Genomic DNA, 72,089 nt, shown 5'->3' with positions numbered 1-72,089 from the left:
AGGTGGGGTCTCACCAGAGCGGAGTAGAGGGGCAGGATCACCTCCCTCGACCTGCTGGTCACACCTCTTTTGATGCAGCCCAGGACACGTTTGGCTTTCTGGGCTGCATTTTCAAATGCTTGAGTCCAGTCAGCTTGATAACAATAAGACAATAGATGTATGCCTATAGGAGGAAATTTACCTTTCCACGACCTCTTGTGCCATACCCTTATGAGGGTCTAATGCAACAAAACTTTGGTGTGAAACTACGCACCTAAGATGCAGGCTCAGCAAACAAGAACCTGGTTTTCACTTGGTAGATAAATGTGCACTGAGGCTCATAACAAACTAAAGGTATAGCTAAAACATCTCAAGTGATACAGAATCATTGGGATTATACAAAAGAAGCTGAAAATTGAGATGGACTTCCTGAAGTGAATCACACATGTACAGGCTAAGGTAAGGAATTTTTCCTGGCATAATTATTTTCTCTTTGTCTCCAAGCTGTTTCTTCTTAGAAACAACACATGTAAATGTGCATGTCTAGTTATGTAAGCATAGACACATGCAAACACTTCATATATGGTTTGGGTTTGTTGTTCTTTTCTACAATTTTTGTTAATGATGAGAATGAAGTATTTTTCTGGGCTTTGGATTCTCAAAATCCCAAAGGACTTTCGAAGTCCTACATTCGTACCAGGGACACTGACCTTGCTCTCACTAAAACAAGAGAACTTTCCCCATTGTCCTCATGGTTTGGAAAACTGGCATTTTGCTTGATGATATTCAACTTGGCCATTCTAATTTTTTGTTTTATTTATTTATTTACAGGGAAAGTAATACCACTGGAGGCTGGAGATTTTCTATGGTTTTAGTGAAATGCCATGGAGTCTTTAACTTCCACCTGGACAGCCACCAGAGACAAACAGAAAGGACCTTGGGTTTAATGTCTCATCTAAAGGATATTATAATGTGTTGGCCTCATTATTCACAGCAGAAAAGGCCTTTGTCATGGTCAGATGGCTTTAATGTGTTTCGTATGCTACATAAATTCAAACTTGATGGCTCATTTATTTGTTGGATTGCAGCGTTATTCAACCTAAATGAAGCCTTGGTATTTACTAATAATTTGGGCTCTGGCTGTTGTTTACCTAAGCAAGCAGTGTCCACTATCTCCTCTGTTGTCTGTATTAAGTTTGGACTCTACTAATTCAAGGAAAATTATAGAGAGGGCCAAAAAATTGCAGAGAAAATAGCTTTTCATTTGTGGACAATTATTTATCTAAGGCTTGAAAGATTAGTATTCCAATATTGCAATTTCTGACATCAATTTTCTCAGGGTCAGAAACAACTTCTCAGACTTCATCTAAGCCTCAAAGTACCCCCATGAGGAAGTGAGTCATCGTTATCAACATTTTGAAGAAGGGCAAATTGGAGGGAAGAGGAGGTTAGACAGCTTATTCCATGTCAAGAGAAAGACACTGACTAAAAGGCATCCGGAATCCAAATCTGCCTTTTAACCTTAAGACTGTATTTCCTGTTGTGATGTGACAATATTCTTTGATGAAGCTACATACAGCAATTATCAAACTATGTAGTCACACCACACCAGAAGTGTTCAGAACAGAGATTCTCTTCTGTTGTCTGAAAAATGAGATTATATGGCTATAATGAGGAACTATGTAACTATGCGATTACATATAGCGTGCATCCTCTGTTCTGCCTTATAGAGAGATGTACCTGTCGATGTGATGTTTTTAAAATTCAGATCTCATAGTGAAATTCTAGCTGAACTCTCCCAAAGCTGATTTTAAAATCCTCATCCAGTTGGAGAGCAATTTTGAAATTAAAAAATTATCCATTAAATCAAAAGATAAACTAAGAATCGTTCTGTGCCATCTTAGATCTAGTCAGAAACATGAGTAAATATCCATAACCAAGGCAAAAGATACTCATCTTTCTTGCAGGAACATACAACTGGCTTTTAATAAATCAAATAAACCACAGGAACTCAAATTGATGAATAAATTCAGAGTGGAACAGGGTCTGTATGACTAATTCACAGCTAGGAAATATATAAATATAGTATAAATACCAAATGTTAATTTATGCCACTAATTACACTTTAAAATTACATACATTGACCCAAATTTTCCCTTTCCCTGTGGATATAAGTGGGAAATAACTTTAAAACTTAGAAAAAGTCATGGTTCTGGCACCGAACATGGGCATTCTTGGGCCAGTTCTCCCAGTCAAGTTTCTAGTATGAAACAGCTGCTGCTTGCTGGATCTCCAGCCAGTTAATAATTTGCCACTCTACCACATAACTTTTTCAGTGATTTATTAAGCGATTAGGAGTCTGCTCAGACAAATCAAGTGGACTTTATTATCACAGCAGCAGCGATTCAGCTGTGTAGCAGAAGGAAAGGTGTACCTGGAAGTACAAAACAAAGTCCTTATTCAATACCTCTCACTTTCTTCTTGGATTTGCAAACCATATTAACTGTGACATACAAATCTGTTTTCTCTTTTCCCTTCTAGCCCGGGGCTGTGGCAGCATCCAGCCTTGCAGGCACACTGGGTCTGGCTGGGATGGAGTTAATTTTCTCCATAGTAGCTCTTATGGTGCTGTGGTTTGGATTTGTGACCAAAACAGTGTTGATAACACAGGGATGTTTTAGTTATTGCTGAGCAGTGCTTACACAGCATCAAGGCCTTCTCTGCTTCTCACCTCACCCCACCAGCGAGTATCTTGGGACAAGGGCAAGAGGTTGGGAGGGGACACAGCTGGAACAGTTGACCCCAGCTGATCAAAGGGATATTCCATACCATATGATGTCATGCTCAGCAATAAACCTAGGGGCCGAAGCTTTTCCAGCTGCTAGAAGCTTCTGGAAATTTCTTGACTCACCTTCTGCTTAAATGAAGATCCTGTAGAACTTAACTCCTCAGTAGCTCTTGGGTGGCCTTAGTTAGACAAGTTCATCATTGTGAGAAAATGGTGGCTCTAAGGTCAGATTTATTTTTTCGTGTTGATGTTCTCTGATTTCTTGCTTTAGGCTCACTAGCTTGAGTCAGTCTCTCACTCACAAACACACCAATGTATTGACATTAAGACAGTTATATGTCATCATCATCTCATGCCTTAGGAGCAACAAGTTTGCTTAAGGGCCTAGTGTCATGTACTAGGGATACGCAAGTTATAACAAGCTACAGAAAGCGTTAGATAATTTAATTATATTTAAAACTAACATTGAAGCACATACCTCATATGCTGATTTTATTTTATTGCCTATAATGTGTGCAAGCAGTGGAAAAGGATTCTGAAGTGAACAAGACATTGGGGTATTTAGCATTTTATGGTGAGATACTTTCTGCCATGACCACTACACTTTTTCCAGTGAAATCATTATATATCATTTGCAATGATCCAGCTTTACACATTACAAACGTGACCTATCCCCGACATGGTTAGAGAACTGGACCTTGCAAAGGTGCAGCTCTGTATCTGCTTCAGGATCAGATGTTTCATAACGAGCACAGCAGAGCTTCAAGTGGAATTACTCAGGCACACTCCTGTTAACAAAATTTGGTAATCCTCTAATAAAAACATCCAATCTGTATCTGGCTTCTACCACATACTACATAACCTTATAATCCTCAGTTTTAATAACATCTGTGGGTTTGGGGAATAAAGTTTTGCAAGTAACAAAACAGATGACAACTCATGGCAGGGAAACCTGGAGGCTGAAGATGGAAGGAAGGTTTGTAACAAAATAAAAGGATAAAGAAAATGGATTTTTCTCTTTGTTTTTTCCTGCACCTATTAGAACAATTTCTGATGCATTCAAAGGATTGCTTTCCCTTCAAGAAGGCCACAGTGAAATTCTTTTTTTATTCTTTTTTTTGCAGGCATCCTAATGTAGAGAGTAGGAACAACCACCAATCCAAGGATTTCTCTATGATGTGCCCTGAAAAACAGCTGGTTATCCTATTTAACTGGAACTGAAAGACTCCACATTCATAAAACACCCCAGCAGGAGCCTTATTTTGTACAAATGTGTACTAAGTTCATGGGGGAAATCTGCATCAGCATACCTCATTATATCTAATGGAATACTATTAAGAGCTCCATGCCCTGCGAGTTGAAAACCTTTCTGTAAGCAGGTGGCATTCTCAGTCTTGCTTATTAATGCATACATCGGAGCTGGTAAAAACATAGCCCCTTCACATGTTTTGCTTCCTATCCTCTGTTTTTCTAGAGCCAAACACCCGGCTTCAGAGATGCTCGAATCCTGTGTGCTGCTGGGTTGGAACTAATGGGATTCACCTGGTCTGAAATCAGAATCTGCAGAACCACACTGCATCTCTGCAGAGATCCTAAAAGCTGGCACCATTCAGGGAAACTTTGTTCCACTGCACAGTTAAAAGAGAAAAAAAAAAAAAAAAGAAATAAGAGAAAGCAAATGCATATACAAACAATACTAAGAGCTTCTTCAGATAGAAGTGACCATTCCTACTTGCTCTCCCTCAGGACGGCCCCTGACTTTAATTATTTACTTAGTTGGAAACTAATCTTCCCAGAGGAGGCATTCAGGTGAAAATATTTACCTCAGATAGAAACTTCAGAGTGTGCAAAATATTCACGCCAAATTTCTTAAAGGTGAGTCATTTAGAAATTAAAATGTTTTTATTTAATTTTCCTAAAAATGTTTCACCCATACTGTGGCCCATTTGACAGTTCAAGAAAATAATCTTAATGACTTACACTGAAATGTCAAAATTATTTTAAACAAGGTAAAAAAACCCTGTTGTGTTCCTAATCCCTGAACATCTGATCTCCAAAAGCAGTCTCCACAGGGGAACTTAAATATGTGCACAGGCTTAGAAGAGCTGCATGAAACCAAGAGATGTTAAGGTCAGATGAGGGGCTGGAACCTCTGAAATTTCAGATTGTAAATAGAATTAAGGATTGCGTGTTTTCACCAAGACAACAGAAGTGGATATAATTAACACACTTTGTTAAACTTCATTAGTCTCCCAGGGTTTCAGTTATGCTTACAAAAATCAATCCGCTAAAATAAATATGGCTAAAAAGGTGGGGAGCCACTTTACCATGAAAACAATTTTTATTCTACAAAAAAAAAACCCAGCATATTTTTTTTTTTACCAAAAACTACTTTGAAAAGTTCTCAGAGGTTCAGGCCCTGAACTACTACACACAGTTTTCAAAGGAGATGGGTATCCAACAGTGAGCCTTTGGTGCCTGTAGGTGTCAGCCAGAATTTAAGTGCTAACAGGAGACTTCTTGTCTGTGGCATGGGAGTACCGAGATCCTCCTGAGCTTGTAAATAAAAACCTCATATTTTTTCACTTTATTTAGTAACTTGACATGCACATATGACTCTACATTAAAAGGCAAACTTAGGAATGGGCATAGTTTTCCAGGGGTTGGTGAGGTGTGCCTTATGGTATTGGCAATTGTAATGAAGGTGGTGGGGAACATGGACAAACTGGGACACTTCTACAAACAGGTGCTCCTTGCAAGAAGTAAGAGGGTTGGAAATGTGAACCTCTGTGTTTAAACTAGTTAGCATGAATTAACCTCATCTTTGCTTCCATAGCTAATGTAATATTAAAATGCAACGGGTCCCATCAACTCTTTTGGCGGAAGGGAGATATAGCAATGTAGGGATGCGCACATAAAAGGTGGCTTTCCACTAGTTTTTGGGTGCCTAAGGTTTCAGACACCACTTGGGGTCAGGCAGAACTTCAAAGGCACTTCGCCTCTCCCGGGCGAATAATGGTGATGCAGATAGGTTGAGATAGGGTCAGTAAAGTCTGAGGATTCAGGAAGGATAGGTGAAGCTCAATCCAGGAGTTGCAGCCACGGCAAAACCACTAAGAGGCAAAATTTTGCATTCACCTGAAAGCCAGAAAAGGAAATAAATAAAAGACATTAGGAACTTTTTATTTTCTTTCTATGAGAGAACAAGTCTTGCATATAAAGAAGCAGATGTTTACTTACTTTACTAAATATCTTAACTACTATCTCACATGACATTCTTACATACAAGCTGGGGGTGGGGAAAGTGGTCGTCATCAGAGTCCTCTAAAACAGGTACAGAGACAGTGGGAAATCTGCACCCGGTCAGTTCCCACTGGGGAGGACAGCCTGCCTTGGGTGCAGAAATTTGTCTGTGATTTGGTTTTACTCAGCCCTTCTGTTAATGGCTTGGATGATGGAACAAAAAGTAAACTGATTAAATTCACAGCTGACACCAAGCTGGAAGGGCTGTAAATACACTGTGGGGAAGGATTAGAATTCAAAATGTTTGTGACAAGCTGGAGAAACAATAAGGGATGGGGGAAATAAAAAAAAGAAAAAAAAAAGAGGTAACTCAATTAAGACAAAGGTAAAATCCCATTCTTGGCAGGAATAGCCAACTAAAGAAATATAAAATGGAAACAACTGCACAGACAGCAGTTCTGCAGGAAAGGATCAGGCAAAGATCACATTATGAGATAGAGAGTAATACAGTCTGCAAGACAAGGGCAGTAGTAGTCCCTGCTGGTCGGCTGATGCGCTGAGATGTTTGTGCACTTCTCTTCCAGAAAGAGGTGCACAGTCCATGACAGAGGAGCCTACAAAACTTAGGGGGGAAGCTTAAAAGAATTGAGACTGTTTAGCTGAAAGAGGGAAAGGCAATTGGCACAGAGTGAACCTCTCAAGTTTGCTCAAGGCTGTTGCAAAGAAGAGAATACTCTGTCCCCATGTCTGAGTGGATACAGCCAAAACAACGGGTCTAATCTGCAGCAAGAACCAGGCTAGGGAGCAGAAAAACCTGTAAGAGAAAGGATATTCAAGCCACAGGTGATGGTAGATTCTTCATCAATGATGAGTTTTAAGAACAGGATAGACAAGCTTAAGTCATGATTTACATTGTTATGGTTGGGGACAGTGTCTCTAAATCCCTTTCAGTCCCTAGGACAGATACAGAACAAGGGGTCATGAGTGGACACACCGCCACTTCCCTTAGCTGCCTTTAAACCAACTTGTATTTCGTTGCACAGTTTGTTTTCCTCCTGTTCTTTAACTGCTCTGGGTATCCATGAGAGTCCATAGCCTTTCAAATTAATTTCAGAGGTTATTTGAAGAGAAAACTGGGTTATATTTCATTGAAATAAGGCAAAATGTATCTGTATTGCAATATGTAAATCAAAAGAGTTTAAACTCTCTTATTTGAAATACTCTCTGCTGCATAAGTGAAACTGGACCAATCCTTTACATATAAACATAACAGAAGTTAAACTGAAATGTGTGAAGAAGGATCAGGCCAGTTTTGGGACTCTTAAATTTTTTGCCTGTAGAAGTATCTGTAATTCCTCCTTTCCCGCCTGCTTCCATCTCTCCTTCTTGCAGTGGCTCTTACCTGCCCTCTCACACCTTGCTGACATGCTCCCGAGGACAGGGACGAGCCTGGGCCAGGACTAGGCTTGTAGGAAGGGACCGAGATTCCCCTTTCTGGTCCTGGAAAGTCTTGCTGCCTCCTGCTCGAGTAGGAGGCCTCAAGTCTCTGCTCCCAAGAAGCACCTGGCAGCTGTCGGCACCCACAAACCCATCTCCCGTCCCAGTGGTGACAACAGCAGCATCGCAGCATACACCTGCAGAAGGCAGGGATTAACCTGTCATCAACAGGTGCGTCTCTTTAGTACAGTAGAAAGATAGAAATATCTGAAAATCACGCTCAGTTCATCCATGCTGATCATTAGACTTCAGAGACACCCGCTATTAAGTGTCAGAAAAAGATGGATTGTTTTGTATTTAGTTATTTGTACGTAACCGCTGCTCCTATATCTGACCTACTGGCCCAACCTCCCCGTGGCTCCTGAGCTTTGACTTGAAGCTATACACAGTGTTGAAGTTGTGCAAATATACACAATGTGTGCGACGTGCACTTTGAAATAAAAACCCCAAGATATTTCCATTTATAGCCATTGACACTGAACTGGAGGACAGTCTTGTGTTTATTTCTTGTCTCCTCTCAAACAGCAAACCCCTCTTCAGATTAATGCTACGCAGCGGCAAGGATAAACACTTAATAAGGGATCAGGGAATTAATGCAAACATAAATAATAACCTAAATTATCTAATAGCTGGGTTCCGTCCCTACTTTTTACATTACGTATTTATATTTGATATCCATATGTGAAGATGAAATTCTGTTAAATTAGGCTGATGGACCTGGAACGAGTTTCTGAATGCAGCTTTTTCAGAAAGCTTACTTACAGTTCATCTCTCCCTCACTCTCATAAAATGATTTCTTCTCAAGCTATTAAAGAGGAAGAATCTCAAGTATTTTTCACATTGGCTGATGTAGAGTAGCTTGACAGTTGCATGATCTTCTATTTTCAAGAGAAATTATTCCCTGGAGAGAACAGTGTTTTTTCCCTTTTGTATATTTATTTAATTTGATTTTTTTGTGGGTAATGCCCTGAAAAGTTGGAAATGCATATAGCTCTTTTGCAAGAATGTTATAAATGGATGCTTATCTCAGGCACTAAATAACTTTATTTCTTTAAATAGAAACACCAAGTCAAGGAACAGGAATAAACAAGAAGAGTAAGCCCAGACCAGTGACAGATTTTCCATTTGCTACAGCAAGATTTTTCATTTTCTTTCCCCCCCCCCCCCCCTCCTTACAGCAATTGCAAACGAGTTCATCCACTGTGATTTCTGTGGGATGAGGTGCTGCTTGCATTCCAGCGCCAGCCCAGTGTTTACCACGCAGGCTAACACCGCTCAGCCAGGATGAGGCCCCTCTCTCGTGAGCACCGGAGCTCCACCAGACATTGACAGGCTGCGTCGGATAACACGACAGGCAGTAAATAGCCAAAGTCATCGCACCTTTGTGGACACCCTGGCAGCATTTCTGCTTTCGAAATCCTGCCTGACTCGGCAGCACTGCCCATAGCCCTGCAGATGAAAATCAACGCTGCAGGCTTTAATCGCAGACCCGCAGGCAGGTACTGGGACACACCAGACTAGTGCGGGCTCGCAGGCAATTGCTGCATGGAGCATGTACGATACCATGCCAAACTCAATGCATGGAAGTTTTGGTGCCCTGCAGTCTCTAACCCCTGCACACCAATAAATGCCGGGTGCCGCTGCTGCTGCCTGATGACCCGCCGGCGCAACTGGCTCCCAGGCTGGGACCGTGACTCAGAAATGGCAGAAAGTGCTCTGAAGGAGCAGATTACCTTCCCAAAGATCTTGACTCTGCTTTCCTCAGGCTACAGACATCCCCCTTCTTTTAGCTGCTCCAGCCTCAGCCATACGTGGAGAAAAGCAGTCAGCTCCATCACCCACTGCAGAAGACGTAAAACCTGCCTTCTCTTGGGTGTCATTTTTATGGAGAATCATTCTACCGTAAAATCACTGAGAGCAGATCCAAGTGCTGGAGACGCAAAACAAGGCTACTGCTTGCTACAAAAGGATGCTCTCCTATGCAGTGTTTCTTCATCATGTTTAACTCTACGCCGGACAAATCAAATGATGTTAAGTCGAACAGCAGGGTGATGCAATAGGACGATGTCACCGCAAAACAGACCCACCAACCAACCCTGAAGGTCATAGCATGGACTGAGAGTTTGTGAGCAGAGCATAAAGTCCATTGCAAAGCCCATGAGTAAAGCTCATGGTATATATGGTATATATAAACTTGGTATAAAGTCCATTGCAAAGCCCATGAGTAAGTCTGGTTTTTCTATGTGGTCTAGAGTGCCTTGCAGAGGTTGTTTTGACGACTCTGTCTTGCATAGCCTGGGAGCCTTTAGGACACTGCATGAAAGTCGGGATCCAATCGATCTTGTACAACTGGGGCAAAAGCAGAGGTCAATTTTTTAAACAGGGATTGTAACACAAGTAAACTGCACAGTCAGGTCACTGTGGGCTTTCCCCCCATGAACTGCTGTCTGCTTTAAAGGCTGTTAGCCCATTATTTGGCACCTCTCTTTAACCAGAAAACTGAAACACAGGCAGTGGGTAACAATGACTTTAATGATACACCTGGTTAGTACTTAGTGATTTCCATCTTTCAGACCCAGACTGAATGCCAAATCACCCTGGCAATTGCATTTCTTGTAGTTATCAGCCCTGCTCCTTTTTAAAATACATCTTTCTGACAGGAGCCCACAGCTAGTATTTCCTTTTCATTCTCTGAAGTGCAGAGCACTACAAATACATCATTTAGCTGTGCTGCAGTCCTTTCTGTCCCTTTGATCATCTCCTTTACACCCTTCTGCATTTCTGCTTCGTTCCCGCATGTGCAGTACATCAAAAAAGAGCTTTGCAGCAAGTACCTTGGGCTTTTCAGAGTGGGTTTTTTTCAGGGACAGAATCCCAGCTGGTGCAAAACAGCACAAACACCACTGAAGTCAGCAGCATTATTGTATTTAAACCAACTAAAATTCTGACCCTGGTTCTTATTTCAAAATGCCTCATAATTCACCTAAAGCTTTACAATTCTCTTCTTGGGGCACTGACTGCTGGCTTGGGAATTTCCTTGTCGACGTGTTAAACTCATTTGGAGTCCACTATCTTGTGACTCAAGGAGTAAACCGTGAATGATGCTCCTTACTTCCTTCCATTCATCATGTCCCATTAAAAATGGTTTATGAGGCTAGAAAATAGTTTTTCTATTAGTACCTGGACTGGATGCTTGCTTCTTGCATTTTACAAACTGAAACCATCCCCCTTTGCGTTTGGCTAGTTGTTAGCTGAACTTTTTTTATAAAACCGGTTTATAAAACATTTTACTTCTTTCAGATGCTTTTAAACCACACAATTTCATAGTATTACTATGTTGCAAGTATGGACTTCCCCAGCTCAGAGACTGCCAGTGAATGAACTTGGGAAAAGGCTACAAAGGAAGTAGCGTTAGGCTTGGGGTGATGGGCAGTCACGGAATCACAGAATCCTGGCTCTCGGTGTTAAACTTTGGCTTCCACTGAACACAGCATGGCTCCCACAAGCACAGTAATCTGAACAACTCATAAATGCCCTGAAGAAAAGTACTAGTTGTCCTATTTCATAGATTAGGAACTGAATCTGGGGGCTAAAGTTGCACCTTCAATATCCCAATATCCCAATATCCCAAGCAGAAGTTAACTCTGTATTTCCAGTCCCTGGTTCATGATCCAATATCAGATACCCCTTTAGCCCTACTCTCCCTCATACAGAAAGAAAAAAAAAAAATCAGCTCAGAGATAAGTATCTCAGATCTGATGTAGAATATGATAGCAGTAAGATTAACACACACAATTTTACCATTCCAGAAGCTGACAGTCCCATTCCTTACCCAGCTGGCAGTAGATGTGAACTGGGAAAAAGGATTTTCTTTGCAATTTTCTTGCGTTGAGAATCGTTCCTGAGTAGTAAGAGCTACTCTTTCCTCTCTACAGAAATCTCAGCCTGTTAAATTGCTCTTGTGACGGCTGAATCCACATTTCAGCTACAGCAGCGGGAAGCGCTGCAGGCAGGGCGATGCCCCCAAGAGAGCATTTCTCAGTTCAGGGGATGATGAAACACGTGTGAACTCTCTGTGCTCCAGCCAGCTTCTGGGAAACAATTTCTCTGTGCCCCAGTTTGATGTTGCACTGCCTCGGTACTGCTTACTTCTCTCCTTGGAAAGAAATCACTGCCGTCTCAAAACAAATTACTTCAGTGGAGCAGATAAGTTGGCAAGTAAGGTAGCAGAGAGGAGCCCTAAAACTTTACAGAAAAGCATCGCTGAAATGTACCTCAACATCCGACAGTTTGAATTGTGCCCTTCAGGTTTTAAAACCACAGACACTTTAGTATACGTCCATGTGGAACAGTTTATGTTGCTCGAGCACCACTTTCAATTTTGGCTAATAAAGAAATAAAAATGCAAACCAGCTCCGTGACAACCAGCACGTAAGTGAGCAAACTGCCCAACTGTGCCTTAATAAAGCTCCTTCCTCTCCCCTCACTGCATGCTGAAGGTCACTTGTTTCAAATAAGCACATGAAGTCATCAAAAGGAAGATTGCTTTAAAAGCTTGGTAACTTTTTTCCCATTTGTAGAACGTCAGTGAGGACTGAGAGCCAGAGTAACAAACTAGCCGAGAAAGGACAAAGTCTTCACCCTGCCCCAAATGAAAATGCCTAAAACTTTTTCCTCCTCCCTCCCTCCCTCCCTCCCTCCCTCCCACAGTTCTCCCGGTGACGCCTCCCCTGAGCCAGCGTTACCTAACTTTTACACAAACACGCAGTTCCCATTAAGCATCAACTTCAAACAGCGGCTGCCTTTCTGTCTGATTGCATCTCGGTTTAGGGGAGCAGAGGCAAAGAGCTACTACTGAGGGGTTCTACAGCAACTCTCAAGGTAATCAACTGGTTGGATTTTTCATTTTCATTTGTAATGCCTAACTAGTGGTTAAGTAGATGGACCAAAAAAAGCCTCCTGGCAAACTGTCTTGCTGGAATTTGTAGTAGGAGAAAAGTCTCAATACAAACTCAAAAATAGCTTAAACACCACTTTGGCTTACTTGCTTCTTGTGGAGAAAAAAAGGCAGTTTTTAAGATCGAGATCTAGTGTACAATGTAAAATCACTAGTCTTTTAGTCATGTGTGTCAGTTGTATGTGTTTAAACATACGTATGCATTCTGGTTTAGTTTCAGTTCATTAGACAGACTTAGAAAGCAGCAGTCCACTGGGACCATGCTCCAGTTGTTTTGCTCTGCCTGCCACAGGCTGCGTGCCTTTCTCCAGCCACGCTGCTGCGAAAAGCCCTTAATTCTTTGCAGCTTCTTGTACCTTTTGCAGGCTCAGAATTGCCAAGATGCTTTTGGTTCTTTCCCTGGTCACTGGGCTTGCCCTGTCTGCCTCTGATGTCACGACAGACAAAGAAACTGATCCAAGCAAAGAGTCATTTCACGACATAGAGAAAAAAGTGAATGACCTCTGGCAGAATTTGCTCTACCCGGTATTGCCTGGTAATGAGACTGATGGGATGATTTACGCCACTTGTGAAATGAAGCCCAGCTCCAAAATAGATGCTGACAAGCCACAAGTGACTGGACGAGTCTTGTTCAGACAGTGTTACTCACATGGAAGATTAGAAGCCATTTTTTACTTGGATGGGTTTCCATTGGATGATAATCAATCTGGAAGAGCTATACACATCCACGAGCTTGGGGACCTCAGCAACGGCTGTGATTCTACAGGAGGACACTATAACCCTTTCAGCGTGAATCACCCCCGTCACCCAGGGGATTTTGGCAACTTTTTTCCTAAAGAAGGCAAAATCAGGAAATACAAAACAAATCTCTCTGCCTCTATGTTTGGTCCATATTCCGTCATGGGCAGATCCGTTGTGATCCACGAGCAGGAAGACGACATGGGCAAGGGCAACAATAAGGCCAGTTTGGAAAATGGAAATGCTGGGAAACGTCTTGCTTGCTGTGTGATCGGGATATGCAAAAAGAACTTGTGGGAAGAGAAACTGTCTGAGGTTACAGACAAGAAGAAGAGAGGGCTCAACAGACGAACATAGAACCAGGCTTAAGTGAAGACCAACAAGCTGGCTCCAGCATGAAGTACCTTAGGCTGTGCCCTTGGCCACTAAGATATATGGCTAAAGGATTCCCATTTCCATGCGCTTGCTCCTCTAAGAAATGCCTGTCACTTTGTAGAGCCTCCTTTCTGTAAGCCCATCAATAAAAGCAGCATCAACTCAGCATTGTGATGTATTTTCTTGAAGAGAAAAAGATTCCCTTTTATGCAGTTTGGGAGTTGAATGCATGTAAGAGTGCTAAGGATAGTCTGTAAAGAGTCTGTGTGCTGTAAGGGGCTCTTAAGGGATCCTAAGTTAGATACCAAAGGAAAAAAAAAAATAATTGCCTCACATTAGATGCTATCCTGTATTTAGCTGGAAATCTGAAAGGCAAAAAGATCTCTGTGCTTTCAACAGTGTCGGGTGTTGTGTTGCAAGACCCGGATAATGGACTTCCCCTAAAAGTAAGGGAAAGTACAGACATTTCTGCTTTAAACTTTAGATCCATTACATTATTCTCCTTGTATTTCCAGGTTTTATTCTCAAACATGTGTAAAAGCTTCTTAACTATGTTAAATTGTCCACATGGCTACAGCCAAGTCACACTGGTTAATCTGAAAGCAGACTTAAGAAACACTCCAGTTTACCGTCACTCCTCACCAAAAATTCCCTAAAGCCTCTAGTTTGTGCCTGTCAGTAACTAAGTTGTAGACAAAAGTTTTAATGCTGCTTAGACAATGATGATAAAGCTAGCAAATCAGAGATAAATATTATTTTCAAAGCCAAAAAATACTGAGTGTGTTTCTTCATACAAAAATGTAGGAAGTAAATCAGTTAATTTGGACTGGGAGAAGTGACAGTGAAAAGATTTAAGTCAGATAATTTTCAGACTTAAAACTCTCACTCAGTCAAGCTTTACTTTTTAAATTTAACACAACTCACTGAAAATATTAAAAGGCTACCTCATGACTATCATTCATCTGATACTGAGAAAAGGAAACAAGCAGGTAGAATAAGCGTATTAGGAAATGTTTTTATTAAAGATGACAAAATTTATTAATATAGTTGAACCATGTTGTGCAGTTAATCCAGGCAGCAACAAAAGAGAGGTCTGCAAATAAATTAAACTGCATAATTTAGAAAGTAAAACTACAAAACAGAAGCTGGTAAACAAAATCCTATCTTTTAGAAACATAGCAGACTTTCAACTTAATCTCAGTTAAGATTTTGAAATACATTCCTGAGCTCATATGGATTAAAGAATTTCTACTGTCTTTATTATACAAATTCCCATATGCTTAAAAATAGTCTCACTTAGAAAGAAGCAGCATTCTAAAGGATGCTTCTTAATCTGTCATTTTCACACGCTTATTTTACAAATTCAGTGAACATTATTCTTCAAATAACCATAACATCGTACTTTCAGATGAAATCCTTCTCACAGATAATGCATGAATTCACTTTTAGGTGAGACAACCTCCTTAAAATCAGTTCGTGAAATGCATCTTCTCCAGACCCCTGCCACAACATTCCCTTCCCAGTTTGCTTCCCCAGAGCGCAACACCAAAAAGACTTGTATGTATGTCTGGATGCAGTATATGCATTTCTAAAGTCCTAGAAAAAGGGAACACAAGTCTAAAAAAAAAAGACCCAAACCCAACTCCCCCTCCTTGCCAAAAAAACCTGAAGTAGTATTGATTCCACAACAAAACACTGATTAATTTACTGGGAAAAAAAACCCCATTGTTCTAATAGCACAACAATATCAATTAAAGCAATATCCAAGGAAGATACTGACAAGAATATTCAATTAGTTATCATGTAGTGCAGCAAAGACGTCTTACAAGTCTCCTGGCTTTGAAGTCTTATGTTCCTGGGAGAAGGCTAAAGACGTAGCTAGAATACACATTGACTAGGGCAGAAAGGGGAGGGACAGTATTGCAACAGTGATACAGCACTAAAAATTAGGTTTCCAGAGATCTGGATATCTCACTGGAATTTAATGATTGCAAAGATATAAAATTGGCATATAAGGGAGAATGGTCTGAGAATAATTACCAAGATGGCCTAATTGTTGGGTTGTACATCGCTATGTTCTCACAGAAAAAACATACTAAAAGAATCAAGGAATGAGGCACTGCAAAGCTGTTGGTCCGGCACTGCTTCTACCTGCTTGAATTTTTGCACCAAGCTTTTCATTAATTACTAGCATTAACTGGCTGTTAATGGACCAGGAGCAAAATGCTAACTCACACAACTGTGGGTCAGGAAAGACACAGGACAGGGAAACAATATAGCACTCTCAATATTTCTGAGCTCAGCTACATGAAATCTTGACCTTCTTATTCACTTGCCTCAGTTCTGACTGCATTGATATTTAGCTCTGTGCGGGATTAGTGTGTGAAAGATGGAAAAGAATACATCTTGAATAAAATGCTACTTCATGTGACATTCAAGCATTAAAGGAAAAAAATCCTGCCACATTCTCCCAGAGATTTCAGTTTCTGCAGCTATTTCTCTTCCGACTTGTCAGTACTGTCATATAAATGAGTCAATAATGCAGTCAGTTACAATTAATGGGAACAGCATAAGAATCTTTCAAATACTTAAACTCTTCTTGGTTTTTCAGGTGATGAGGAACTTAAATGGTGATCAGGATAACAAAAGAAAAACTTTTTACTGCTTCATGTCTCAAATACACTTAAATATACAGATGGTTTTTGTTCCTAAGGGCTGCTGCTTAGTATCAGTGAAATGTTGCAATGTCAAATTACCTTTAAAGAGAAAGGAAACATATTTGAGGAGCACTCTGAGTATGGCTTTCTTGCCTGCAGACAGACACTGAAAGGGTTACGTGAACACACCTGCTAAGGAAAACACATGAGAACAGAGACAAGCCACATTTTTCACCTTCCCACTATCATTCCTTATATTTATATGTAATCATTTACATACAGCCTTTCTTCTGCTGAATACAAACTGTTCATGGACTCTGACACCTTGATTATGGCAGCACCTGCTAGCTCATCTTCCATATACAGAAGAGTTTGTCAGTATTGCTAATATAAACTCTGTTTATTCAGTAGCTGACAAGTGGGCTGTAAAAATTTGCAGCTGGCAGTTATTTGTCAAAGAAGGACCCAATCTGGGAGGGATTTTCCTTTTTATTAGTAGTATTTTATTAAATTTGGTTTAATTCTCTCTGATTGGTTTCAAGTTCTAGGAGTGAGAAATGAACATTTACAGACAATTAGGTCCCAAGCCAGCAGAAAAATTGCCTTGACGGCTGCTGGCCCATAGAAGCTCCACAGCTGCAGAGACTATTCCTTATGCTACAAACAAGAGAGGAAGGACGTGCCTCCCCTTCTCCAACAGCTGCTAACTTCAACGTTAAGTATTCCCTTGTTGCTGCCTTCCTAGGAGCAGAGTGGCACAGCTCCAGCATCAGGAGCGAGCTAGGGAATGACACAGCAGCCTCCCTTTTCCCCAGTTATTATAGGAACATTTTCCTATGACTAAAAATCAACATGGGAAGAAGTTTAAGAAAGCGGCAACAATGCAAATAAACCACCTACCACACCATAGACTGGTGAAATGAGGAGGAAAGGAGGAAGAGTTATCCTTCATTCCGAAACATAAGAAAATAGAAAAGACACAGATTCCTTTAAAAAGGAGGGCACAGACGGAGGAGGCTGAAATCTACCACCCGTTACTCAGCCCGAGGGCTGTTCCAGCTCCCGTAAGTTGAGGAACGCAATTCCAGTAACTGAGCGAGCCCAGTAGGTGGACAGGGCATCACTGGTTCTCCTCTTGCTGTTCTCCTTGCTTTGGAACAGCATTGCCGTTTCTCACAGAAAGGCTTCTGGCTTCTCTGACGATGTTTCCTTCAGAGCTTCATTAAAATGGGTTCTCGGTATCTGGTGAAAAAACTCCTTGCATTTTCATGGGATGAGCTGGGGGAGGAAAGGAAAAATTTTGTACAGCTGAGAAGATATAAAGGTTTGTAATGAGCGAACCATATACATGCAGGGATGGTTTTCAGAAACTTCCTATAAGGGAATAGTGATTTTATTCTAAGGATGTACTTCCAGTCACTGTATGTAACAAGAAATGGAATGCAGTCTGAGAAACAAGCAAAAGCTTGCAGCCTTAAGACGCTTCTCAATTTATCACTCCCAATTTTTCATCCTTGGAAGACACTTCTAACCGTTAAAATACAGTCCAGACTAGGACCATACATGTTACAGAAGCCTAGTGATAATATGATAAATTTTCATTGGTCTCTTTGCTACATTAATATAAATTATATCAACCTACGTGGAGACTTCAAATCATCACAAAAAAACAACATGATTAAACCTCATCACTAATTCTTTCCCTTAGGTAATTTAGATTTTTGATGCACTATAGCCAAAACTAACAGAAAAACACCTTTATTAGACAAATATAAACAATTCAATGTGAAAATCAACCCTATGGCACACTGTTTCACCCTTCATATTCACAGCAGCACAGACACTGCAAAAGGATTACAGTGAGATGCTTGAGGGCCTGGATTTCATACCTCAAGCCAAACTGTTATCCAAATATTCACAGTTTTCAGCAGAATCAGATGGTTTCTTGTTTTCAGATTCGGGGAGCTCCTCAAAGCTGTTATTTGTACGTGCAGTTGTAACACTGAGCCCTCCACACTTTCCAGGGTCCTCAGTATGCACCACATCCACGGTGCTGCTATTTCCATCCCCTCTTTCGTGTGGAATTTCACAGTCACTCTCTGAGGTTTCGTCATTGTCTTTCAGGGCCTCAGTTTCAGCTGTTTGTTCATTCTCGGAGTTTGAGGGATCTGTGGGGTCAGACGGGTCAGGGCTGGAAAGTGGGAACTCTCCCTCAGATGAACCATTAAGCTTTGCTCCAGCCACCACATTCTGCTCCCCTGCAGAAGTGCCTGCTCTTTTCCCTTCCAGTTCTGCAACTGCCTGCTCTGTCAGTTTAATTATCTGACTTCCGAGCTTGTTTATTTCTTCTTCCTCAGAACGTAGCTGGGGTAATGAAGGATAAAAATGTTTATTTTGGTTTCTGTTATTTAAGTTTGTTCCCTCTGGAGCCAGGGACTCACTTGCAACAGCACAAGTTTCATCATGTTCTCCCTTCTGTTCTGCTGAAAGAGAAATGCAACAGTGAGATGCTCTAGTCGGTTGCAGGTATTTATTATATATCTGACCTGATGACCATCACCACCAGTGCCAGATCACAGAGATGTTTATCTCAGTAAGGAATTTCTAAGAGTGATACCCTATCCCATGCCAGGCCTGTTTCTCAGATAATAAGCAATCAACGTGAAGTTTCCTGCTGGATCTGGCCCTGTTTTGAAGCCTCTTTCCCCAACACCAACAATTCTAGAAGAGTCATAGACGATTCCATACTCTAGAAGAGCAGGGTCAGGAAAACTTTTTCAAAGGAGAATCAACTCTAAGCAAGGCACTCAGCTACAGAAATTTTTGGCACAGCTTAACATTAATCCCCACATCGCTACCACTTTCAGGGGTTGACACAAGTTCCATTTATTTGGAGCTTTTCACAGGCTTTCAGCCAATAATGAAGTTTCGTTACTGGTCCTGCAACATTTCTCCTAACATAAAAGATTATTCTAATTTAGGCAACAGCATCAAACAAAGCAGCAGTGGAAGAATTTTAAATATACCATTATACCAAAAGGCAAACACCGAACAAAGTGTCAGAATAGAGAAAATAGCAATGTGTAAACAAACAGCTTTGTGAAAGAGCGAGAATTTGTCCTCATCGCAGCTAAGGACAAAAAGCCTCACTGAAAATAAGCTTGTGAAGTCAAGTAAGAAAAATCAGGAAATGCCAGAAGTATGGCTGCATTGGCAGCTTAAAATGACTCTTGTCATGCAGATGCATTACCTTTTAGTATACGAGCATTTGCTCTACTTCTCCCGCAGGAATCCTGCCTCACGCAATGCATGGGACAGCGAGGCTGCAGGGAGGGACCAGATCTGCACAATACGGGAGCCTACTGCCTCTGTCAGAGCCGCCTCATTTATAATCTGGGAGCTGCCGAGTGAGTGAGACAAAGGTTGGCGTGATGGGAACAGACCCTCTTGCTACCATTAAGGAAGCTAGGAATGCTACTCTGAAGAGCTGGAATTTAAGTCTGTGGAAAAGGCAGGGATAAATTAACGTTCAAAAGGTGATCACCCACATGATCTAATCCTCATTATCTGAGCGCTCGGCTGGAAACGTAGGAGCCGGATTTGCAGTATTGCTCATCAACACACATACTTAAAGTGCTCCAAAAAGAGCCAAAACTGATGCACCTCAAATTGGCACTCTAAATTAGCAGGGACTCTACCTTATTCTTTGTGTGCCTCAGTTTCCTCCCTCTACGGTGGCATAACACCACCCCATCACCTTGCTGCAATTTTCTGAAGAGAAATTGTTTCAAAGCACTGTATCACCAGAGAAAAGTTCATAGAAAAAGAGTACTGTTGTCTTCAGGGAATGCTTGAAATAGCACACAGGCAATACAGCAGGAACAATGCACTCAACAATGAAGAGGAAAAAAACCTAAATAGCTGTTCATTAGCAGCTGTGATGCTCAAGTACAATCTATCCCATGACACTATCCATCCTGTGAATTGGATAAAGTGAGATTTGGTGGCACAAGACGGTCTTTAATTTATATGATGGTACTATGTCATTATGCATTTTCACACAGGAACTGCACAGTATATCCTACAGACTTCTACCATCCAGCTTAACTGAAAGAACAATAACAAGTACAGACTAAAAGAGGCCTTGATGAGACCAGGGTAAGCAGATAGATCAGATAAAAAAGGCCTGAAAAAGCCCTCTGATTATCTGTAGCTCTAGCTAGAGCAGCTTTTGATGTATTATAGAAAGTTCTGATAAAGAATGTAAGTTAGTGCAAAAGCTAAAAACATTTCCTGTGCCAAACAGGCGCCAAATATCAATGATACTATTTAAAGGACCATAGCTGCTGACCGATGTGACATCATGCCTAGTATTTAAAGATATGCAAGAATTTCATTGCTATTCTGCTTATCAACTGTTTTCACTCAACTGATCATTCAACTAACAGAAAAATAAAAGTGGGTTTGTTTTTATTTCTGGAATACTTTTAAACCAAGTGCATATTTGCTCGGTAAACAAAGGCAGATGAACACACTCCTATGTTCTTCCCAGCTGCCAAGCTCCCCTAAGACCTTGGAGGTACACTGTATTGATGAAAAATTGCAATATGCACCAAAACTCAACAGCAGACAGTCATCCTCTATGCAGAGTGGCACAAAAGGTGACTCGGTGTCACTCCCACATAGCTGCTGAGTGCAGAGGAGCTGTGTGAGTCCAATCAGAGGGATGTGCCCCTACAGCTGAAAACACACTGCTTCCTTTCCAGGCTTCAAAGGGAAGATGGCAGCTCCAAACAGCCTCCAGAAAAAAGATCTGGAGCAATAGGAGTTATTGTTGCTCCACCTGCTGCTGGAAGCTATGGCATCCCCTGCACAGCTGGTAGTATATGTGTGCTCATCTGTGTCACTGAAAAGTTGGCCCAGTTTATTTAAACTATCACAGAGGTGAGTTTTGTCTGAGTTTTCACTGCAGGTTATCAGGTATACAGGACCACGTGTAAAGGGAAAACCAAGCTGCTTGTGCAGGAAGAACAGTAATTTCTTAACCTACTCCAGTTTAACGACAGGATTTCTGTGATTGACATTGGCTCTGTTACGGTTCTGGGATGGAGAGGAGGAAAGAGGGCGACAACCTACTGGGAGCCGATTCTTCCCATGACTACCACAGCCCTAATCCTTGTCTGCCTTCTGCTCTCCAAGGCTGTTCTCTTCTACTCTTCTCTCCCCCTGCTAGCTCTTTGCTCCTGCCCTATATCCCTTTGATTTTGCAGTCCCTATACTCACTCTGCCCATTTCTCACCCATCTTTCAATCTTTTTTTATCCCACCTTGCTTTCACTGTCAGCACTCTGATTCCCCCGGCTCCCGTGCTTCAACTTCTGCTCAGCTAGGTGCAGGTCCCCTCTCACTCAGACTCTGTCAATCCCCATCTACTCTAGTCTTCCCATCCCTTGAGAGTCCTGATCTCAGCCTTCCTTTCCTCTCTGCTCCAGGTTTTGTTCCCCCTAGGTTTACATTATCTTGAAAGAATCGTGCATGCAGAGTTTTACCAGTGTTGGTGCCACGAAGCAAGCTCAACAGAATCATTGGTTTGTTTTTTGTTGTTTTTAGCAGGTGAGATTTGTAAGTGAAGGGTTTAGAATGGGGTGAAGACTCCAGCCTGTTTTCTCAGGGTGGAAACTTCTTCCCTAGATTTCAATATCCTTTCAATTACAGATACACTAAATGCTTGCATGTTTAAAAAAAATCAAACCCAACAACAAAACCCACAAAACACGTGGTCATCAGAATTTAACACAAAAAAGTGATCTGGCTGACATTAAAAAAATCGGCTGAAGTAGAAAACACAGCATGGAAAGCTTCAGCCCAGAGCTAAAGTTTGGCAGTGTTACAAAGCAACAGAAACAGGGTCTGATGAGATTTGACAGGCAGCTTTAATCAAAACTGTAATACCAACCTTACCTAGGACAAATGCATAAAGGAAAGAGCATAATGCCACCAAGTAAATACTTGCAGTAACTGCAGATGTAATTAAAAATCAATGATTAAGCAGGAAAAAAATGAATATTTATGATTTATTATTACTCACCGGCAAACTATTCACTATAGTTTCACTTCTTATTTTTAGCAAAAATATCAGTTGATCAAGATTATAAAAAACACGATCAGTCTAGCTGTCAAGTTTTATTAGAAGGTGACATGGATAATAAAGTCAAAATTAAGCCACAATCTATTTAGTTTCAGGACTAACAAGTAAATTGTTTATGATGCTTCATGGTTAGCTGAGTAAGATCTGGGCATACCAAAATGTTATGCCCATGAAAGAGCTTATCCAAATGCCGATAGGCAAGCATAATAATCCATCCCCGATCTATTCTGAAAAACTAAGGGAAAAAAATAAATCAAGGTTATCAGCAAAACACTATCTTCTGGTACTGTCAAATAAAGGTAAGTTTGCCTCTGGAAAGATGTTAAAGCTTGCTATTGGTGAAGGATTTTTAACAAAACACATGCAAGACTATAAAAAAAGCAGTCAATTTCTCTGGGAAAATGAGTCGGGTATTTCAATTTACCGGGCGCAATCAGGAAGCCTTTCATCGAGATATCAGCTATAATGCAGGAAAGTGCTAAGCCAGTTCCACAGACTGCTTTCCTACTGTGCATTTTAACTGAGGGAAAAAGAGCAGGAGGCAGTTAACTGTAACATAGATGGCATGAATAACTTCTTACAGTATCAAGTTATCTGGCAGGAAAGTTCTTTGAGGTGTACGACCTGATCCCTAGCCCTGTGCAGTCTATTCAACGGTCATTTTTCAGTCGTTTCTTTGCTATTTGTACTGGGACCATCTATCCATTTTACTTGTGGATGATTTATTCAATCTCTGTGACCACTGAAACTTTGCCTTCTGCTATCCCAGCATGAAAATTTATTACTTTTTATTTGGAAAGAAATGAGTGCTCAGGTCTCATCATGTTCCTTACATTCCAGGGGCTCACCTTGTACTTCGGTTTTCTGTGGCTTATCAGTAAACGCTAATAACGGTGACCTGGATCGCTGTATAACAGGCAAGGTTGGGTCACTGAATGTTATGGTATCCTTTCCACCTGAAACAATCAAAATTTTAGAACTATTAATTCACCAATTGCATCCATTGTGCACTAATGATATTCAAACATACCCTACAATTTTTTTGACATGTTATTGAAAAGTACAGAACAGGAAAAGCATCTCAAATGATCCTTCTACAGCACAGAAAAAGATACTCTGTACTGGAGCTGGAATATGCAAGTCAAATATAGAAAAGGTGTATATTTTTACCTGCAGTACTGAGTAAAGGACAGATTTTGAAAGAAGACCAGATGCTACATGCAGCAAATTGCATTAGCAATTAGCATTCGATTCAATATATTAATAATCAGATCATACCAAAAGTTTTATGAAGAGTAATGGATCATTTGCATGCTATTACCAGCAAGTGTTCAGCACTGACTCTTTACTCTCTATTACTCTGCCTCAATGATGAACCTGCTCATATCACACGTGTAGTTTCACACTTCAGACTCACAGACATATTATCCTACAAAAAATATTAAAAGGTTAGGATAACCAAGAACTAAGGGAGCAAACAAGTACACACTGCTGGGGAACAGGAGGGATTTCGATCTGAAAATTCCAAAAATATTTCTGAGCATTTTCGTTTTAAACCAAATGGAAAAGGGCAATTTTCCAGCTCTTTTGCAGACAAAATAGTGCAAGAAACTCTTCAGCTGAGGACTCTGCCATAGATACCTAGTCTTTACATATCTTAGCAATATGGAAAGCAACACCTGCAGATCCTTTAGGAAGTCCTCCACTATTCAGGATGCTCATGTTTTCAGTGACTGACACTACCTTAAACCTAGAGGGGAAATGGCAGGAAATGTGCAAGATCAGCTAAGCGTGATGTTTGTGTGGCCTCCAGAACAACTGCCAGCCGATAAGTAATGGCTGGGGAGGCGGTGAGCTACTGCTCTATTTATCTCCATAAGAACCGACACTTAGGTAACAACCACTTCTCCCCTCTAAATCTGTTTGTACGTTTCACCTTAAGGCAACATCCTAAATCTAATCACCCATCCAAGACAAAGACTTTCAAAAAGAGCACCAGGTCAGGAGAATAAATATACCCAGAATAAATCCAGCTTTGAGAAAGTTCTGGTTCCTACAAAGAAATAATGAAAGTTGAGCCACTCCCATAGAGTTGAACTGGACTACCCCAATCCCTAACTACTTTTGAAAGCACTGGCTGTTAATACCTTGATCCTGAAGGTATTAATGAAATTTTTAGATCCTTAACACATTGGGGTATAATATACTGCAGCAATATGAATGCAATTAATGCTTCTGAAACATGGATCTTGTCAAGCTTTGATCCCCCTATCAAGTATGAATCAGAATTCTGCCTTTGCCACAGCAAGTAATAAAAAATAATATTAACTAACAGTGGAGAACCCCCCACTCCAGTGTAAGGCAAAATTAATTAAAATAAAAAGAAAAAAACCCAAAACAAATCCAATGGCTATTTCAAAATGCAGAAGCCCCCGTACAAATACACTTTCCCATAATAGTGAAGGAATTTTGAGTTGGAAGAACTAAAATATACAGGGAACTAGTAGTATGAAAACATACAACAGATATTCATACACAGTCAAAAGTAGCCACATATCCCAAAAGATACAAAAGAATCCAACAGAGGAAGTAAAATTCAAAAAGATTATGAATAAAAAAAAATCGAGGGGGGGAGGCTATAACAGGAAGTAGAAAGCAGAGTCTTTTTCTTTTTTCGATTAAAAAAAGTAAAGCCTGAGCTAAAGTCCCTGAAGATTGCAAGACAAGCTTCAAAAAAGAAACTTCTTGACTTCCAGCCAGCATTTACACAGTAAATATATTTACTTTCACATTTTTCTCTGAAAACCAACTTGGTTACAGAAAATAAAGCTAAGCTCAGTATTCACACATCTAAGCAACAGATGTGGCCCAAAGAGTCCGATGCATATTTATTTATTAACAGTGACTCACACCCATTCATGAAGGAGGGACATGGGGGTACTGCTGCACTATATTCTGTGAATCATGATCTGAAGTTGGATTACACACAGGGAATTTCAATTAGCTGCCATGTAAACTCAATTTCATAACTTATATAGCTTTGTGTTCCTCTATTTAATGAATTTTTCAAGGACTTTCTAGATCTCAAAATAAGTAGATAAATAAGTTTTCAGTAGTAGTAAATTCTTCATTTTCTTCCCCAGGGTTGGGTATCCTCTTATAACCTCTGCTGCACCCTATGCCGCTGTCACTGGCTATATCCAGAGCAGCTGCTGAGCCCATTAATTCTACCTTGCCTCTGCTCCACGCTGATTACTGCAGAGCAAAAGGCAGCGCCGAAACTTTCTTATCATCCCAGACAGAAAAAGGCTGAGTCACGGTTGGCTCTTTTCTTAGGCTTGTTTTCAGTGGAAATCTGGAATTTTCAGGAAATTGTTAGATTTTTAAAAATATAGAATTACTTATCTGAATGTCTAGTGAGATCAAAGTGTGAGAGGAATAAGGTGGCATTTGCTATGTACTATTACTGAATACACGTAACATATTATGCATGCATATTTGAACCACAATATACCTAAGACAAAGCAAAGAAATAAATGCTTCTGTGAACATCACTGTCGGGTTTAACCCAGCTGGCAGCTAAATCAAGCATGCAGCTGTTCACTCACTGCCCCCTGCCCAGTGGGATGGGGGAAACTATTGAAAAGAAAAAGGTAAAACTCATGGGTTGAGATAAAGACAGTTTAACAGGAAAGAAAAGGAAAACAATAATAATAAAAAATAATAAAAACAAGTGATGAACAGCACAATTGCTCACCACCCAAAGCTGATGCTCAGCTAGTTCCTGAGCTGCCCCGCCTCCCAGCCAACCCCCAGCTATATATGGAACATGACATCACATGGTATGGAATATCCCTTTGGCCAGTTTGGGTCAGCTGTCCTGGCTGTGTCCCCTCCCAGCTTCTAGGGCACCCCCCACCTTCTCGTTGGCAGTGCAGTATGAGAAGCTGAGAAGTCCCTGACTGCTTGGCAACAACTAAAAACATCAGTGTGTTATCGACGTTAGTCTCATCCTAAATCCAAAACACAGCACTGTACCTGCTACTAGGAAGAAAATTAACTCTATCCCAGCTGAAACCAGGATAATCATGTTCTCTGCTTCCTTCTCAAAGCAAACAGGCTCAGAAAAAGAAAATCAGAACCAAATCTATGCCCAAGCTTGCTTTCTTTTCAGCAATGAACCTCACAAGAGATTCATTTAATTAAAGCCCATTTTCCAAACAGAGGAAGCTAAAGTTTGTGGTAGGCAGAACCTCTACAGAAGATGAACTACACTACCAATTTCACCATTTCAAAAATTAAACACGCACTTCCTCTTGATTAGCTTCCCCATAGCTCATTTATGCATTGCTCAAAAAGCAGACGACAAATACGTCACCTAACAAAAAATTAGAAGTGGTCAAGCTCTTTCTTCAATAGGATAAAGTTTATTAACATCATTTGGAAGATATTAATATCCTAGTGACAGTGGATGTTATAAATGTTATATGGACAATGACGTCTAAGTAGGAACATTAACTTCAGATTAAAAACCTGCAATTTATAATGTATGTTTCTTTGAGTGCTAGACTGAACATCAGCTTTCATCTGCGTATTTTTTCTAATGACAAAAAGTTCAGGCAAATAATTTTCTCTCTGGATCTCGGACTGACTAGATGAGATACTCGCCATGTTCTGCCCCTCACCTGAGCCAATATTCAGCTGCAGAGTCCACTGGGGTAGTTCCCACACTATTTGTTACACACTGCTGCTTTATGGAGCGGCAGCTTTCCACGCTCTGAAAAGACAATTGGTGACCCACCAGGTGTTGCAAGGCTCTTTCTGACCACCTTGGGACTAAGAGTGCACTTGGAAACAAAAGTGGACTCTTGATTTAAAAGGCAAGCAGCAAATCAACAAACCTTGGGGCTCAAGAGAACTTGCAATCCAGTGTAAAATTCCTTTACAACTATTTAAGATCATACTTTCTGACTATTTTCCTCAATTGGAAGGAACTGTCTTGCAGAGCAGCCTCTATTCTCTTGTGGTCATGTAACTTAGTTGACTGAACAATTAATCTGCCGATATAAAAATGTTCAGATAACATTTTCGTTTATTTACATGCAGTGACAATATTTAACATACTGCTAAAATCAGTTACTAAAAATATATGTTAAGCAGAACCTACTCCCAAATCCCACTGAGACATTGTAGCTCAGGCCTTCAGGCAGCAAAAGAAAGGAAGGAAAGAGACAGTTGTTATTGTATAAACATTAATTTGATGTCTTACCTACACAGACCAACAATGGTGCAAGAAGTTCCCACTGTTCCAGTTTTTTAAATATATTTTGTAAAGATTAGAAATGCTGCATTTATTAGTGTATGAATTCCATGGAACATAATTTTTGGAAAAAAACCCCAAAAAACCAAAAAACCCCACAACCCCAAACAAACCCCCCCAAAACCCTACAGTTTATGATACACATTTGTACTAAGGTACAAAACTGCATTAGCAGGGTCTTAGACAAATATTTTACCTTCATCTTTTGGAGAATGTGGGGAGGGACAAATGCACTAAGTATACTATGTATGTTAGGTGACTAACTGAAGAATAATCCATAGAAACAAATTTGGGACCTTCAGTTCTGGAAAGCGTCAAGAAGAGAGCCAGTTCCAGAGAGGTGATTGAGAATGCCTACAACAGGCAAGCTAAAGTGGAAATGCACCGCAGCAGGCCAAAGGGTTGATTGAACAGCACAGGTTTGTCACAAGGTCTCTTCAGCTCTGTCAAATGTTTTCTTCTAGACGGAAAGGTCAGGTGGAAAAAACACAGAGCCAAAAAACTAGAAGCCTAAACCACACTATCTCCCACCCCCAGTAGCACCGATAGGAAGCCGTAAACAACAAAGCCTAATGATGCAAACACCAACAGTGGAGAAGCATAATTTACAGTGGTTAAAGAAGACACAATTAGGTGTAATGGGAAGAAAAGAAGCAAAAAGTAAATGTAAATTAAATATTGCACATTTTCCTAACAGCGAGGTCTATTAGGAAGCAGATTAATCTCCCATTACTTGAGTAATTCAAAACCAAATACAATACTTAAGATGCTACAGGGAATAAGCCTGTTCTGGAGAGATGGACTAGAAAATTTAAGATCATTTACATTTCCAATTTCTCAGAGTTTATGATTCTACAGAAAAACATTAAAAATACAGCAATAAAATCCATGGTAGTTCCAAAAAGTACAAAATTAATAAATACATTTGTTAAAAAACCATAATGGCCGATATCCTGTGTATCATTTTATACAACTGTTTAAATAAAATAGTTCCCTTTCTTTGCCTGCAGACTATGGAGACAATTTGATTATTGCCAGTATTTAAAACTTTTTTTTTTCCCCAGTATACATATTTGACTTAGAGTTTTAAAGAGTCTAGTGGTTTTTGGTATCAACTTAACATTTATTACATGTTTCCAATTTTGCAAATGTGCTGAACAGCACATAAGCAAAATAAGTGTCATTAAAAAAATTATAGCCAAGTTTTTCTTAAATGCAAATATACACTTGAAAACTAAATAATGGAAGCTGTTCTCTTGAATTTTTACTAACCTGGAAGACTCCACAAGCCAGCAATTTCCAAAGTTCTTAATTTCTTTTCTAGTTCTGCCACTCGATTACCTAGAATTCTTTGGAAAAAGAAAACAAAAACAAAAGCCAGGGATAGTCAGCTGAGAAGAGAGTCCTTGTTATACTAAGGTAACCAAAGCCCAATTGCTTACATGACTACAGCTGGATTTTTAACTAGTACGGTAACCCTGTATACAGTCGTCTCTTTTCATTAATGGCAATGGACAACGTCCCCCAGAGTTAAAAGAAAGTGAAATATAGTTGTCTAATCTATCCCATAGTTTTAAAAAAAAAAAGTCTAGGATGTACTGGACATTCAGTCTTTGCCGTTTGGTAAACACAAAGAATAGCAACTCTATTTCCTTGCCTGCAAGCATCTCTTCACAGTTACTTTTACTTTCTCTACAGCTAAAACTAGGAGGTAAAAGCTATGCAGACAAAATATGGAAAACTCAAGATAACATCTAGATAGATTTTGAAGTTCTAAGACACAATTTTGGCCTAGTCCTTTATTCACAGAAATTTCTCTATCACTAAGATTGCTTAAAATGGCAAGGAGTATCTTTTCTACTACATCTTTTCTTTTAGTGCTGAACTCCGTTTTCTGCTTTACTCAAAAGCTTCAAGCTCTTTAGTGCCTTTATCACCTACTCTTAGTTTCCACTGCATTTCTTGGGTCATCTCTTCTTTTGTATCCAATTCCTACACAAATACTATTTGCAGTTAGCTCTCCTGCAGGATTTAACTTTTAGTCTTAATTCTCTCCCCAGATCAAATGAGAGATTTCTATCTTGCAAAGAAAGCTCTTTTTTTCCAATGAATTTTTGAAAGTGTTTCTCTCACAGGCACAGCAAGTCTCCTAGAGTCAGAAGTCTTTAAATAAATCCCAAACAATACTCAATAGAGTGAGAAACCTAGACGAGGCAGCAATTCTAAACACAACAGCAGAGATAATGGACAGCACGTTTTACTCATCAAATTACAGCAACAGGGTAAGTCAGTTAAATTTGAACTGAATGCTGAGAAGCAGCATATCATAACACAGCAAGGCAATAGTATCTTCCCGTGCTCACCAGAGCTGTGTAATACTGCACTGCGTGCTCTCCACCGAGAGTTTTATGCTGCAGACATTTGAGCATACTGGGAATGTCATTACTGACAAGATGGCAGGGAAGGACATAAAGAATAGCAAATATCGAAGGGGCTAGAAAAATTGATTAACAAGGACTAAGTATTTTTGAAATCTCTACTCTGAGGGCTCTGCAATGACACAATAAAAGCTTGTAAGTATTTTAAAGATTGCAAAAATACCAAGATGAGAGAGAGGACGTAAAAGAGGAAGAGAAAGCTTACAATAAATATGAAAGCAAGCATGGAAAGGTACAGGGGTATATATCAACTAAAAAGCAAACAGTCCATCACATTTACAAGCAGAGGAGAGAAGACATTTGGGAGCAGTTATGTTTATTTCCCCATTGAAACTCAGTAATCAAATAGGTTACCAAGGTTATGATGGATCTGTTACTGTCTTCTCCAATTACAATCAAAATTGTTCAGTCTAGATTTCGCTTTCAGAATGCTTCCATCTGGTATAAGAGACTCAGCCTTAATAACTCTATTTTCATATCCCAGCGCATGGCCTGACATCCAGCATCTGTGCTCTGCAGTATAAAGCAACAAGTGATGGAGAAAGGCACAGAACAACTTTCAAGAAGCTCTACCTTGCGCAGAGGGAGCCCGCTCCCATCTCCCTAAGGCCCCACCAAAGGTCAGCTGAAGGACATGGAGTTAGTTCCCCTGGCTTAGAGGGGCAGGGAACAGCCAGAGACGATGCAAGACTTCTTCCACATCATGTTAGCTCAGCAAGGGAGCTGACAGAACAACACTGATTTGGCTAATGATTGTCACAACAATTGGGTCACAAATTAAGCGCTTCTGCCAGGAAAGGAAAAAAAAGCCTTATTATTTTCATCAGTAGTTCACCAGTAGTTCCAGAGCAGAAAAGGGGGGAAAAATACTGCCCTCCCTGTCGGCTAGCTGTATCGCAGAGGGAAACTCAACCCTCAGCATCAAGTTCAGTTATTGCTACTGCTCTTGCTATTCAGACAACAGCAGCAAAGTCACTTTTCTCTTGCTTCTCTTAAATTTTATAATTCATTTATCAATGGTACCACACTATTTCTAAAGGCTTTGGAGCAAATATATCCTGATAATTCCTACTGGATCCTCAGAAGAGGTGCCGAGCTATTTTTTAACCGTTGTTGCAAGTTCTCACATAGAAGGATCATTCTGCAGCTCTGAAAAATGGTTGGCAAAAAAGAGAGGACAATACTTAACCCTGCTCCTTTCATTGAGGAAGAGAGCAAAAATCGTAAAGTGATGAGCATGATTCTAGTTTGCTTCAAACCACATTGTCTGAAGACAGGCATGGGAGAAATGAACCCTACATAAAGCTGCAAGTTCTTATAAAAACATTTTTTGAAAAATAAACGTGTAAGCAATCCTGAACGCAGCGTGGTTTATCCCATTCCTTCCTTTCCCCTGTGACCTCCAGATAATTTGCCACCTCCATATGTGCTGTGGGAACACTGAGCTGTTGTGGCCTGGAACAGTAGGTATTTTTAAAGGGGCTGCACGGGTTGGTACCATCAAAATTTCCTAATCTAATTTTTCATCTCTAGCCATAGCGGACCAGATCCTTCGACAAAAACAGAAGGATCATGTCATGGACAAAGGTGCCGACAGTTATTTCCACCGTCCTCTGGTCATGCGTCTAATGCAACAAGGGAGTTAGTCTAAACCTCCCTCCAGGATAAGGTTTTACAGAAATCTGTTGTTCATGTAACAGCAGCAATACTTCCACCTGAATTTAGAAGCTCCCTTCTGGCTCTCCCATGCTTCCCAACATACATGACCATAATCTGAAGGGAGCTGTGCTGATTTACAGCACCCAAGCTCCATTCACCTCACTTTCCATGTAGATCTTGCTACAGAAGACATATACCCTCATACAGATACAATCACCCAAATGGCTGTAAATAGGGTTTGTCACGGTCACATATCTAGTTCTATACGTCACATGGAAACATTTACTCAGACTGACACAATCCTTTTTATAATTTTGGTCATGACTGAGCTTGCCCAAGTTAGAAATGTTAAAATTAGTGCAACATGTCTAAGCAGCAGAGCAGCTTCTACATTGATCTGGCTTGCATGGGTGCTGGCAATTTCAGGAACAAATTGCACTAGAAAGAACATCTAATAAATGGTTTATTGCTGGCAGAAGAAAAAGAATATTTTTATCCATTTGCTAGGCAGGGTTAGAACTGTTTATTTTTATATTTATGTAACTATTTAATCTTGCAACACATTACTGCATACAGAATTCATTTACAACTGCCTTTTCAAATTAAGCTAATGTGCTTGTGAGTGAAAACATAGGACGTTACTTAAACTTAGCAGTAGTAGCTACCAATCACCTGGGGAAAAGGACCTGTTTTCTTCCCAAACAACTTTTTTTTTTTTCTCTTAAAAATGGCGCTTAAAAAAAAAAAAAAAGGGCTGGATTTAGCCTACTTGTTCCTAGGCACATACTCCCACAGCTCTTTTTATCATGCCACAGATTTAGAAAAGCAGCAATAATAATAGTGTGCCTGTTCCAAGAGCAAGTGGCAACGGATGTTTTTAACAACACTATAACAGCAGAAAGCCAACTTCAACAGCACGTCCAAATTCTAATCCACGTAGAAAAAATCCACTGTCTTGTTATTGCTTCAGTTAATCAGAAAGCAAATCTACCATTCTGCTATTGTAAACTTATATAGCCATATCTCAATCTTCAAGCAACAAAAGAGGTTTTGACTTTAGAGTAGGTTAACTGTTTGGAGGAAAATAAGTTCATACGGTCTGAAAAGTCTCATTTATTGATAATAGAATCACTAAATGTCAATTAACTATCAAATGTCAAAACCAGAACTTACTTCCTGAATGAAACCAGCGCAAAATCTCACATTCTTTATGCAATAAATCTCACTTTCTTCAGACAACAATCTCAAAGAGGAACTGTGTCCTTCAAACATGCTCAGCTGTGCAGGGATAGCCAGGCAAACAGGACAGAGGGGTGAAGGAGAAGACTTCTACCTTCTGATTTACGTAAAACCTTTTGTCATTACAATTCTCTATAGTCCCATATCCTTCTCAACTTCCCACTTTGAATGGAGAAATGTCTTCAACAAAGAATGCATCTTCTACTTAGCACCAGTTTATGGACCTGTCCATTTTACTTGTGCACTGACCTCACTCTCACTTCTAACCTTCTCCAACAGGTGGGCAGTTTCTTCCCCATTTTCAGAAGTCATCAGTCTTCACTTGTAACTTTTTACATGGCAAATAAACACAACCCCCAATAACCAGCTAATGTATCTCAAATATAGGATTTTTCCCCCAATGTCCTACCTGCATTTCCCTTTTTCACTTTAACACTTTTGTGTCTTAGGTGTTTCTACTTGAAGTAGTTCCCACTCCTCCTAGCTCCTTAAAAGCTTCTTTAATCCAACTAAAGCCAAAAGTGACAAAAAGAATGAGCACACCACATAGGAGTGTTGCTGAGGCTCTTCACCCAACTTGCTCAGGATTTATCTTTCTTTTTCTTCCCCTGAAGCATCCAAAACTGAATACAACACTACAGCTCTGAGCACACTCCTGACCTGGGAGAGATGTGGACTGTCACCTCCTTCTAAGACCTGATCTTCTATTGGGCATAGCATACTACTTTGAGCACACATCCAATCTCTACTCCTGTGCCTGTATGACCAGTAGAACAGTTGGGCACGCAGATAAAAGAATCATATCTCCTCGTGAAGGCTTATCTCAAGAAACCCCATACTCAATAGCTGAAAGCAGAGACAGTGGTATCAGAAAGTAAAGCCATCGTTGCAATGATACATTTGAGAGATGCAAGAGACTGCACATGATCAAAGACATACACAAAATTAAGAAAGAAGTTTGCTATAGTTACCAGAAAGAGTATGCAAACTAGAACACCAGGTAATTGTAGAGTATCAGGATGTAAAAGGCAAAGATTGTTTATACCTGGAATAACAAAAGCTGTTCTGTGGATGTTTTCCTTCTGATGTTACAGTAGCAGTAAGAAGCGAGTAAGCAGGAGTTAGCCCTTCATTAGCATTGCTCAGTGCAGGAACTCCTCTTGCATTACACGACATTCTTACAGACATGAATTGACTGAGCTGCCATCAGTTAGATATGGGCCACATTTTCACCACTTTAGTCTCCCTTTAGCTGATTAGGTATTTGCTTTCTCAAGAGTATTAAGAGTGGCTATAAACTGCTCCTCCACTTCTGTTGCCACATCACTAAGAATTATGCAATGGAGTCTGCCTAGTATCAGAGTTATCAATTTTCAAAATGAATCATCTATTCTACTGCAATACAGTTTACTTCAGTACTACTCCTTCCTTTCATGAAAGATGTCTGCCTGTTTCTGGCATCTGGTCCTGATGTGCTTTTGAGAAGCCTGAATAACCTCTGATTACCAGTAGTGACTCAGTGTTTAAAAAAAAAAAAAAAAAAAAAAAAAGAGAGAGAATAAACCTGAGCACAGATTCAAGGAACACTTCCTAGTTCTGATTTTCATACACTGTATAAGGACAATAATATCAGAATGTCAGAAAACGTGTCAAAAATGATTATATTCTGCCATGATAGGAGCTGTGCAAGACACAAAGAATTCCACTGATGAGTAGAACAGCTAAGAGTAAACAAATTCTCCTTTAAAGTTCAGTGCAGATTTTTTAAAAAATCACATAGTAGCAATCCAACTGTGTTTATCTCCTACAACTTTTGATAAAGTAACTAGAGGAGCAACAGCTATCATTTTTATAACATGTAGGCTGCTAGCCTGTGACAAATGTTACAATAAATCTTTTCAGATCCTTTCCTAGGTGCAACATTTACTATTCCCACCAGTGTTCATCAGCAAATTCTTACATTAACAACCAGTTATCAAATATCATCTCCTCCAGTTCAAGGGTGTCCTTCCTCTCAGCAGCTTTTCTTTAGCCCTCCCTACAACCTGCTAGAAGTCCCCCTGTGTTATTATGGTTTGTCTTAAACCCAAGCAGTGAACCAATCCTTGCCTAGCAGAGGCAGGCAGGTCTCTGTCAATCCCAGACTTTACTTTGAAAATGTAATTTTTCTCTAAACACATACCTGATATTAAAAACTAAAGAACCCACCAGTTAACAATGACAATGAATTTTCTGTGAAAACGGATCTTCATTTCCCTGGAACTCCCCCAAAATTATGACTTTTCCATAGCTTGGTAAGTTCTATTTTACTTAGAAGTCATGCTACCTACTTGTTGGTTTGCCTTTGGTGTTGTATGACCATGTTTTTTTCATGGATAGTTTCCAGCAATGCAGTGGCCAGTGATTTGAGATCTGAAATGGACTGTGGTGTGGCTGGTAGGCTACATCCATGATCCTCTGACAACAATTCCTGGACTATAATGTTAAAAATACAAATGAGTTTCCGCTTCTCATGCACAGACATGTGACACAAACATTTACTTAGCATTAAAGAATGAATATTTTTTCCTTCAATTAACAAAGCCAAAAGACCAAAAATATAATCTCTAGCTGGCATAAAGATGGTGAGTTTTTAAGCTGATAGTTATTCCACAGCAATTGCCAGAACAAGTATAGGCAGATAGATCTTATGATAACTTAATTCTGCTTTTGGAAAATTGTTTTTGTTCAGAAAGAAACAAACTCATTCTTCTACAGGCCTACAGATTGGTAAAAATCAGTCATTTGTCTCCCACTTACATTAAAACATAAGCCCACAAGGAAGCTTTTACATTACTTTTTAGAATTATTATATCCTTCAGGATATTTAAGACTGATGTGAAAATACAGTCACCCATGAACTCTTCCTCTGCAGCTCAGAGCCTGTACCTCTCAACCACGTCAGGAAGTTCAGCAGTATCATTAACTTCTGTAACTAGAATCTGGCTCTGCCTCTTTATATATACATACATGTATGCAAGTACATGGAGAAGAGGACAGAAGAGAAGTCAAAAACAGAAAAGCAAGTTTCAACCTGCCATGACAAATACCACTGATCTCCTGTGTGTGTATGAATACACCAACACCTAAACAGTAGGGTGCCAGGTATACTGTTTGGCTCAAAGAGTTTTCTGTTCCCCTTTCTTTCATAATCTTAATGTTTTCTTTGAAGGGGGGAAAAGGCATTACTCCATTTTGCTATCCATGAAGAAACATGGGACAAAAGGATATCTTGCAAAACACCTGAATGTAAAAGCTTCCAAGAACAGTACCAGAAAACCCAACTTAGGGCCCCTCCTCTACCACCCAGTCTGTTTCTCATTGGAATATGAATTGGGATCACCATTGTTAGCAGAGCAAAGAGATGAACAAAGAAGTGATTTGTCAGGGTCAAAGTTGCAGAGGGGTTTAGAGATTAAAAAAAATATTTGATAAAACTGACCGGGGAGAGAACGAATGGCAAAAGAGTAACAAGAGGAGAAGCAGTACTCAAGAGACAAATTTTATATTGTCAAGTCAACTAAGAAAAGGACAAAAATAAGCACCTAATAACAAACAGGAAAGAGAAGAAAGATTTTGGTTTGGTTGGTGAGGAAACGGTTACTGAAATTAAGAGGTAAGATGGAAGAAATTCAATGAGATATGCAACACCATGCCGCATTTATGTAATACCTTGCTTTGCAGACAGGACTCCAGTCAGAGCACTGCTACTGGATCTGCTATGAGTCTTTGAATTTTTTCGTCTCTCTAGTGCATTCTAAGGAAACAACAAATAACTTATTTAGAAAAACAGTAGCCAACAAATCCTTTCTCTAGGAGTAATGAATCTGGAACTTTGGATTTTGGTATCAGAACCACTCTGCAGGGCCTGGAGCTTACATCTATAGTAACCTATGGGAATGTGACTCCCCTGGAGTATTATTCTCCAACCAAAACAGTCTTTGCAATGTTATGAAGGCTCATTCTGTCTCATTGCAATCACTTTGTTGTAGTGTCTCCCACCCACTCCCCCAATGCATTTTCTAGACTTGTCTATTTTTTAATAATCTGCTGAGTCCCAGTGAAGATACTGCAGTATCCTGCAGAGAATATCAGTGGAGAACAAAATCAGACTTTTCCCAGCATTTCTTTGGATAGGCTTCAAAGGGAAAGCTCAACCTCCTTTATCAGAGTTGCTAGAAGCCCTTTTAGTAGCAAATACTGACTTTCAGGAATTAGCAGCAGAATGATCCTGCTACAGAAGTCCATCTCTTCCAAAACAGTTCTGTGAAACCCACCAGACAACCACGATGCTCAGTTCTCACCAATAAACTCACACTCTGAGAGACCCAAGTCATAAGTGTGAACAGACACTGAAATAAACATGGTATTCTGAAGAGCTTTGCTCATGCAGAAACATCAATTAGCGCTGTGACTGCTTCGTAGTGACTTAAATGGTTAAGAAGTCCTACTGACAGTCCTAAGACAACCCTTCTCATGCCTTGACAAGCAGACTTCCCCTCCCACACCCCAAAATCACTTGCGGAAGAACACAAAGTACTTGACTTCAGGGAAGAGCAAGAATATTTTGCCCTTGGGATTCAGTCCTGAAGGTTTCAGGCAAAACAGCATGTATCTTAATGCAGGAATGGAAGAACAATGAAGACAGCAATCATTAAGACATAGGAAGAAATAGTGCAGTCATTAGAGAACAGGGAGACAAGACCTGCTTGTGACAGGCAACACAGTTGCAGTCATTCACCAGACACTGCGTGACCTGCTGGAAGGCTGATCACCCCTGCAACAGAAGGAGGGTACCCCCAAAGAACTTAAAAAAAATAAAATAAAAGGTATTTAATTCATTTTTCAAAACACTCTTAATGGGTACTACATCAGCTAAGAAACCTACAAGGAAGACTGAGCATGTAGTATGTATACATACTAATATTGTCAGAAAGTTAATGGTAGATTTTAATTTGAACACACAATTTTGTTTGTTAAATGCATATGAACATGAGAATGAACAATAACCTCCATGAAACACGAAGGACAGTTTAGATGATACACTGAGAGGATCTTACCTTATATTTAGTAATATTAGACTTAAGAAGGTTGACTTCCTCTTGAAGTTGTTTTAATCTCTCTTGAAGATACCTGAAAAAGAAATGTAATCCTTTACCTCATGTTACCTTCAAGTACTGCCTCAAGCTCCTCTTTACTATTTGGCATGTCCTCTCTTTGAACTACTGAGAGTTCTTTTCCCTCTGCAGTTCTGTGAGGGATAAAATAACAAAATCTTACTGCTCTTGACCTCATAAAACTTTAAGTAGGGAAACAAATTGCATCAGAAGAAGAGGTTGCCCTTCTGTTAGATTTGTCAAGCATGCTGCACAACGATTTTATATCAGTCCTCAGGTTTTTGGGGAGGGAGGCTAAAAGGATATATTTATGTCTAGAGGAAATAGTCAGGAAGCATTTACTCATGTCCTCTGTACTTGAAGGTTTGCAAGATGGACACATGAAGATTTGTATATATGTCAACACAAGACTCAACTATGCAGAACTTTTGCAGTGCAATATCCATCACTTACATGGCACTTCTAATTAGCAATCACAAAGTAGAAAATTTAACAGTGTAGTTGAAAAATGGTACACAGTTAACTGAAACAGTACAGTTCTTCCTAATAGACTTTATGCACTTGGATTAGATGGCTATTTCCACATAGGAAAATATCTTTTTCATGTATAAAGGGTTTATAAAATATCCTCTTTCATGTAGTGCAACTGCAGCTGTACTAGGGTTTGTGACAATGTAACTATTTTAGAGAAAAAAAATCGTATCACTGTCAGGGGAGCAGGGAGCTTAAATTGATACAGAACTCTGTAGGCCATGCAAAACAGAAAAAAAAAAAACCCCAGAGATGCCGGAAGTAATGCCTTTGGTATTACCTGAAACATAAGCCTCTGTAAATGGAAAATGTCTTACAAGAACTATTTCACTTTAAGGTAATTGTTGACAGTAAGGGAGGTACCTGCAATGGCTCTGTCAGTGACTCCTCTCTGTCGTCCTTAGCAGAGATCATAAAACACATTCTTTTCCCAGGAAGTGGCAAGAATATCTACACGGGTGATTTCACCAGCAACTTTTGTTGGCAAATCACTTCATGTTGACAACCCTCCCCTGTGGTGAGAATTATGTCCGGAACTATTAACTCAGTGTACTCAAAGTCCCTGCTTACAATCCAAGATTAGTCCATTACAGCTCACTATGAGTTTCTGAAGACCAATTTTTAATACTCTTGCTTTTGAAGCCATACAGTGATGAGAATAAAAAGGTCTACACTTCTCTTGCTTTTCCTTGTTTAGCTCTATTTGGGAATATCACTGACATCTCTGTAGCCAAATAAAACATTGGTTATTTCCTGCAGCCTAACTTTCTCAATACTATTTGATGGTTAGCTACAGTACAAACAAAACAGACAAAACAAATTACCAAATCTCTTAACTTTTATTCTTGGCTATATTTTCTTTAAAGTTTTGTTGTGACTGACTTCCTGATGCTCCTGTTAAAGCAACACACTGCTTCCCAGGAAAACAGTAAGGTTTGCAATGCACTCACCTGTTCTCCATACATAGAGCATCTATGTCGATGATACGGTTTTCATGCCCTCCTAAGACATGATTAAGTTCTTGGTTTAGTCTGTCAGATTTATCTTGGTAAAAAGAACGTTCCTCTTTCACATCCTGTAACTCATCCAGTGCAGCCTGAAGATCATATCTCAGAGTCTCAATCTGAGAAGAAAGGAGAGCTCTGTGACTATTTTGAAGTTTAAACAAAAAATTACATAGTGCCCAAACTGAAAATAGCAACAAGCACTGCATGTCTGAACAGGACTGATTTTGGACAGTCAAAAGTCTTTCCAAAGCTCATAACCCCTCATACTTTTACTCTATTTTGCTATTATTTCATTAATTTGAAGTTAAGTAACTTTAGCAGTTAGACTTATTTTACAAAATTTCTAGAAAACAACTAAAATGTAACAGCAAAAGAAACATTAATCTATACTATAATTCTCCTACAAACACGGTAAACTGGTTTTAGCACATAATTTCTAGGACTCCAGGAATTAACTCAGCTGAATAAGAATTTGGCAAATTTGGAGGATGAAGAAAAAGTCTGTAAGGGGGAATTTACACTAATGTTGGGACTTTCTGCAATGAAGTTCCACAGAATAGGAAGAACAACAACTTAGAAAAGGTCAAAATAAGCCAGCATGGAGGTGACAGGGTAAGCTTTGCTATTAAGCAAAAGGGTGGAGAAGTCCAGTATGAAAGACACTCAAGGACGAAGAGCTTCAAACTTCCAAGGAGAGGAAATGGAGAGTGTGAGAAAAGGCTGCAATGAGTTGAGAAGTCTCCACTGGCTCCTCAGAAAACACTGATAAACCAAGAAGTACAACTGAAGACCATGTGAAAACAGGCCAGGCGATGAACAGAGAGTGCATGAGCTTGGGAACAGAGATACCAGAGAGAATCACATTGGAAGAAAACAACTGCAGTCAACAGTCCTTCTGGTAAGCTAAAGTAGTGCTGCACTTGAGTGAAGACTGAAAAACAAGAAATACACACCTCCTCCTGGATCACAGAATGGCTCATTCAGGGCGGAACTGACACTGGTAGGAACAAGTGTGGGAAAAACAACAGAGAACACAAATCCCCCAAATTGTCCAGAAAGCTATGTATAGGTATTAGGGAGAGTCTGATGAATTGGAGGCTGTATGGTACATAGTATGAATACAGACTTGAGGTAGGGAAAAGAGGTCTGATATAAGAACTTTTCAAGAGAGGGGAAAAAATAGCTAAGAGGCTGGAGGAAGAGGAGACTAACAACACTTCTACAGAAAATTTGATTCAGTGAATATCTTTAGGAGCTGTATCAGCCACCACCTATTGTGTTAAATACTTGTAACAGCTTTCACTAAGGAGTCTCTTTCATTGACATTCATTGACAATATTCAGTTGTCACAAGTTGTGGCTGCACATTATAAAAAGAGGAGAATCAATAATCTAGAGGAGGAATTCCTGAGATTAGGAAACTCACTCTAACCACATATGCATATTTAAGTTAGTGCTCAGTAAGAACTATTACACTAAAAATCCCAACACCTTCACCACTATTAACAAGGTTAATCAGCTACCAGCCCTCCAAATACAACAGAAGCAGTCATTTACTTGCTACTGCACTAGCTCTGTAAAACATGTCAGTATATGCCCATTTAGTTATTACTTGTTCTCGAGCCTTCTCCAATTGTTGAACAAGGTCCTCCCGTTCATGTGCTGCAAAGTGGCGAGCCCCAACTTCATCATCTCCAAGTCGTTGCTTTGCTATTGTCATTCGAAGAAGCTGCAATTACAAAAACAGATTCAGTAAGCAAGGGAACACCGGCTGTAACATCAGAGTACATCTGCATTAGAAAGAGTAAAGTTGTCATAGATTTCATCTCTTTCAGGCCAAACTGCTGGTATTATTTAAATGAGAAGGAATTTTCTGAGCTGAGGTCTCAATCCTGTTCTCGGTGAAAAATTCCAGTTGAATACTCAAAGCATCAACAGGAGCTGAATTGGACCTTGCAACAAGAGTCACCAGAGCATACAAATGATGAAAGACCAAGTACACACAGACACGAGGTAAATGTTTTTTAGGAGTGACAGGAACAAATTCTGGTCAGACTAAAACAAGAGAATTCTCAGAAAGCCATTTTCATACATAAATCTTAAAATCCTCTGCATCGAAGAACTCTTCCTACTTAAGAATAAAGAGACACGAAGTGGCTTGCCCAGCTTCATTTTACTGATACCACTTAAAATCCCTATGCATTACATCAGTGCAGAATTTGCATTAACAGCTGCTAATACATTTGCTTGTGCATTATTTTTTTCATCTACTCACAAAAGTTAACTCCTGTTAAAACCAAAAAAAAAAAGTGGACCACCAACAAAAAGACTTGGCCAAAATACTCAAACAGTCAATGAACTCATGAGCTTTGTGACTGGTAAAAACAGTCTGACTTGAATTAATACAGTTATATTCAATATCCAAAGCAAAAAGCAACTACCTTTCAAGAATAATGGAGTATTAAAACAGTCTATAAGGCATTCAGCATTTACAGTTGTTTATACTGAATACAACTAGGCAAAGTGTTGCCTCCCCAGGGCCTCATTTGTAGGAGCTCCACAGAGACTAGAGAAACCCACCACAATAACCAGCCTAACTTTCTCCGTATATTTGACTGCACCAAGGAATTAATGTACATCATTATATTGCAGAGTTAGGGAGGAAAAAAAAAATATCAATCTTCTGAAGTAGAAGATTGTACATTAAAATCTATCTTTGGTATTTATGGGATGCCAGTCACCATAGCTGCAATGTGCCAATTAAAATCCTGCTGATGCAAGACAGAGTACCAAAATCATCCTCCCCACTTATTTCAGCTTCAGTTCAGTGCAAGTCACTGAAGCTAGTACAACTTGTTCTGATAAGCAGTTCACTTGTTCAGGGGAAGCTGTGCCCCAAAAGTAACTGGTTTTGGCAAACTACATTTCCCTAACCCCACAGGGAAAGTACAAACCACTGCACAGTTAGTAAGGCTGAATGGATCCTAGGAGATATAATTCTTATTAATTTCTTTATCAAAACAAGTAAGTCAGAAAGGCAACTAGCAAATCCTGGAATGGCTTCATAGCTATGGGACTGTTTTTTTTAAAATGCTAAAAGGCTGATGAACAAAAGGTATGGTAACGTGATTTAATTCAGTTAGATTAATTTAATTTCTAGAATTTCACGCTAGTGAGAAAGGCTAGTATGAAACAAATGTAATAACATTTTGAGGACTCAATCTTGTTCAGAAAAACTGGAAACGGGAAGGGGAATCACACTTTACCAATGCCTCCAATGCCCGCAGCAGAGCAAAACTTCTGCATAACGCTCGGCACCAGGCTGGGAACCGGATCAGAGCTGTGACTCATGTACTATGACCAACTCTCCTCCAGCCCGGGAGGGGATGAGGCATAAGATGCAGTTATAACTGCAAGCAATTATTAAGTGCAAGGTCAAACAGTCTGCAATAAAAGGAGAACTCTCTATTTACTACTAATTTTGAGGTGAAAAAAATATGTATGGAGTCTTACAAAAAGAATGCTTCAGTAATTCAAATTCAGCCAGTAAAAGCAGCATTATAAACATACAAAAAATAAAGTAAAATACCAATCCATAAAATGACAGTGTGCTTCTTCCAGACAGCTGGCCAATCAGAGAGCTGACAGGGCAGAACAGGCCAAGTCCTTTAATTCTGCATTGCGAATGTCTCATGAGGCAGCACCACCTGCTATAAAATTCCTCCCTGAAAATGCTGTGACCCAAAGAGACACTAAGTGTTATGCCAGAGGGTTAAGGGTTTATTTCATATATTAGTGCTTTGTTATAAACTTTATACACCTGCCCTCTGGCTGCTGTATTTTTATTTCTGTCATTCAGAAATCACTGAGGGAAGGACCGCTCAACTTCATTTCACAGCTACAGAAGAGGTTAACACTACCCCTCTAGGATTCTGTGAACAACATCCACAGCAGAGTGGATTTAAATTAATGGCACCTTACCAGAGATAGCTCCCTTTTGTCAAGATCCCACAGATTGTTAATCAAAACAATCCAGTGCTGCAAGCCACTAGTCTTTATTATTTTAATATTACAGCTTTTTCTTAATCAGTGCCAGCTAAAATAATTATTTATAAAGTAGCAACTCTGTAGCAGCCCCACAATGCCCCAGTCAGGCTTCACTGCAATAGCTGCTGCGCAGGCTAGGAGTCCACAGACAATGCCTGCACCGAAGTTGTACGTTCCTGATTATCAATAAAATATGCAGAAGGAGAAAGGAAACAAGCACAACCAGTAAATTCTTCACAGAAGTCAGAAACCATCATGTTTAGCCACTGTTACCGACAGCAATTGTCTTCATCACGTTGCCTACAAAATCCCAAAAAGTGGACATAGTTGGCAGAACTATGCAACTTTGCTACCTTAAATCCCTGTTCTGCCGAAACATATGCACCACATTCAACATTTCACATTGTTGCTGCGTGAATGATTGTCTGCCTTACAATAATGAACTGTCAGTAATAGCACAGCCATTGTTTTCTATGCATCCTCCTCTTGCTTAGCACTGTCCTCAACAGCTTACAAAACCACTTCTTTGTGTGGGTAGGAATTCAAGTGAATACAACTGAGTCATCTAGTTTTCCAGAAGCCTCCAGTTTCTCTTACTCTTTCCATTTTCATCCTTTTACAAAACAGAACTAGACTTCCCAACTATCCTCTCCTAAGTTTCAGTAATTGTTCTCCAAGCATTGGTGCCAAAACATTAGGATGGAGAAAGATTTACAAATAACTATCATAAACACAGAACAGTTTTCATGTGTCAGAGCTGATAAGAGATTGTGATCAATCATAAAAATAAATAGTCTTAGATATCTGTTGCCGGGCTGCTGCAGTCTAACTATTGCTGTATTTCTCAAACTGCAGCAACAAATCCTTCCAGAAACTGCCTGAAGAAGTTTTATTATTTGCGCAAACAGAATTCTAGCTGAAATTAAAGGAAAAAATTAGCCCAGTTAAACCAAATGCAAGTAATTTGTTATTGCCCAACTGATGATGTACTTAACATGATTTCAACAAGTAAAAATGTCACCAGTTTAAGGTCTTCTTGCTAATCCAAGTGACTGTATCCTACCAGTAGCAAACATTAAAGCAGCGAAAAACAAGTCAAGCTATCAAAACAATTCTTTATCAATAGAGCTAATGTGTGATATTTAAAGAGTTTTTTTCTTTTTTAGTCCTACAAAGCTCTTGCCACTCAGTGACAAAGCCTGCATGAGTCACCCCTGCTCAGACACAGGCAGAATTGTTCATCCATAAGCAGCTTCACTTGCTGCAAAAGCAGCTGTTTGTTCATCTCTTGCCAGAAGTAAGGTTGACGTAGACCAGCTGGGCAGGATGCCCTCCCTCACTTTGGAAAAGGCAGAGAGAATAATGCAGGGGAAAAATGTAAGAACAAGCAAATTATTATAGTTCTTTGTTTTTGTATATACCATACATTATCTGGACTCCAGTGCCTGAAGTAACCCAGCTGCCAGCACAGGAGAACTGACGAGCAGAACAGAATGGCTTAGGGAACAAGCCTGGAATTTTATCACCAAAACTAGGAGGGAGCAAAATCTGACACAGGAGGAGAGTGTTAAATCCCTCAGAGAGATGGCGATGCTTTTTTAGGCACTTCAAAAAACCAGCAACCTGACTCTAAAATAAGCTCTATTTCTCATTTACTAGGAAAGTGAAGAATGTGTTCAAAAAACGATAATCCTAGTCTAAATTAATCCCTGTCTGATAGTTCTTTCTTCTCCCTCTTTATTTAGTGATGCACTATTTTGCACCTTTTGGAGAGGGGCACGGTGGGCAGAACAACTCCTTTTGTATTTTTTCATTCATTATTAGGATCACGAATTTAAATTCATGCTGAGAATACAGATGTCACAAAGATGACCAGCTAATATCAAGTTAACCCGCTAGGCAAATCCAAACAAAGCCAGTTCAAGCACAAAGTAGGCGGCTCTGTGTTACCAAGTTCATACTGGTATAAGGAATTAGAATAAGTACATAACCTTGATATTTAAATATGTTGTAGTTTTACTACTTTTGTGTTCCGTTGCATTTATGAACCCTTGCAATCTGTTCAGGACTGGCTGGGAAAAGGCTGTATGGCATAACATCGGTACTGGAAAACTGCAAGGAACTGTCTTCTATACTGTAATATAGTTCAAACAATATCATGCAAATGAAAAGAAACACTGGGAAAGCTGGTCTTTGAAGACCCGAGCAAGTTACACTGAATGGTATGCATACTACAAATTCAGGTCTCACTTGACCCTCTCCCAGCTCCCTGCATACCTTCAAGGAAGTCCTTTGTGATAAAAAATGAACGAATAAAACTGCATTATCACAACAAACTTAGGTTTAAAATAGAATAAATAAAATAAAATTAATTTAAATGGAAAGATAAAAATAAAAAGATAAAAGAAAGATAAAAATAAAAAGAAAGATAAAAACCTGAATAATTAGAAGCCACATAATTTTTATTCACATTTTTAAATCCTGTAACTTTAAAACTGTAGTTGAGGGAGAGAAGTTATAATTCATTATTTGTTTCATTTTTTACTTCGTTAACCACCTCGACTCTCAAATTCAACCTCTCACTAGTTTGATCTCTGAATGTACTTTTGCATACAGCTCCAGCTGTGAATGTTACACACATTTGGCTTGAGTTTAAATATTTCAATTAACAGAGACAACAGGAGTTTGATTAATACCAAATGGCAGATTTTGAGCAATGTTCCATATAACTTGCTAAATTTAGCAATAAAATAAATTGGTTATGTAAGGGTAATAGGATGAGGGATAATACAAAGTTCACTATATATATATTTGTGATCAACTGCTCCATATTTTGGAAGAGAAAAATTATACCTCCTTGGTTTTATCATCTACTAAAATTTTGCTTTTTCATTGAAAAAAAAAAAAGAAAATTATCACATGATGAAGAAGACATGCTTATCCGTACTTATTTGTAAGAGGAAAAGGAGGGAAGGGAGGGAAGGTCTGAGATTGTTAAAGCAAGGCTAGCTGCAAAATGCATTATTAAAGACAACAGACCAAAAGCAACATAGAAAATTATATAATAAGCTGCACTTACTGGTATCTTGTACAAGCTTCTTTTGTTCTACTGTTTGAGCATTTATTGTAATCAAAGTATTCTAGAAGTTCTGTAATCCATTGTTTTATTTGTTTTCCTAAGAAGTAAATGCAAAATTCCAGCCCAGTTTACATGTTCCATGGCATTTACTGATAACAAAAGTTTATAATACCTTATTGTCCCCTTGTACTTCTCCCAGTCTCTGTTGAAGCTCTCTAATCTCTTCTCCAAGATGCTTATTTTGATCTTGAGCCTCACTCAGTAGTTGAGCAAGATTTGCCTAGAAAAGGAGTAAATATCAGTCCAAAGTTAGTGCCTATGGAGAGAAGTGTAAGTGTTGATTGAAAAGAAACCCTAGACTTACTCCTTATCTGTCAACAATCTTTATTTTTATTGTTGTTGGTACCCAGACTTCATGCTTCATTAGAGAGATAAAAAAAATGTCACTGGGGTTCCTTTATCTTTAATAGTAGTAAATATATACAGCATGTGTGTATACTCCCAGAACAGCACACAAACCCCAAACAAGACAAAATGAAAACATCCATGGTAGTTCTGGTACCTTGGCTGGTGGGAAGAGCAAAATGCAGAGTACTTTGACAATATTTGTACAAAGTTGCCAAAATAATAGTTTTAAACTTGCATATAATTAGACAAAAAGCACAGCTGAGAAATAATTATTATATAATTATATTCCCTAGTAGTGTTTTGAGTGGATTCCTAGCCAGTAAAGAGGATGCCAGCCAGAGTCCCCGCCCCTATACAGAGCAGCACCATGGATATTGCATTGCACAAAACTTCAAACGTGACCTGACTTGTGCTGTTAGTTAGTATGCAGACTTCTAGAAAAACAGAGGTGAAAGCTAGAGATTAAAAACAAACACTCCCACCACCTCCAAATAATCCAGGTGAAATATTACCATTCATATTAATCTACTAAGTTAGCAGGGCAAGCAGTCTATTCTGCAATTTTACAATTAAATTCCATCAGCTTGGTCAATAATGAAAAAATTAATGCAATCTCTTCCTTTCCTATCTACAGTATCTGAAAATAAGAAAATACTACAGATAAATTTATTATATTTTTACCCTAAAAATATCTCATGAATGCACAAACATTGACCCAGCACAGGAAAAGCCTACCAATGACATCTCTTCTAAGACAGTTACAAGCATAGTGGTTGATGTGCAGTCTTTCAAGACATTGCCTGTGGACAGCTAGGTGTGTCATCCATTGCCATAAAGCAGAAGAGTATAAAGAGAAATGAAAAAAGCATTTTCAGATCTTCTAAGCATGACTTGGTAAAGCCCCATGAGCCAGTATTTCTAAGCTACCTTTACATGTACTCCCTGGGTTTGAGGCCAATGCATCAACTGACTGTTTCTACTTCTCTCTTGGTATTTCAGGTTCAGTTTTAGTTTCCCTACTTGCTGTGATTCTCTTTCAACTCCCCCATTTCTCTATTTTGATCTCTCTCTTTTTCAGTCCTGCTCTTTTACCCAGTCATTCTCACTACCACTTGACGTCTCACAGGAGATTTTTGTGAGTTTTATCTTTAAAACTCAAACACTATCAAACCAACAATGCATCTGATAGCCATTCCTGCAAGCTTTCCCCTTGTTTACGAACAACTGCTATTTCCACACATTCAGTTTCATATTTAAGAGACCTATTAACATGAATATAGCTACGCATGCATCTGACTATTTGCATGATTTGACTAGTAAACTACAATTAATTGGAACTTTTGTACACTACTGTATGAAGAAGCTGGCTCCAAACTCCAATGGGTCTAAAACAGCAATAGCTTCAAACTTTTAAACAGGAAAAATAACATGAGAAACTGATATATCCTACTTGATGAACAACAAGCTTGATTCACTATTACAGCTTCTGTACTTCTGGTGCTCTAAGATCATAGGTTTTCAGAGTTCTCAGAAAGTAAAGTACATTTCCCACAGTTTTGGAAGAGATTAAAGCATTTTTTTAAACTACTGATAAACCTAAGGACTGCAAATAAATGATTTGGTAAAAAAGTGTGATAGTAAAAAACATAAATAGCCAATTGTAGGGCCAAAATTAAGCTGTCTTTGTTTTCAAGACAGCAACCATTCAAGCAATGCAAAAGGTTCCTCAAGTATTCTTTGGTAGAACGATTTTTTTTTCTATGCATTAAACAAATGTGTAATAGTCATTCACATATTGAATGAATCAAGGAGCTTCAGAACACATTGAATCAATGGTTTTGAGAGGTACTTAATGGCTGTTTAGAAGAAAGAAAACAAAGAACCCATGTTTGTAGGAAATTGTATTTAAACTGAAGTATCTATGGCTACTGCTCAGATGCAATTTTTTTTTTTTTTTAAGAAAGCTGACTTTCAATAAAGGCCATCCAACCACCAGACAGAGTTAGTTAAAAGGAACATGATTTGCACAAACCTCTCTGAAACACTTCTATTTATAAAGTCCCTTTTTACGATGAACAACTCCTAACGCTGCAATAGCACATGTAATTTCAGCCCCTGGGAAGAACTCAATCTCACTAATCAGTGTTTACAGCCACACCACCAGGATTCTAGCAGTCTGTAGTCAAAACCCAGCTCCCAGTAACTGCAGGAAAGGCATTACCATGCCTATACTAAATCTTCCTCCTCAGATTTATTTCCTTTAAAATCATTTCTCTGAGATTGCAATTCTATGCTGAATTTTATTTGTCAGTCATATAAATGACTTAACATGACAAAAAACCTTTATACTTGAGGCAGGGATTTTGGAAGAAACTTTAAATGAAGAATTTTAGACACCAAAATAAACCAGTCTCATTTAAGCATGCTAAGAGCATTACAACGAGCTAAGTATAGACTTGCTCCTTAATGCAAAGCTTCTATTATACTTCTGTTAAACTAAAACAACCAAGCTATGTCACAGAAGTAGTCTCCAGCAATTATTCATTTCCCTGGCTTAGAGGTTCCATACAACATATAATTTAGATTGTTCCCAGTTTTAAAGGTTTTTGGCAAGACCTCATTAAAGCTCTCGGTTAAACGTGGATAGAAGGAGAAACATTTGATTGTCCAAAGTGCTCTACCGGGCTTAAAGAGAGCTAGCCAAGAGGATATGTTGAACGACACCTGGACTTGGTACCATTTCTTTGGCATATATAAGAAAACATACCATATGGTTGAAAGATGATAAAACTAACAATGGAGGACTGGCTTTGTGAACCTGTAAGCATGTAGTTTTTGAGGAAAGGGGACAAATCTATGCAGGGAGAAAGGAGATTCATTTTCCCACCTGGCAACTTCTTTTCAATATTCACAGAACAGAGAATTCACTTAGAAATTCAAGACAAGTTACTTCAGCAGACAATAAAGCTCATATCATTTACCTGTGCAACACAGAACAACTCTGAAAATTAGCCAAATTCAGCTTCTCTAGACTCAATTTCTTCGACAGTTTCTTTTGATTCTAGGTGAAGCCTTAAAAAGGCTTCTGTAACTGCCAGAGTCTTTACTTCCTTCACTCACACTATTCAAAATTAACTCCAAAGTACTGATGAGGAAAGATTTCTGAGCCATGGGTAACAGGAGGGAAAGACGCAGAGGTCTATACCTTTCTGCTGCCTCATCTTGTCTTGCCTCAGCAACAACACACAGCAGTGCAAACTCTTCATTTCTCCTACCCTCTCTCAATGCAACTATTTGTAATACTAAATAACAGAGAGTGCTTCATTCAAGCCTCTGACTGCCCAATACAAGACAATCTTTCCGGAGCTCTGTCCACCTCTGGTGACATTCAGTTTCTGGTGCGTATTCTTGAGCCTCTGCAGAACGACAAGCTATTTGTTTTATGCCCATCTGTCACAGGGAAGCATGCATGTATGATTTGAGGACAGCCCAAACCCTCATAGTCATAAGAAACTGTCCCCACATACTTTTTTCCTCTGACAAAAAGCAAGTGCAGCTATTGACAACAATCCCACCAGAAGGCACGATGAAAGGTGAAAAAGATTGATGTGAGAGTGCCAAGTGGGATGTGCGTACCTTTATTACATAGAGGAAAAAAAGCACCATAAATCAGAACAGACCAGAGAGTGAAAGATTTGATGGGATGGAATCACAGACCTCACTCTTTTCCTCTTAGATTTTGTTAAAATTTGCAACAACATTTTTGGGATAGAAGTTGGAAGAGACCCTTACTTTTAGCCATAGACAAGCATCTGAAACTACTGACAAAAATACTTATAAATATTTATTAACATAAGCCAGTGAATACCTGTCAGACAGCGACAGATCTTTGCTCACTACTGACCGATGACCAAGAACGAGGAGGGCGGGAAGTAACTCTGAATAGTCATCCCTGGCATTATGCACTACACTTGAATTTGGCTCCTTTAACAATTTTGCAAATCTAGCCACACATACACACAGTGTTATTTTTCTTCACACCACTTTAAAAATGATGGATAGTAACACAGTCTTTAATATAGCTCTCAATTCTCTTGCACATAAATCTTATCCGACACTTAAAAAAAAAGAATTTTTTTTTTTTAAAAAAGGACTTTCTGCCTTTAGATACTGCCTGAAAAAGTAATTTGGCAAGGGGGAAGAGGGAGAAACTTCCAACATACATTTACGGTTTAAAAATATTTTTAAATACAACCAAGCATTTCTATACTGCAGTTTACAGTCTTTTATGGTTTTTTTCAGCCACACCTTCAACCAAAGAACACTGAATTATAGGGCTGACACAAAAAAAAGTTTGATGAAACATTAAGCACACTTGATGGGTGTGACTGATAGCAAATTTAATTGCAGTTTCTCCTCCAATGCATTCACATGATTGCAATGGCTGAATTAATACAGAAAAACCTGCTTTGCTTACCAACTACCATTGTTCACTCCCAGGTAGAAGAACTGAGGACCTCCCCTAGCACTAGCATCCTTATGATAAAAAGCAAAAATTATTGTGTTTTTCTCTTTAAGTTTAAAAAACGTGGAGAAGATTTCTGAAATTATAGGTCCTGGGCATACTAAACAAAATGCACTTAATATGGGTCATATTTCCCCACAGAAGAAATAACAGCAAAAATCAAAGCCTTGCCAAGCAGTCACTTGACATAAAACAAGAAGAAAATCCTCTCCTCCTCTGAGTGTATGCTGCTCTGAGAACCAGGCAAGAATCCCAACACAGAAGCACACCAGTCAAAACTTGACAAGGCTCTTCAGAACAAGTAAGACTCGCTCGTGCTCACATACCTTCAAGCAATCAGAATTTTTCTAGAGCTGATTAATAGAACCACAAAGCCATCTGAACAGTAGACATATAAAATTAATACTTTTCCCCTCCTTTTCAACCAGTCTTTTGTGTATTAGGTTAGCATAGTGCTGTACAGGACCAAACACCACCCAGCCAGACCTAGAGCATTTGCCAAAGGCTGACAGTCAAAATAAGGTTAGCATCAACTACAGACTCCTTTAAGAGGCTGGTTTTTGCCAAACAACTTGTGAACATACATCATAACCAGCAACCGAGGGTTTCAGTATGAACTACCAGTATCATGAGAAGTTACTTGGCAGAAATTCCTTCACTATGAAGGTTCAATAAGGTACTTCAGTAGCCCCATACTCCATATAGGCATCAAGTTTTTGTTGACAGCAGACGAATGTAGTCAAAGAGAAATGATTAATTTGTACTTATAAAAAGACTACTATACTAGGATAGAAGAAAAGATTGTTTCATTGCCTTGTTTATCAGGCAATGAAAACAATATTTTAGCTGCTTTGAAATCTTAAGGACAACTTAAGCTTTGAGATAACGCACAAAAAGAATAAAAATCCCTTAAACATTTTGAGTGTTGTGACTAATTAACAGAATATTTATCAAGAGTATTCAGGTGCAGGAGTGTGGAAAAGTGTGTCTCTATTCCATCAAGATTTGACAAGGCAACCAGAGAAGATGTGGTACACATCAGGTCTGAACAGTGCTCCAAATTTAAAAGAGGGACTGTCACCTCTATCAGAATCAGCATTACATCACTCCTAGCCTCATGCTTACTGCAAAACCTACATGTTGAGGAAACAACTGTGTCACTTCACAAAGCATGACTCCTAGTGTGGCTAAGAAGTTCTAGCTTTTGCATGCTGTCACCTGCTCCTATCGATGAAACAGCAAATTTCAGTGTGCAGAAGTCAAAACCTCTCCACTGGCTACGCGCTCACACAGGCACATTTTGAAATCCATGGGAACATTGCTCTCTGATGCGTTGCCAGGGCAAACAAGTCCACTATTTTCTATCTCTGCTGCCTTTCACTATGGGAGTCAAACACATGCACCTACAAAAAAGAGCAAAGCGCACAGGTCTCAGTTTGGCACATATATAATGTTTTTCATCTTCAAACCCTCTGAAGAGAGGGGGGAAACCACATTAATCTTCACAGCACCCTTGTGAGATAAATACAAAATGATTGCTTACCCTGTAGTGTACTTTATCTGAAGATTTTATCTCACAGGACTCTGAATGCAGCTTTTGTGCCTTAGCATAAGACTAGCAAAACTTCCTGAATTCTTTAATTAATAAGAAACAGTCACACTATAGTCACACCAGTCATTTTTTCTGATGATGTCAAAACTGGTCATAAGGTAATCCCTGAAGTTTGTTTCAAATGTGAATTGTGACAGTTGAGTACATTAAGCTGGAAGTGGAAGTGAAAGGGATCAAAATGGGTCCATTTGTGCTATGTCACAACGTACTCCTGTCTGGAACCTCCAGCTTGCCCCAAAATGCCACACTCATGAACTTATTCATCACCAGAAGTCAAGCTGTCTGACCAATGTCTTGATGAGTGGGTAGCACGCTGCTGTGACGTCAATGATTGCTGAAGCAGTCGGACTCTTGGCTTGGATGAATCACCCTGGGACACCTACGGATAACTGTAACAGAGTTAAGTTCCACAACCTTCAGGAAAGATGCACACAGGTTCTCTGACGAGACTTTTTGCCTGACAAAAAAAGTAACTATAAAGCTAGTAACTATAAAGACACAGAATGCACCTGACTACATGAGGGAAAAGTATCTTTGCCAATAGGCTGGCCAACCTCATAAGGAGAGCTTTAAACTAGAAAGGATGGAGGAGGGAACAAGGAGGTTTGGGATAGGGTAGGCAAGCGAAGAGCCTGGGATGATGGGAAGAGAAAGAACATAGCAATTCACCAAACAACTGAGCTGAAGTGTAATCTCTTTGAGCGTAGGCATGTAAAGAAGGAAGTGCCTGCAGAACAGCCTTGTGGGGAAAGCTCTCAAGCCTGTGCTGCAGAACTGGCACACTTGGATGCCCTCAGAGGCCTCTACTCTAAGGCATGCAGCACAGGGAAGTGTTTGAAGTCTGTGTGCAGTTACAGGGTTACAATCTCATTGGGATCATGCAGAAATGGTGGGACAGCTCACATGACTGGAGTGCTGTGATGGAGGGATACAGGCTCTTTAGGAAGGATAGCTGGGAAGGTGAAGAGGGGGTGTTGCCCTTTATGTGAGAGAGCAGCTGGAATGCATGGGCCCCTGCCTTGAGACAGGTCAGGAGACAGTTGAGAGCTTTTGGGTCAAGATTAGCAGGCAGACCAACATGGATGTTCTTATATGTACATTTGCTATAAATCTCCTGATCAGGAAGAAGTTGTAGATGAGGCCTTCTTCACACAACTGGAAGAAGCTTCATGTTCAACAGGCCATGATCTTCATGAGAGACTTTAGCCATCCCAATACCTTCAGGTATCTGAACACCAAAAAGACCCAACACTTTTTTACTTTGAGAGCGGTCAAATCCTGGAACTGGTTGCCCAGAGAGACTGTGGAGTCTCCATCCTTGCAGATGTTCAAAACATTACTGGACACAGTCCTATGCAACCTGCTCTAGGTGGCCCTGCTTGAGCAGGCAGCTGGACTAGTTGATCTCAAGAGCTGCCTTCCCACCTCAACCATTCTGTGACCCTGTGATGTTTAGCTCCATTTAATTTGATTCCTCATATATTTAAAATGCAAATATAAGCCCTCGCCAGTGAACATATGCATTGTGCCTTCATTCTTGACACACAGCCCCACTGCAAACCCATTATCTCCAACTGAGTGGTCTCACTCAGATCAAATTAAGCAAAGCACATTTAGGACTGTGGCCCTGCACAGTCATTCTCCTAACCATGCATTTTACTTCACCTTTGTTTATTCAAAGGATCTCATTTGTATTAAAAGAACTTTCATTTCATATAGAAGGTCAAAGGATTCACTGATCTGTTATTTCAACGACAAAGCTGCTCATGAATTGAAGTTATACCGAACATTTAAGCAATGTAGACGAAAATAACGGTCACTATAAACGAAGCTAGAAATCCTGTCGATGTTTTTTTCTTTAAGTTTCCCAACATGGCAACACTGTCCAACAGATACCCAGTATTTGTTTGCTATGTCATAAAAATGTTCTGTATCACAGCAAATGCATATAAATGTATACCACTGCAGAACTTCTATTCCTATAGGATGCACAACAGAGGCTCTGTAGACAGAGCAACATTTTAACACATCTTTCAAAATGGGCAGCGTCTATTGTTTACCATCTCTGGTGAATTTTAACATCAAAATAAACTCTTCATTATTCCTATTCTCCTGAAACATTTCACCCCTCCATTACTTATCCAAAAATTACCCTATACCTGACACCACTTTACACTATGAAACTACATTCAACCACAGCATGTAATTGTGAATGTTTGGTAAGAGGGGGCGGGAAGGCACTGACAGCTCACAAGCTGTGATAATCACTCTAATGGTGAAACACCTACTGCAGGAAAAGAGATTTCAGTAGCACAGTTTCTCATTTCCTGCTTTTGTTGGTTGGCAGAAGGCAACAGACATAGAACAATCTTTGGATTGTCAGAGATGTGTACCACTGTACACACAGCTTTGAGAGGGAAAACACTGCACTGCATGTTAAGATACCTTTAAGCAACACCAATTTTACAAAAATGCATCCTGAGTTAACTGCTTGCTGATAGAAATTGCCTGGTTACATGTTATTTCCATACAAAACATGAAAATTCTGTTGCAAAACAGGGAGAAAAGGCACTGCCGCAAAGTGTAATTGATAATAAAGGTGAAAAATTAAGAGATGAAGGAGAAGAAAGCAGCAATTCCAACCCACCTATTGCATTTAATGTTCTAGATTGTAATTTCAACAATAATTTCAACAATAATTTCTCAGTTGTGGTAAAGAAACATAACAGCAAATTGTTCAGCATATCATGGTTTCATCTCATTTCTGATCATAAGAACAGCATGCATTTTTGTGTCACACAAAATTAATTATAGGATTAGGGTCCCTGTCTTTATAAAGTGACTGAGGTCACAAACTTCTCCCAGCAGGCAACTAGGTTTCTGGGCAAAAAGGGGATAGAAGAAGTCCAAAAGAGCACAGAGAACTTCACTCTTAGTTGAGAAAATGCTAAGGAATGTACAGTAATAATGGAAAAATACTCAGAACTTTATTTTATTATTCTGTCATGCATTTCTCAAAGCAAAACTATACTTCAGAAAGGTTGCCCTAACTACTCCAGGTTATCCACCTTATATGTTACAGACGCACTTCTCAGGAAAATGAAAACTCAAGAAGTGCACTAGCAGCCTGTTACTGTACAACCTGAAGTATATATTGTCCTATATAAATGACCCCACTTGAGAACAAGATTTTCTTTCTTTCACTGTTACCTAGCATGAATACATAACTTCCTCAGAAAAAAAAGACCCCTATCTAGATTATTAAATGGCGCTCCAGGCACTTACCACGGTAAGATTTGCCAAAATTTAATATAATTGCAGCTTCTGAATTTAGACTAAATTTTGCTAGCGTTTTAGAAACAAGTGTCAGATTTATTTGTTTTGAAAGATGGAAGAGGAATTAGAACAACGTCCATGCGATGGCAAATCTCCCTTTCTACTTATCTCTGTAATGATCTGTATACTGCATTGGGTTTTTTCCTTTTAATTGTATATTCCTCAGCTCCAACTTCAGTAGTCGGAATGCACAAACCTATATCTGGTCATAAACTTTTATTAGAACTCTGTTGAAATAACAGAATTTCAAATAAATTATGCTAAATAACAAGGAAGTGAAATGATTCTATACTGAGCCACTGACGATTTGGCAGCTATTTGTTTAAGTGCCTGAAGGAGTAATTATATTGCCTCTGACAGTTTAGTTTAGAACAACCAAGATCCTAAGCTCTTAAAATTTTAAGAAAATAGCAAGAACTACATGCAAACTCCCAGGGAAAGGATGACGAGAAAAACCTCTGACCCATTAAGAGAATGCAATAACCATGTTTAAAACATGGTAAAAAGCCTTTCAGGACTAGCAATTACAGTAATAACTTTTGTTCTTTTGGGTTTTCCTCCTCTCCCTGCTCACACATTGTGTTTTGGGTGCCATTTTTCTTTAAAAATTAAGATAATTTTAAGATGTGACAACCAGCACTCCACAACAGGGACATACTATATGGATCTCCGGGAACAAAATAAAAAGTGAGCAGGCAAGAAGTTTTTTAGGGGAACCATAAAATGCAATTACCATCGTTCTTACCATTTATAACTCGCAGAGCCCAAGTGACCTGGGAGAGTACCTAACAGAAAACAGTACTCACAACAATAAATTAACAATTACGGGATGCAGACAATGCATTCCCAGATTGCTTTTAAGTATGAGAAGTTCTGTCACAAACCCATTTTTGGACTTAATACAAGAAGGATAAACAACAAGGAGAACAATCTCAAGTCTCCGTACACTTATCAATTTCAGTCTCAGGTGAGCATAAAAGCAATAGCCATATATTCCAATTAATGATAGTTCAGATATTTCAGAGTAAAACATGTTTAGACAAAAGCATAAGAAGCCACAATTTAAAGACTGAGCTTTTCAACAGACATGAATGCTTGCTTTTTACCAGATTTCTTAGTTAGTATTTTCACATTTCTGCAAAGCACTTTTGTAGCATATATGTCAACTGAAAAATAAATCCTACCTGTTTCCTCTTTTCAGGTGGAAGGGATGGATCCCCATCCTACAAATAAATGGACATATTTTATGGGCAACTTATTTCTGAAGTCAGCAACTGTATTAACTTTGTGGATCAAATTTAATACATGTATTTTACCTAAAATGTTATCAAAATTGTTTCAAAAATACTGCATCTTGATTAATACCAGTAATATTAATTTCAACTCAAAAAATTGTCTAAGGCTGAAGATTTGTTTACATTTCTAGAACAGCAGGTCATTACAAATTTATGTTGCATTATTTTTCATAACGGTACATTAAGTTGCTGTGGAATAATAATACCGCAGTCAGTTTTTAAATGGAATTATGACTGAAACTAATTTCCTCAGAGCACGCGCTGTCTTTCTGTGTCTTATATAACAGGCACTACCTCATCAATGCGGAACAAATGAGTAATAATATGATCAGGGCTGTACAACTGCAGGACTACTGTAAACAAGTACCTAAACATTTTTACAGCACTCATTATGGACTTCTTTTGATTTTTTTTGAGGTTGACTCTTGTCCCCCAATTATACAGTATTCATAAAGAATAACCTACAATCAGCTCCCGATACTTCTTTTTCAGAGACTGGTGTCGTTCCCGCAACTGGTTGGCCATAAGCTTGTACTGGTCTCTTTCTTGCTGACAGGTGTCCAGTTCTTTGGAAAGGATTAGCAATGCCTCCTTTTTACTTTCGAGCTTCCTTTTACACACCAGATACTGAAAAAGAGAAAACAAACAAACAAACCCCTAATTGTAACAAGCCATTTCTACCCCAGCCAATACTGGATTCAAGAGTCTGAAGTTTTCCTCTCAAAAGATGAAGGAAGACTCTCTGCACAAGATCAAAGTCTTCCACAAGTCCTCTTAGCTTATTAATAACAATCACAGTAAAGAAATCTGTTCTACCAGAAACCTGAAATCCATTTGTAAGGCCACATGCTCACCTGACCACCGTGAGTTAGAAAAATTAAGCAATTCAAGTTTCTCCTCTTTTTCCTCATATGCAACAGTGTGAGGAATCTCACAGCTTGACCCGCAGCCCTGGGAAGGCTGCTGGAAGGAAGAAGCCTTTGCAAACTCCCTTTTCTACTTGTGTCCACAACACCCAGCTCTCAGTTAGCAACCAGCCTGTCCCACCTCATTCCTCCTTCCCTCCTCCTTCTCCTCCTCCCCACCACCAGCAATGTCCTCTGGGCTCAGCCTCCCACCTGGACAGTGCAATGGGACTGTTACAGCAGAAGGGGTAGCATGAGCAGCAATCAAAATTTACCTTGAGTCTACAACAATTACAGTGTGATACCCTATCGACACAGATAAAACTAATTCAGCTGCGATACTATACACATGTGCTTGCTGAGTCGAAAGAATGGGAAATAATGCAGGAATACTGCAAGCACCTAAATCAGGAGGGAAGGTAGAGGTGAGCCCCTCCAGCCACTGCCTCTTATGCATAGGGCTCATGCACAAAGCAAAGCAGAACTTGCAAATCTTAGCTGTTCTGCATTAGTCTGATCTGCTCTACTGCCTTTCCCCACAGAGAGGAAGAAAGAATAATGTGCACATCACCCTTTCCTGCAGTGGCTGAATTTTACCTATCAAAAGTTTCAGGCAACTTTTTTCACTTAACGTGATGTTCAATCAGCAGATTCTTCTTACCCATCACTTGACACTGCCCATGCTAAAGCATATATTTCTATTTCTGATGTTACTCACATGAGACATGGCACTAAATGCTTTCTGAATGTGCTCTGCAAGAGACTAAATATCACAGCAGTCATGAAAACAATTTATAGTTTCATTATATACTCTGACAAGAATACTTTGTCATTATGGGCTCTTGCACAAAGTAAGAGCATCAGCACTTCCATACTGTTCAAGTTAGTGCTGTTCTTTGGGACAAAAATCATTATTCGTATGTACTACTTGCTTGGAATTGACTTTGTTAACCTCAATTGCAAGTCAATGAGAAAGGCAAAAGCAGGTTTTGTATATTAGTACCGCCAACCTTTTCCAAAAATGGTAAATGCTTAGTTGCAAAAAAGCGGGAAGGGAATGAGAAAAGCAATTCCAAGAAGGATTTGAACTCTCAAAAAGGACACTTCCACCTTGGATTAATTTTATTTCTGGCAATACTGAAGTTGAAATCCTGCCATAAATTTTCTGGATTATGATGCTTTGGCATCAACAAAGGCAACTGTACCTATGTACTTATGTCCTTACTGACACCTTACACAGATGTCAAGTCCTCTGATAAAGCACTGAAAGGTATCAGAAGCTAAATTTTAATATTGTCGGCAAGTGATCATAGTGACATAGTAAAGTGCTTCAAATTTGATAGAATAATTCCTTCCCTTACAGGGAAATATTTGCCTCTGACAACCTCTCTTCTTTTTTCCAGTTTCATCTCGTATCTTAGTCAATTCTAAAATATGCCTTCACTAAATTGATTTTAAATACTAACAATCTGATACACTAATTGCAACTAAAAACAAGTAAAAGCAAACCTATCACTTCTTCAGAAAAAAACAAACAAACCCCAAAACCCCTGAACCAAGCAGCCTGGCCTGTTTCTTTAACCACCAGGAAGAATGAAGCTGGCAAATGCCTACGTGGAATGTACACAATGGGAGGGGAGCAAAGCTAAACATCTCGCCCTAGGACAGCCACACCACCAGCAGGTGCCTCTGAGCCTTGCCCTGAGTGCTGGTATATGAAACAGTGTACGGGAGTCGGAAGTTAACTGGAGCATGTGGAGAAGACTATAAAAAATAATACTTTTTTGTGAGGGTGGTGAGGCACTGGAACAGGTTGCCCAGAGAGGTTGTGGATACCCCCTCCCCGGAAGTGTTCAAGGCCAGGTTGGATGGGGCTTTGGGCAACCTGGTCTAGTGGAGGGTGTCCCTGCCCATGGCAGGGGGGTTGGAACTAGGTGATCTTTAGAGTCCTTTCCAACCCAAACCATTCCAGGATTCTATCATAATGCCTATCAGGCAGGAAATGCAGACCTAGTGCTAAACAAATCTTGCTTCTGCCATGAGTCACAGCCCCTCCACAAAGGAGACGCTCAAAGCATAAAAGAAAGCTTCTCCTTTCACAGCAACACTGGGGGGGGGCAAGGGAACTCTCCATTATCTATTAGGTTGAAGATAATGAACCATAAACAGATTGTGGGGACAGTTGTGTTCAGGGTCTAAATGAAAAGGAATAATGATCTCCTCCTTGTTTAAAGTATATTTTAACTTGATGAATTATATACTCATGATGTGCCATACAGAAGGAAGGGGCTTGGCATCTCTCCTCAATGTGCTGTTTGGATTTTACTACAAAATGACTGCTTAGAAGATCTTTTGAAGCCATTTTTGCCTTTTGCATATATTGACTTTACCAAATAAACGGGATAAAAATAGTAATAGTGTAAAGCAATAGCGTTTGTTTCCGTGGGCTTATGGTACAAGAAACAATAAAGGCACAGCATTTCTGTGGAATTTGATTATTCAATAGAGCTATGTTTCCAATTCACATTACAATTTTTGAAGGAAAAAACAAATTATACAAAGATAGACTTCAAAGTGGTTATTCAATATATATGATTCTGAATGTTTAAAAAAAAAAAAAACAAAAAAGGTACTAATAATGACCATAAACTGACCTAAGAACTGTACTAGAGAAATGGATTCTACTCAGGGAAACAACTGAGTCCCACTATCAATTTCCCATACACGGACAAAAAGGTGCAGCAAAATTGGTATACTGTCAAAAGGAACATAGGAGTTTAACAGTCTTTTTAGAGCAATGCAAGCAATAAGGAAAATTTTCTCATGTAGTCTGAGAAAAAGTATTCAATAGATGCTTCTGGCATTTATATAGAGATTTCTTCCTCTGCAATTGAAGGAAAACCTACATCTCACATTCTGTTTATCAGCGAGACAAACAAGTGAATTCTGTTATGCACTATAGTTACTACAAAATATTCTTATTGTCTTTTGTTTCTTTTTTAATTGATGTTCCAAAATAATCTTTGAGTTTAAAAAACAGTTCACCAAGAACCAGCTGCTATACTTTCAATCTAAAAGCTACAACGTACAACTTTTCATATCTGTCTAGTGACTTTTATCTACCAATTCACTGTTATCTGCAATAAAGCAAATTATAATTGCTACAAGGAAGATCATAATAATTAAAGGAATATATATTACATCCTACATTACTGCCTGAACTGCTTTACAGCCAGATAACTACTTTAGTGAAATTGAGTAAAAAGAGACTGACATTACAGGAGAGTGTAACTGCTCCAAGGTGACCCTCTACATTGAACACTTACTATTTGTCCATTGCTATTTTTAGTGACAAATCTGGATAGATGTCATTAACAACGCCCTAGACATAGTCTAATAATCTGATGAAGCTGGGACACTGTCAAGGTTTTAGACTTTCTATTTTTAAACAAACACACTGAATTCCTATCAGAAAATTATTTATTTTAAATTTGTACAAATTACTGGCCTATACTTGGGTATTTAATGGCAATTAGTGCCAAGAAGGAAAATATCTAATTTTCTGAGGGTAAAAGTAGAGATACAATCTCCAAATTGTGCTTTGGAATCACTGTAGATCACATTCTGTGTTCTCTCAACACTCCAGGACCTAGTGTCCTGCCAAATGTTGATGGGCCACCACACTGTACATGGGCCTGGAAACCTATCGTCCACCATGCTCTCAGAGAAACTATGAAATCTACTCACCATCTTTTGGGCCAGAGATCCAATTGCTATTGAACTGCCTGAAGTTTTATCAAATTTCTCCTCACTGTACTCTTGGAGGCAATTTTTTTGTGGAAATGACAAACTGAAGAGTCCCAAAATGCACTGCAACATCACTCTTCGGGGTGTTTGTTGACTGTGTTTCAGTAACGTTGCTCCCCTTGACCGTTCAAGGGGATTTTATCTCATTTAAACCGTTCAACTTATCTGAAAGAGTCAAGCACTCAGACTCAAGAGAAATACACAATTACTGGCCATTTACCTGCCATCTCATGTCCTCATCTCCGATAAAACCTAAGACAATGAAGTGTCCTTGGTTTTATTCCAAAATATCAACTCTGCGTTTCCTGCTGCTGAGCGCTTGCTTCACTAGCTATCTCCTGACCGCCGAGACACAAAGCAGGCTGCTATCATTCACTCATGACATAAGTGATACAAGCAGCTCCCCAGACCACCACATCTTGTCTTGATGACAGTATTATACTGCATCATCTTCACTGGTCATTTAGGAATTACCATTATTTGATTTGATTAGTCAAAATAACACTATTTTGCAATGTGGCCCAGCCCGTAAAAGTTTTGTATGTTGTGCATCAGATTACTAATTTTTAATTTCTCCGTGCTTGTTCCTGGAACACAGAAACATGAGAAGCAAACACTTGATCTGTTGCCTGAAAGCCCGGCATGCAAGTCTCCGTAGCACCTCTCCCATAGCTCTGAGAACTTTGGAGAGCAGTGTGTCACAATGCCAGCTCTTTTAGCATTTCCATTTCCTTTTCCAAATGACAAAGCCATTACAATGCCAACCCAATCACCTAGGGACCTCAGAGCATCCGCTCCACTTTGTTCTTCCCTACAGCCACTGGCATTTGTCTGCATTTAGAAAAGCTCTGAAATTAGTGGCTCCAAAGCCTGCTGGGTCCCCCCATGTAAGTTTGGTGAATTACATTTCACACACTGTTTGAAAAACCAATATGACAGAAAGTTAGAGAGCTATTATAAACATGAAAATCTCACTAATTTTCCTTCCTCTACTCTCTTGTCCATATAAAAAAAATGTGCAACCAATGGGAAAGCTATGCTCTGCCAATGACAAGCAGGCTAGGTTTCTCACTCTTATTCAGAACTCATGTCTGAAATATTTAGCTATTCCAATAAGAACTACTCCTCAGTAGTTGCATGTTTGATAAAAATTCCCCAAAACTCTTTCTCCAAGTTTTAAGTTGGCAATTACTAGGCAAGGGAGCTCAAGAGTACAAGCATATCACTTCCCTCCGTGGTGCCAAAGACCATACACAGTTAGTAATCAAGAAATAGCCTCTTGAGAATGACAAATTAAATGGAGACTTTCTTCAAACTAATTTTAGGAGGCACAGTTACATATGAGTAGCTGTAAATAGCATACAGTAAATGCTCTAACCTGTGGGAGGTGACAAGGAAAAGAGAAGCATTTTGACATTGGATTTAATTCTAGAAGTTGGAAAATCCGGGGGAGAAGCTAGTAGAAAGGATGGAGGACAACCCTTATGGTCTTATGGGTTTCCTAGGAAACGTTTCTTGCTTCCAGTGGAAAACACCACCAAAAGTACACGTTCTCCAAGCAGTATTAAATTAGGACTGGTGCCAACTCTCAATGAAGTGAATGGAAGCACACTCACTGACTTCAGCAGAAAGGAGACCAAACCTGTAGAAGTCAGCTCTCCAAAGCAAGGGCAGAGGTGGTCCTGCAGATTATGCAAAAGTGTTTTTTCCCTACCAGTACTGTTCAACTCATGCTACCACCTACTCCTTCCTCCATCACTGATTCTGTCATCATCCTTAGATCAAATGATTCCAAGACAGATTACATGGAATTCAGGCAAAAACTGAAATCACATCCTTCTCCACAGCAGAACATACAGAGTTGGAAGCTTCTACAACCTTTCAAAAACAAGTCCCAAACTACCCTCGAACAAAATTCATGTATCATGTTTTTCACTCATATTCATGGGATTTAGTTATGTTTCATCTCCCTTACAGAGACAGGAAAACTAAGCCACTAAGGAGTTGACTCACATGAGTTTGTGTAAGTCAACAGCTTAGCGTATCCATAAATATGGCTGTCAGGCTGAGAAGTACGGACATTTAAAAACACTTAACAGCAAACAAACAAAACTCTACAACCAAGATTTCAGTGATCAAAATTATTTTCAAGAATTCTATTCTCTTCAGTGAAGAATACAGTATACCCACCTTTCTGTGATTGCTTTCTAACAGCGCACTCAACAAAGCAACTAATTAACTGTCACACTTTCCTCCGTTGATTGTCTTCCAGGTGGGAGAGGTATTTTGTTTGCACCAAGGATTTTTCTTTTTTTCTTTTTTTTAATGAGACATTCAAAGGCATGTTCAAAGGAATGGGCTGCACTCTTGGAATAGTACTTTGAGATTTATGAAGATCACTTGTTTCTGGAGGACTTAGGCCACCATCTCAGTCCAGCCAGCAAGAAAATTCTTGCTATGGCTCAGTTTCATTTGTGTCAAACAAGCAGTTATTGTCCAGGTCTTCATCCTACAGCTTTACCAGGCTTTTAAATATCTTAAACACAGGTCATTCAGTGAGTGAAATGTTACACAAAAACCCACACTCCAAGAAAAATTATGCAGTAACCCAAAAGAGTACTTTACCTTTTATATATATTCATCCACTACCAATACTTGAACTCTGCTGAAGAACATGCAAAACATATGCGGATTCTCACTCCTGAAGCTTGTTCTTTTGCATTCGGTTTGCAAGATTATCAGTGGAAATAATGTATTTGCTAAGTTGGCTTTGTCCCAGTGTTCCTTCCTACGTCATCCTATTCAGAGTTAGTTTAAAGAATGTTCAAGGTGCAAAGATTGTTCAGAGTACCAGGAGCACACTAGGCCTGAAATGCATGTGGCTGTAGAATAAGTGGAAAAATACATAAACGTGGAGGCAAAAGAACAAGCAAGAAGTTAGAGATGAGCAGAGAGATACATGAAATGATACAGAGCAAAAGGCACTGAAATGGAACAAAAGTCAAAAGGGAAAAAAAGAGTAAATACAGAAAAAGATTGGAATGCACGAAAAAAACCCAAGCATTTTTTTATCTAATGAAGAATGAAAAGCACACAGCATACAGCTGTGTGTACAAGTGTTTGTGTATGTATATATAAGGACCAAAAATACATCCTACCACTTTTCTTAACGTCTGCAATACCAGACTTCTAAAAATATTACAGTTGCTTTGACAAGTATTTCAATTACTCCTAGCTTTCAAATTTGGAGGACTGAGCTTGTGGAAATGAAAAAGGATGTGACCATGGATCTGAACCTACCAGTTTCTGGTCTTTTATACCAAGATTTTGAACCTCATTCTATGTTTCAGCTGTCCACCATCAGCAATGTGAGAGTGTTCGTTTAGAGCTACCACATTTTTTCCTATCTTATCTTATATTTTGAAAGCACTTCAAAATGTTTACAAAATGTGTAAGGAACAAAACTTAAATCACCTAGCAGACACAAACTAAGAGGCCTAGAGAAGCTCTGTACCACTGATGGATACACTAAACTGGAAAAACTTATTAGAAGTTACTTCAGAAGTTAGAGCCACTTTCTTACAGACCCATTAGGATGTTGGAGTTAATGGGTAAATCACACGAAGTTAATCACAACAGCCAAAGGAAGAGGAAGGCAAAAGAGGAAAGCCTATACCCTGACAGCATGAGCTACAGGCTTCACACAGAAAAACAGGTTGTAAGCCTGCTGTGGGAACAGAGAGAAAGGAAGGAAAAATGGAATATAAATCAATAGGCTTCTAATTGTTCCTGGAAAAAAAGAAATTATATGTATGCTTAAGTATTTGCAAGAATGTAGCTCAGCACAGTCATTAAACTTCACTACAATCAAGAAGCCTCTAAACCAGAAATAAGTGCTCAATTTCAGGATTAAGTTTTTAGGTTAAATCATATCAAAAGTAAAAAGTTCCAAAGTAATTCTAAAGGACTTTTTAAAGCCAAGAATAGGGACATTTCCTTTGAACACACCTCATGAATTGTCTCTCTTACTCTTCCCTGCCATGTGACACCACCCCCAAATAAAACTCCATTTGGGAAACGAGATGTCAGATGCAACACTGCACTATCAGGATACTACTAAAAGCACACTTTTCACCTTCTTCTGCATTCTTTTGTGTGCTTGCAAGCACTGTGTGCAGAGGTAGACTCCAATTCTAGCATAGATCTGGGCCTGCACAAACTCCCACTGAAATCACCATGAGAAGTGACAGGTTCAGGACCCTAAACTCATGCATCTTTTTGACAGGTCAGGGCCTTAAGCCATGCTCACATAATCTAATGGAGTGAAAGCCCTCCTGAAATCAGAGGACTTCACCTGTGTGCATTATACTCTAAGACAGTAGACTCAGTTTGATCTAGGCCCATGCCATTTGCACAAAAGTTTTGTTTGCTAGCTGCAAACATAAAAATACTATTTTTAAGGTTATGCAAAATCAATGCAATGCAAAATGCAATGCAAAAATCAGCAGGCTAACCTGCTTCAAACTTCATGGTTCTGCCTATTAAACACACTTGACTTTGATGATACTACTTTAAATTACACTGACCTCAAGTTGTTTTGAGTTTGGTAACTTACCATACTTGAAAACGTGTATCTGTAAACACTGTGGATCTGTTAATGTGGACATAATGGATAATATAATTTTCTGTTCTTGTATTCTGAAAATCCTCCACCTGTTGAAGCTCATGGCCACTGTGCTATTACAGATTTTTCTCCCATTTTATAAATGACACCGTGGGTCTCAAAACCCTTTAATTTGTGATTCAAGTGAAGTAAGAAAACAAAGCATATGCCAGAGAGGCGAACTCCAGGAGCAGACCCATCACCCAGCCGTGGCAGGGCTGCACAGCCGCTGGACCTCCCTCCGAGCCGGCAGCAGTGGGAGGCCCGAGGCCTCAGCCCCACGCTGAATCCCTGGCGGTTTCAAACCCACAGCAGGCTCAGCGCCTAACAAACTGTTTTCTGGCAGCCACACGGCAGTTAATACAGGCGAGAGGCTGTAACACTCGCCCCGGTGTTTTAGCAGCCGTGCGGGGGGTCAGGGCTGGCGGCGTGAGGGCGGTTCGCAGCAGGGCTGTGGCCACACACGGCAGACGTGGCCGTACAGCTCAGCCTCGTCAGGCTACAGTTCAGTGCCCCCCGCCGGCTCCACCTGCTGCCGCCCCCGCCGCGGGGGTCGGGGTCTCTCTCGGCCCCAGGCCGGGACGGGGTCCTCTCCCTCCGGCTCTGGACCTCGCCCCGGCAGTTTCCCCAAGCAGCGAGGCAACAGCCGGGTGCCGCGGCGGGGCTAGTCCCCCCGCCCCTCTCCCCCGGCGTGCCCCGGAGGGCCAGTGCCCGGCGTCCAGGCCGCGCCGCGGGAGGTTGGGCCCCCCGGCCCGCGGCTGCCCCCGTTCCGCCGCCTCACCTCGCTCACCAGCCCCTGCCAGTCGCTCTCGCTGCGATGGGAGCTCATGGCTCCGGCAGGCCGCGGCGGCATGCGGCGCCGAGCGTCTCCGCCCGCCCCGGCCTTCCGCCGAGAAGCCTGCGGGGAGAGGCGGGGCCTGCGGCCGTCTCTTGCCGGTCGGCCAGGGCCGCCCAGCGGCGTTCGGGGCACGGGCCTGCCGGAGCCGGGCCTAGCGCGGCCCTGCCCGCGGAGCGGTGCCGGGCCCAGGCTGCCTCCACACGGCGAAGTTCCCCGACGGTGTCGTGCAGAGCCGCGGTGCCCGGCTAGGAAGGCTGGTACGCGAGGGAAGAGTGTGGGTGACGCTACGGGCAGCGTGGTGAGCAGGAGGACAAAGAGGCAGAAACCCATTTTCTCAAACACGGTACTGGAACACTGCCCACTTTGGGCACAGATCTCCATTGTCACTCAGTTCACAGAGGTATAAATAGCGTAACGGCCCAGGACTTGGACTGGCTTCTTTTTCTCCCCGTTAGCGCAGATGCCCCTCCATGCGCACTGAAACCCACGCACGCTGCCCTCACGGTGCTCCGCACCCTTCCAGATCTCTCTGCTCCAGCCGCACCCCCGCGGCCAGAGCCGCTGCACGATACGTGCCCACGGAGCGGGACCACGCCGGGGCACATCACGTGTGATCTTCGTTACACTACTAACACGGCGAGTGCTCCCAGGACTTCGGTTTTCCCAGCAGAGTCGGAGTGTAATTGCAGGCAGTATTCAACAGCTTAACCCACAATTACTCTTTGTTTTAAAGAACACAACAAACAGCACAAGACAGCACAATACAGTATGCCTGTATCATTCTTTACAACAATTTCCCCACTGTTAAGACTTGTTTGTGGTTTAGCATCTAGGCACGGTGTCCTTCTGTTATCCAAAACGGCTGAGAGATCCCTCCTTTGACAACTTCACCTCCCTTCGAGCAGGTGATGCCTCAGCCTCAGCACTGGCAGCATTTCCATTCCAGGTGCTTAATTAACAGCTTATCTAAACATCTAAACGTAGCAGGAGATCTCTTTGAATGTAAGATTATCAAGTTTAATAAATAGTTACCTCCCTATAAAAAACAAAACCAAAGTGAAACAAACAAGAAAAAAAAAAACACCAACAGAAGAGCAGATAAAGATAGATACAGAATTCATACATTTTACCTGCAAATTATAAATCAAACTTAGACATTTTCTCCAAATTATAGCCTATTTCCTCCTCAATTACCTGTTCCTCATCTCTAGGCATTCTGTAACTTCAGTGCTCTGGAGGGTACATTTGTCTTTCCTCTTTGTTCGTATTTTTCTGTGGTTTACATTGTCATGTGTGTGATATATCACAATCCTGCATCTCCTCGCAGGCTTCGTGGCAAACCATTGCTGAAAACAGCATCTTGTTTGCACAGGCAAATAGCAAATAATGAAAATTAAATGAACAAGAACTGTAATTTAAACCCACTGATTAAAAGAATCACTAATGATGTTAGAATAGATGTTTTCATACTATTGTTAATAGTTAAAGCTATACAACTACTAGTGTAGATGAACCACACAAAATCTTTTTCCCAGTTCTGCTTCTCATTTGCAGAATTTCTCTCCATTTTCTTGGTCTTGTAGTACTCCAGACTCAGAATGCTCCTGCAGAAAGAGCTCCACTTGTAAGAAATATAACCCTCTAACAGCCCTCATTTTTGAGGGATGTCACTCATTTTAATCCCAAAGCTGCTCGCAGTCCCCACAAACATAAGGTTTTAATTTTTATTGATGATAATTATTCAAATGAGAAGTAAATATTCATGAAAGAGAGGTTATTAAAACAAAAGGAACTCTCAATGTTTCCAGCTCTTATGATTTTATCAAAATTCTGATGAGAGTTGGTGTTTTTCAGAAAGCCCAAGCTCTTGGATGAAAATAACCAATTTCCTTTGAAGTAAAAGAAAGATTCAAGGGAATAAATAAAAAATAAGCTTAAATGTGCCTTCAGTATGCTTGATAGGATCAGAAAGGAAATAAAAAAACCCAAATATGCATTTTTAACTAATCACTTTTAGTACCTGATATCAAGGCTTTTGGCAGCTTCTTCAGCATTCCTGATCCTCTCTGTTACTCACTGACGGTTACTGCAACACTCCTACGTAACCTTCCTGCTGGGACCAGGTTACTCTGTTAGCCTCTAGGCAGACATATGTTGAGATATGGTTCTTGCCTGAACTCAGACAAACAAGTCAAGAAGAAGATGACAGAAGTACTATCACCCCTAGTTCATAAATAGGAAACTGAAGAGAAGTAATTGCCTACCCGAGAAAACCAAAGTTTTGAACATAACCAGGAAGCAAAACTTCAGGTTTCACGAGTGCCAAATCGCTGCTCTCATTGCAAAATTAATGAGGTGTCTTGATTCTTCTCCTACCTGCTGCAGTAACTGCTTTTGCATCATCACCTTGCCAGCATCAGAAGAATACAGTACTGTCATTGAATGTCTGAGAGAAAAAAAAATCATCTCTCAGCCTTCCTCTTCAGCTACCATCCCGTTGTCTTTGTCTCTAGATCTGTTATCTTTTTTGCTTTCTTCCTCTATACATTCACTAGATAAACTTATCTGCTTCTAGTGTTTCGTCTCCCTTCTCTGCAATTCTGCTTTGTGATCAATCTTTCCCTCAGTATCTTGAGTTCATCTGTCTTTTCACCAGATTACCCTCCACTTCTCTAAGTGCTTTCTACATTTCATTTAGAAGGCTCCAGACTTTCTGAAAACACAGGGGGTTTTGCCTGGACAAATTACACATTCAGAATCACATCCAAACTACCACAGCTCTTTGATGCAACTACTCAGGTAAACATATGTAGGAGAATTAACCAACAGTTTTCACTTGTAGGAGATTTAATCAACAGTTTTAAAACACAGCTTTCAGAAATCAGTGTCTTTGTCAGACATTAGGAAAGAAAACAACCCAATTTTTTATCCATAGGTGAGCCTCTTAATGCATCACTTCAAATTTTGCTGCTTATTTTTGTCAGAATTTGTCTACTGCACTAACTTGATCATGACATCTATGTCCAACTCTAAAGAAATATATGATTAAAAAACCAATGTAAATCCTTAAGATCTGGACAGGCTACATAATTGAAATGTAATGAAAACATGTAGTGCTTGTCCCCTGAAGGATGATTCAATCTGACTCTCCACAGATGTTTCAGGGTTCCATTTAATCAGGGTTTAAATACCTCTGAATGAGGCTATAACCTATCAGAGATAAAACATCCACTTTAGTTCCTTTGGTAATTTATATCAGCATTATTCTAGTTCATGTTCTTGCTAATCTGATGATAGATAAATACATGCTCAAACCCTCATCCACACATTTTGGATGAAGCATCCTATGTTTGGGGGGAGTGGTACTATTACTTTCAGCATTTATCTGTTCCTCTGTTTTCTTTCCTTTGCTTTTGCCTTTCCTTGTCAGAGGCTGCTTTTTGTCCATTTATATTCCAGCTGTGCTTTCTCAATTTTCTCAGGTTCATTGCTGGTTTCTCTATCCTGTATCAGCTCTTCTACTTCACATGCATGATCCGTCAGCAGGACAATATGATCTGCAGATCAGAAGCAGTTTAGCAGTTATTCATTTATGTTGAATCCTTTTGTGCCCAGTCAAGTCCATGAAGGACACATCTTAGGCAAACAACAAACATCTTTAAAGTGATGGTGTTTCTTTTTTCCTCTTCAACAGTTTTGGACCTTCAATGTATTGTATTCCTTTGTGTATTAAATGCTGCATGTAACATTAAAATTGGAGACAGTCTTTCCTTTCTTTTTTTAAGCTATTGTATGACTATTAGCTGTTGCTACTGGATACTCAAGTTCAGAGTAGAGTAGCTCC

The 72,089-nt window shown here is 39.8% G+C and overlaps 2 protein-coding genes across 9 annotated transcripts; one reads left to right on the top strand and one right to left on the bottom strand.

The window, feature by feature from the left end:
• Positions 1-12,211: 12,211 nt before the first annotated feature.
• Positions 12,212-13,742, top strand: SOD3 (superoxide dismutase 3). 2 transcript variants are annotated; one of them, XM_075752386.1, is made up of 2 exons: positions 12,212-12,388; positions 12,811-13,742. In XM_075752386.1, the coding sequence occupies exon 2, from the start codon at positions 12,846-12,848 to the stop codon at positions 13,557-13,559; it is 714 nt and encodes a 237-aa protein (XP_075608501.1). In that variant the 5' UTR covers positions 12,212-12,388; positions 12,811-12,845; the 3' UTR covers positions 13,560-13,742. The 2 variants fall into 2 exon arrangements, with proteins under 2 accessions (XP_075608501.1, XP_010308409.1); XM_010310107.2 differs by having other exon boundaries at positions 12,219-12,388; positions 12,830-13,742.
• An 836-nt stretch (positions 13,743-14,578) lies between these two features.
• CCDC149 (coiled-coil domain containing 149) lies at positions 14,579-68,726 on the bottom strand. Of its 7 annotated transcripts, none has more exons than XM_075752389.1 (14): positions 68,189-68,720; positions 58,498-58,659; positions 57,922-57,960; positions 47,029-47,136; positions 41,343-41,459; positions 39,675-39,847; positions 38,137-38,209; positions 36,749-36,833; positions 35,368-35,512; positions 28,974-29,050; positions 27,549-27,581; positions 23,230-23,337; positions 18,124-18,714; positions 14,579-17,512 (listed from the first exon to the last, which is right to left on the bottom strand). In XM_075752389.1, exons 1-13 carry the CDS (start codon positions 68,624-68,626, stop codon positions 18,125-18,127), a joined length of 2,148 nt encoding a protein of 715 aa, XP_075608504.1. In that variant the 5' UTR covers positions 68,627-68,720; the 3' UTR covers positions 14,579-17,512; position 18,124. The 7 variants fall into 7 exon arrangements, with proteins under 7 accessions (XP_075608504.1, XP_075608503.1, XP_075608506.1 ...); XM_075752388.1 differs by having other exon boundaries at positions 18,124-18,717; positions 68,189-68,719; XM_075752391.1 differs by lacking the exon at positions 27,549-27,581 and having other exon boundaries at positions 68,189-68,715.
• Positions 68,727-72,089: the final 3,363 nt, after the last annotated feature.

The sequence above is a fragment of the Balearica regulorum genome, chromosome 4 (genome assembly GCF_011004875.1).
Source record: "Balearica regulorum gibbericeps isolate bBalReg1 chromosome 4, bBalReg1.pri, whole genome shotgun sequence".
Lineage (NCBI taxonomy): Eukaryota > Metazoa > Chordata > Aves > Gruiformes > Gruidae > Balearica > Balearica regulorum.
Note: the sequence above shows the minus strand (reverse complement) of the source record. Positions and strands in the feature narration are given on the sequence as shown.

Excerpts from the sequence above, each read along its gene's own strand:
- CCDC149 (XM_075752388.1), bottom strand. The coding sequence starts at position 68,626 with ATGGAGATCTGTGCCCAAAGTGGGCAGTGTTCCAGTACCGTGTTTGAG. Across the intron at positions 57,961-58,497 it reads AGAAGTATCGGGAGCTGATT|GATGGGGATCCATCCCTTCC; the intron begins GTAGGTTATTCT and ends ATTTATTTGTAG. Across the intron at positions 47,137-57,921 it reads CACCTGAAAAGAGGAAACAG|GCAAATCTTGCTCAACTACT; the intron begins GTAGGATTTATT and ends CTCCTTTTCTAG.
- SOD3 (XM_075752386.1), top strand. The coding sequence starts at position 12,846 with ATGCTTTTGGTTCTTTCCCTGGTCACTGGGCTTGCCCTGTCTGCCTCT.